This window comes from Cetorhinus maximus, unplaced genomic scaffold (genome assembly GCF_964194155.1).
Source record: "Cetorhinus maximus unplaced genomic scaffold, sCetMax3.hap1.1 HAP1_SCAFFOLD_1854, whole genome shotgun sequence".
Taxonomy (NCBI): Eukaryota; Metazoa; Chordata; class Chondrichthyes; order Lamniformes; family Cetorhinidae; genus Cetorhinus; species Cetorhinus maximus.
Genome location: NW_027597794.1, coordinates 1 through 65526, shown reverse-complemented (window position 1 = coordinate 65526; position 65526 = coordinate 1). Strand labels below are relative to the sequence as shown.

The following is a 65526-nucleotide window of genomic DNA, read 5'->3' as shown; positions in this document are numbered from 1 at the left end:
TAGATAGACAAATAAATAGACAGGTAGATAGACAGACAGACAGACAGACAGACAGACAGACAGACGGATAGACGGATAGACAGATAGATAGATAGATAGATAGATAGATAGATAGATAGATAGATAGATAGATAGATAGATAGACAGATAGATAGATAGACAGATAGATAGATAGACAGATAGATAGATAGACAGATAGACAGACAGACAGACAGACAGACAGACAGACAGACAGACAGATAGACAGACAGGCCATCAGACAGGTAGACAGATGGATAGACAGATAGATAGACAGGCAGATAGACAGACAAGTAGACAGATAGGTAGACAGATAGACAGACAGACAGGTAGACAGACAGATAGACGGATAGGCAGATAGAGAGACAGATGGACAGATATATAGACAGATACACCGAGAGATAGATAGACAGGTAGACAGGCAGGTAGACAGACAATTAGATAGACAGACAGATAGATAGACAGACAGATAGATAGACAGACAGGCAAATATATAGACAGACAGGCAGTTGGATAAACAGATAGACTATTAGCCAAATAGGCAGACAGGTAAACAGATAGATAGATGGATAGACAGACATACAGGCAGACAAACAGAAATAGGGACATGACAGGCAGATAGATATATAGACAGGCAGACAGATAGGCAGAGAGATGGTTGGATGGAAGGATGAGAGTCGGGGGGGATGGACAGATGGATGGACAGATAGGCCGATGGGCAGAGAGGTAGCTGAACAGATAGATAGATCGATAGACAGACAGACGTACGGACAGATAAGCAGTCAAATAGATAGGTGGATAGACAGTCATTAAGAAATACAGATAGACGGACAGGCAAATAGACAAACAGACAGACAGGTAAATAGGCAGATAGACAGACACAGAGAAAGACATACAGGTAGACAGACAGGCAGACAGATAGACAGGAGTCAGACAGATAGACAGACTGACAGAAAAATAGCCATATAGACAAACAGGTAGACAGACAGTCAGATAGATAAATAGACAGAAAGGCAGACAGACAGGCAGGCAGACAGATAAATAAAAACAGACACATAAATAGACAGATAGACAGACCGACAGACAGACAGATAGACAGACAGACAGATAAACAGACAGACAGGTAACTAGACAGATGGACAGGCAGACAGATGGACAGAGAGACAGATAAATAGGCAGATATACAGGCAGACAGATATACAGGCAGACAGAATGATAGACGGACAGACAGATAAATAAACAGACAGACTGACAGAAAGGCAGATAAATAGACAGACAGATAAATAGGCAGACAGGCAAACAAGCAGGCAGAGGAGACAGACAGGCGGACAGAGAGACAGGCGGACAGAGATAGACAGGCGGACAGAGAGACAGGCAGACAGAGAGAGACAGGCGGACAGGGAGACAGGCAGACAGAGAGAGACAGGCGGACAGAGAGACAGGCGGACAGAGAGATAAACAGACAGACGAACAGGCCGATGTGAACACTAGGCCTGTGAGGCTCCCCGCGTGACGCTCGGGCTGTTTCCGGCCGGCCGGTCACTGACCTCGGTTGCAGACGACGCCGGCGTCCTCCCGGTGGTTGCAGTTGTGCTGGCCGAGCGGCTTGAGGGTGCAGTCCCGCAGCGAGGCCTCTGTGCCGTAGCACTTGACGTCGTCCAGCCAGATCTCCTCGGAGCCCTGGCCGAAGGTGGCGGAGCCGTGGGCCAGCTCGGCGAAGCCGCAGTCCACCTGCCGGCACACCACCACCGCGTCGGCCACGTCCCAGTAGTCATCGCAGATGGTGCCCCAGGAGCCGTTGTGGAAAACCTCCACCCGCCCGGCGCAGGGGTTGCTCCCGTTCACCAGCCTCACCCTCAGGACGTCCGGGGCTGCTCAGGGGAAGCAGGGAGCGAGAGAGAGAGAGAGAGAGAGAGAGAGAGAGAGAGAGAGAGAGAGGGTCAACGCCAACATCGGGCTCAGGCCGGGGCCACACACACACACACACACACACGCGGCGCATTGACCGGGTAACTTGGGCACTCATTCGGCATTTTTCTTCGTTGTTTTTTTTTTGGTCCGGGGTAGCATGGTGTATGTAGCCCGCCCCTAATTGCCCCCTTTGAAGAGAGAGGGGCATGCTGGGTCATTGCAAGGGGGTTGGGGGCGGGGTGTGGGGGGGAGGCAGTGAAGAGACATCGGCGGGGCCGCTTGTGGGTGGGTGGGTGAATGGAGACACATGGAGGCCGGGCCAGGAAGTCGGGGGAGGGGGGTGGGGGGGGGAGGGGGGGCGCGGTGGTTGAGGGGTGTAGGGGTCGGGGGCTGGGGAGGAATAGGCGGATCGGGGGTGAGGGGCAGTCCCGTGGGGGAGGGGGGGTGGATTGGGGGGGGTGGGGGTGGGGGACAGTCCCGTGGGGGAGGGGGGGTGGATTGGGGGGGGTGGGGGTGGGGGACAGTCCCGTGGGGGAGGGGGGGTGGATTGGGGGGGGTGTGGGGGACAGTCCCGTGGGGGAGGGGGGTGGATTGGGGGGGTGGGGGTGGGGGACAGTCCCGAGGGGGAGGGGGGGTGGATTGGGGGGGGGGTGTGGGGGACAGTCCCGGGGGGGAGGGGGGGGTGGATTGGGGGGGTGGGGGGGAGGGGGGGTGGATTGGGGGGGGTGTGGGGGAGGGGGGGTGGATTGGGGGGGGTGTGGGGGTGGATTGGGGGGGGGTGGGGGACAGTCCCGGGGGGGAGGGGGGGTGGATTGGGGGGGGTGGGGGACAGTCCCGGGGGGGAGGGGGGGTGGATTGGGGGGGGTGTGGGGGACAGTCCCGAGGGGGAGGGGGGGTGGATTGGGGGGGGGGTGGGGGACAGTCCCGGGGGGTCAGTCTGGTCCTTTACAATAAAGGCCCCGACGTTGGAAGTGGTTCCACTTCTTCCGTTGGCGCAAAATCGGTGGAACCTCCCCCACGTTGGCCATTGTCGCCCTCGCCCTCCGGCAATGCCCAGCGCAGGGGCAGGTGTCCAGAGGCACCGGGGCACTCGTGGGCTATGGCCGTGCAGGACCTCACCTGGGGACCCTCCCCGGCGGGATTCCCCAGCGCATCTTCCAGGCTATCCCACCAACCCGGCTACCCCCACCCCCACCCCCAACCCACCCACCCAGAAACCCGGCACTGTGTGCGTGTGGGGTGGGGGCGGGGGGGAGTTAGGGGGCCACCATTTCACGCCAACGCCCAGAAGGCGCCCACCTCGCTCGGTGCGCCTGGGGTCTCCGGTCTGGCTGCTCAGGGGTTCCCGGGAGTGGGGTGGGGAGGGGGCGGTTGGGGTGGGGAGGGGGTGGATTGTAGGGGGTTGGGGGCTCTCGCACGACGCAGGGTCGGTTGGGTTTCAGGCGACGGAAGCGTTGAACAAGCAATCGGTAAAGCGCCCGTGGTTCTTACCTTCGAAGGCCAGTCCGAGCTCCACTCCGGAGGGAACTGCGGGTCGAGGGAGAAGGGGGAAGGGAAGAAGGAAAGGACACGGTTAGAAGGCAAGGAAAAGGGGGAAAGCCAAATGCAACGGGCCATTCGGCCCCTCGAGCCTGCCCTGCTGCTGTTCCGCTAGACCGTGGCTCCTCAGTGGCATTTCGGCACATTCCACATCCCCCTCCCCATATCCCTCGGCGCCTCTAACATCTCTATCGGTCTCAGCCTCGAACAGAATGAATGCCTGAGCCTCCACTGCCCCTTTGGGTGGTGGGATAGAGGTGAGGGTGGGGGTAGTCCCGGATACTCTGTGTAAAACTCCGTCTTCACCGGAGTCCTGAGTGACCCGCCTCTCGTTGTGAGGCTGTGGCCCTGGGCTCTCGAGACTCACTCCCACCTCGACCCCCCACACCCCCCCACCCGGTCCCCCACAAGACAAGACATCTGCCCTGCATCTACCCTGTGACGGCCTGGAAGGATTTTGGAATGAGGTCTCCTCTCCGTCTTCGAGACTCGGGAGAACTCAGTCCCAGTTTCCTCAATCCCTCCTCATAAGACAATCCCACCATCCCAGGGATGAGTTTGGTGAACCTTCACTGCACTCCCTCTATGGCAAGTATAACCTTCCTTAGATAAGGAGACCAAAACTCTATGTGGTCTGGCCAAGGGTCAATACAATTGCAACAAGACATCTTTATTACTCTCTATTCCTTGCAATAAAGACCATTTCCTTTCCCAATGCCATGCTTTTTAAAAAAATATTATTATTTATTCATGGGGATGTGGGCTTCACTGGCTGGGACAGCACTTACTGCCCATCCCTAACTGCCCCTTGAGAACGTGGTGGTGAGACGCCTTCTTGAACCGCTGCAGTCCCTGTGGTGTAGGTACACCCACAAGTCTTGTAATCCAGGGAGTTCAGAGTCAACCTTATCTGCTAAAGGTCTAGAGTCACATGTAGGCCAGACCACGTAAGGATAGTAGATTGACTTCTCTAGAAGAGGATGGGGGAACTAGATGGGTTTTTCCCCTTGGTCGTCATTAGACATTCAATTCCAGGTATTTTAAAATTCATTCACGGGATGCTGGCCGGGCCCAGCAATTATTGCCCAACCTTAATTGCCCCTTGAGAAGGTGGTGGGTGAGCTGCCTTCTTGAACCGCTGCAGTCCCCTGTGGTGTAGGTACACCCACACAGGTCTGTTAGGGAGGGAGTTCCAGGATTTTGTCCCCTGTGGTGTAGGTACACCCACAGCGCTGTTAGGGAGGGAGTTCCAGGATTTTGTCCACTGTGGTGTAGGTACACCCACAGTGCTGTTAGGGAGGGAGTTCCAGGATTTTGTCCCTGTGGTGTGGGTACACCCCCAGTGCTGTTAGGGAGGGAGTTCCAGGATTTTGTCCCTGTGGTGTAGGTACACCCACAGTGCTGTTAGGGAGGGAGTTCCAGGATTTTGTCCCTGTGGTGTAGGTACACCCACAGTGCTGTAAGGAAGGGAGTTCCAGGATTTTGTCTCTGTGGTGTAGGTACACCCACTGCGCTGTTAGGTAGGGAGTTCCAGGATTTTGACCCAGCGACAGTGAAGGAACGGACGATATATTCCCAAGTCAGGATGGTGAGTGACTCGGAGGGGAACTTCCAGCTGGTGGTGTTCCCCATGTGTCTGCTGCCCTTGTCTTTTACTTTTCAATGATTCATGAACGAAAACACCCAGGATCCTTTGCACATGAACACTTCCCAATCTCTCAACATTTAAGGAATTCTGCGCTCTTCCGTTTTCACTCGCAAAGTGGTTAACGACAGTAATGATGAACTGATAGTTAAATAATAATGTTGGCAATGGGACCACTAAAGCAACGGTACATGTGTCCGGGGAGGGAGGGGGTGGGATGTATTGGTTATGGCATAATATGAGAGTGGGGCAGTGGGCAATGGGGCATAAAAACCTGGTCAACAGGAAGAGTGTTGTAGGTGGACAGGAAGATTATTGGTGCATATCATTCCCCTCACTCCCTCCACCACCGACGCACAGTAGCAGCAGTGTGTGTACCATCTACAAGATGCACTGCAGCAACTCACCAAGGCTCCTTCGACAGCACCTAACAAACCCACGACCACTACCATCTAGAAGGACAAGGGCAGCAGACACATGGGAAACACCACCACCTGGAAGTTCCCCTCCAAGCCACTCACCATCTTGACTTGGAAATATATCGGCCGTTCCTTCACTGTCGCTGGGTCATAATCCTGGAACTCCCTCCCTAACAGCACTGTGGGGGTACCTACACCACATGGACAAAATCCTGGAACTCCCTCCCTAACAGCGCTGTGGGTGTACCTACACCACAGGGACAAAATCCTGGAACTCCCTCCCTAACAGCACTGTGGGTGTACCCACACCACATGGACAGCAGTGGTTCAAGAAGGCGGCTCACCCACCACCTTCGCAAGGGGCAAGTAGGGGTGGGCAATAAACGCTGGTCCCAGCCAGCGAAGCCCACACCTGGTGAAAAAAACATCGTCGCTATAAGCGTGCGACTAAACAAAACCGTGGGCGTCAGCCTTCCCTGGTTCATTCCCCCCCCCCCCGACAATGCCTTGACCAATCAGAGTCCACACGCGTGATTTGAATCTAAACAAAACTTTGGCAGTTGACTGCTCCCCGGCGCATTGCCTCCACCAATCAAAGTGCACTTGCCCAAAAAGATTTGAGCGCTCTCTTCTCGTGCAGTATAAATTGTTGTTGCCTTTACTTATCGGCATTCTGGCGTCTGTCCCGATGAGCGCGAGACAAAAAGTTCGGAGAGGGTGTCCCCTCTTCAGCTGTATTGGTATATAGATCAATGTATAGATGTGTAGCAGGTCGATGTAGGGTTTCAATGCCGGGGGGACATGTTGTCCAATGAGCAATTTCAGGCGCTCTGTATCGGCCAAGTCCGTTTTGCGCCGCTATTTGATGCGAGGTAATGTGCAGCAGTGCTGAGGGCGGGCAAAATTGAGACAGAGGACAGCGGAAACCGGATCTGCGGGAATACCCTGACTGAGACGGGAGGGACTACCGGACCACACGCGCTATGGACAGCCCCACAGCTCCGCTTTGAGCAGCGTCGCTTCTAGACGCCCAGGAGACAGAGGGGAACTCCGAGGGAGGCCCCTTTCTCTCTGCGAAAATAAATAAATAAAACCCTTTGCGGCAGCGAAAGGGCAAGGAATATACTCACCAAATGCTAGGAAAGCCAACCAAATCATCTTCAGCTGATCTCACACCCTACAACGACAAGAGCTGGGCCACACACTGCTGGCTTCTGTTGGTCAACCTGGAACACACAAGAGCACGAGAAATAGGAGTAGTCCATTCGGCCCATCCAGCCATGCAACCCGGTCATGGCTGAACTTGGGGCTTGGGCTCCACTTTCCCCGCCCCACCCCCTCCCCACATCCTTCATTCCTAAAGATCCCTCCATCCCGGCCTTCCAACGGATGGATCATCCACCGCCCTCTGGGGTAGAGGACTCCCAAGATTTCCCAACCCTTTTTGAGTGAAGAAATTCCTCCTCATCTCAGCCCTAAATGATCGCCCCCCCACCCCCTTGTCCCGAGACAGCGCCCCCCCGCATTTCAGGTTCCCCTCCCACCGACCAGTGGAAATGACCCCTCAGCGCCCACCCTGTCAAACCCCTTCACAATCCTGCAGGTCTCAATGAGTCCATAAGACATTGGAGCAGGAATTAGGCCATTCGGCCCATCGAGTCTGCCCCGCCATTCAATCATGGCTGATAAGTTTCTCAACCCCATTCTCCCGCCTTCTCCCCGTAACCTTTGATCCCCCTTACCAATCAAGAACCTATCTATCTCGGTCTTAAATACACTCAATGACCTGGCCTCCACAGCCTTCTGTGGCAATGAATTCCATAGATTCACCACTCTCTGGCTAAAGAAGTTTCTCCTCATCTCTGTTCTGAAAGGTCTTCCCTTTACTCTGAGGCTGTGCCCCTCGGGTCCTAGTCTCTCCTACTAATGGGAACATCTACCCCACGTCCACTCTATCCAGGCCTTTCAGTATTCTGTAAGTTTCAATCAAATCCCCCCTCATCCTTCTAAACACCATCGAGTATAGACCCAGAGTCCTCAAACGTTCCTCATATGTTAAGCCTTTCATTCCTGGGATCGTTCTCATGAACCTCCTCTGGGACCCTCTCCAGGGGCCCAGCACATCCTTCCCTGAGATACAGGGGCCCAAAATTGCTCCCAATATTCTAAAATGTGGTCTGACCAGAGCCTTATAAAGCCTCAGCAGCACATCCCTGCTTTTTATATTCTAGTCAATGAGATCGCCTCCCATTCTTCCAGGCTCCAGAGAATATAAACCCAATTGGCTCAGTGTCTCATCATAGGGCAACCCCCTCATCCCACGGACCAATCCCAGTGAACCTGCCCTGCAGCGCCCCCTGTGGAATGATACCCTCCCTTCACCATGAAGACCAGAACTGCACACCCTATTCCAGAGGTGGTCTCACCAAATCCCTGTGGCCAACGTAGCAAGACTTCTTTATCCTTGGACTCCAATACCCTTACAATGAAGGCCAATGTTAATTTTCCTCCCCAATTGCTTGCTGCCCCTGTAAGCGCACTTTCTGCATTGCTAGGACCAGCACAACCAAGGAATGGCGAGATTATAAAGTAGAAGTATGGAGGAAGCGACAATGTTTTGAGCCACTACAGAGCAGAAGGAGGCCATTCAGCCCCCCCCACAACCCCCTCCCCCCCACCTCTCCGGCATTTCCTGTCATTAAATTAGCTCAGGGACCATCTATACACTCCATTGATCTGTTCTGACCCCCTGTACCAGGGCTAAGGAACCTACGGCAAGATTTCGAGTTTAAAAACCAGCTCAAAAGTTTGGCGTAGAATCTAAATGCTGAACTAGACCTTTCTCTTGCCAAAGTGGCTTTGCTTTCGCTGTTGCTGTTGCCTCGAACGCTAATTTTAGTGAACAAGCCCATCGTGACAGTATGGCCGCTGGTTTGTCTCTGTAACTGGCCAGGGAGGTGCGTGGGTGTAATTAAGTCCCGGGTGAATTTTAGGACAGCGTTTAGACTCTTGGCCATCATCGAATTATAGTTGCTATAGAGGGAGTGCAGGGAAGGTTCACCCGACTGATTCCTGGGATGGCGGGACTGATAGATGAGGAGAGATTGAGTCGGTTAGGATTATATTCGCTGGAGTTCGGAAGAATGAGTTTCATAGAAACCTATAAATTTCTAACAGGACTAGACAGGGTAGATGCAGGAAGGATGTTCCCGATGGTGGGGGGAGTCCAGAACCAGGGGTCACAGTCTGAGGATACGGTGTAAACCATTTAGGGTTGAGATGAGGAGAAATTTCTTCACCCAGAGAGTGGTGAGCCTGTGGAATTCGCTACCACAGACAGTAGTTGACACCAAAAACATTGTATGTTTTCAAGAAGGAATTAGATATAGCTCTTGGGGCGAAAGGGATCAAAGGATATGGGGAGGAAGCGGGGAGCAGGCTATTGAGTTGGATGATCAGCCATTGTCATGATGAATGGCGGAGCAGGCTCGATGGGCCGAATGGCCTACTCCTGCCCCTGGTTTCTATGTCTCCATGAATTTAAACAAAGGAATGGTGCCAGGAATCCTGAGAGGCGTTCCCCTTGTCCAGCGTTGCTTGTTCTGTCCTGAGATCCTGAGGGAACTTGACAAGGTTGGAAGTGGAGAGGATGTTCCCTCTTGTGGGAGAATCTAGAACCCGGGTCGGGGGGAGGAGGGTTCGCTGTCCAAAAATAAGGGGTCGCCCATTGAAGACGGAGATGAGGAGAATACTTTTCTCTCAGGGGGTCGTGACTCTTTGGATCTCCTCTTCCTCAAAAAGCCGATGGGAGCAGAGTCTTCAAACGTGTTTAAGGTGGAGCTGGATAAATTCCTGGGATGGCAGGATTGTCGTATGAGGAGAGACTAGACCGACTAGGCCCGTGTTCACTGGAGTTTAGAAGAATGAGAGGGGATCACACTGAAATGTATATAATTCTGACAGGGGATGGACAGACTGGATGCAGGGTTGATGTCTAGAACAAGGGGGTCACAGTCTCAGGTTACCGGGTAGGCCATTGAGGACTGAGATGAGGAGAAACGTCTTCACTCAGAGGGCGGTCAACCTGGGGAATTCGCTACCACAGGGAGGCTGTGGAGGACAAGTCACTGAATGTATGTAAGAGGGGAGTAGATACGTTTCTAGACTTTAAAGACATCAACGGATAGGGAGAGAAAGCGGGAGTACGGCGTTGAGATAGAGGATCGGCCACGATCATATTGAATGGCGGAGCAGGCTCGAGGGGCCGAATGGCCTCCCCCTGCTCCTAGTTTGTGTTTACGAACGCAAATCATCAGATTACGAGTTGGCGATGCAGTTCTATGTACTAAAGCTCCACCTACGCTGTTGATTTTTATGTGTGTGTCTCCATCTGTTTGTGTGTGTGTTTGTTTATGTGTTTGTGTGTATGTTTGTGTTTGTGTGTGGATGTGCGTATGTCTGTGTTTGAGTGTGCGTGTGTGTGTGTATGTGTTTGGCCTGTGCGTGTGTATGTGTGTGTGGTGAATGTGTGTGTGTATGTGCGTGTGCGTTTGGTGTTTGGTGTGTGCATGTGCCCGTGTGTGTGTGTGGTGTATGTGTGTGTGTGTGTGTGGATGTGCATGTTTGTGTGTGCGTGTGTGTATGTGTGTGTATGTGTTTGTGCCTGTGTTTGTGTAAGTGTGTGCGTGCATGTGGTGTATGTGGGTGTGTGTGTGTGTGTGTGTGTGTGGGTGTATCTGTGTGTGTGTGTGTGTCTGTGTGTGTGTGTGTGTGTATGTTTTTGTGCCTGTGTTTGTGTGTGTGTGTGCGTGTGGTGTATGTGGGTGTGTGTGTGAGGGGGGGGGGGGGGTGTGGGTGTATTTATTTATGCCTGTGTGTGTGTGTGTGTGTGTGTGTATGTGTGTGTGCACGAGTGTATGTGTTTGTGTGTGTGTTTCTGTGTGGGTGTTTGTGTGTGGGTGTTTGTGTGTGTGTGTGGGTGTATGTGTTTGTGCCTGTGTGTGTGTGTCTGTGTGTATGTGTTTGTGTGTGTGTGTGTTTGTGTGTGTGTGTTTGTGCCTGTGTGTGTGTGTGTGTGTGTGTGTGTGTGGTGTATGTGGGTGTGCGTGTGTGTGTGTGGGGGTGTGTGTGTGTGTGTGTGTGTGTGTCTGTGTGTGTGTGGGGTGTGTTTGTGTGTGGGGGTGTGTGTGTGTGTGGGGGTATGTGTGTGTGTGTGTGTGGGTGTGTGTGTGTGTGTGGGGGTATGTGTGTGTGTGCGTGTGTGTGTGGGTGTGTGTGTGTGTGGGGGTATGTGTGTGTGTGCGTGTGTGTGTGGGGTTGTCTGTGTGGTGTATGTGGGTGGGTGTACGTGTGTGTGTGTGTGTGTGGGGGTGTGTGTGTGTGTGGGGGTATGTGTGTGTGTGCGTGTGTGTGGGTGGGAGTGTGTGTGGTGTATGTGGGTGTGTGTGGTGTATGTGGGTGTGTGTGTGTGTGTGTGTGTGTGGGAGTGTGTGTGTGTGTGTGTGGGAGTGTGTGTGTGTGTGTGGGGTTGTGTGTGTGGTGTATGTGGGTGTGTGTGTGTGTGTGTGTGTGTGGGAGTGTGTGTGTGGGAGTGTGTGTGTGGTGTATGTGTGTGTGTGTGTGGGTGTGTGTGTATGTGGGTGTGTGTGTGTGTGTGTGTGTGTGTGGGGAGTGTGTGTGGTGTATGTGGGTGTGTGTGTGTGTGTGTGTGTGGGGTTGTGTGTGTGGTGTATGTGGGTGTGTGTGTGTGCGTGTGGTGTATGTGTGTGTGTGTGTGGGTGTGTGTGTGTGTGTGGGTGTGTGTGTGGGAGTGTGTGTGTGTGGGGTTGTGTGTGTGGTGTATGTGGGTGTGTGTGTGTGTGTGGGTGTGTGTGTGTGTGTGTGTGTGGGAGTGTGTGTGTGCGGGGGTGTTTCTGCCTGTGTGTGTTTGGCCCGCCACTGATTTTGGCTGTGCACCAATGGCCCATTATCATAAGTAAAAGGGTCTCCCATCCCTGCCCTATACATTGAGCGCCTTCCCCATCAAGTGGCATCAACCCTGACCCTTAACCGTTGACCCTTGACCCTTCAAGGCCATTCAGAGGGGGAGAATTCCAGCCTTTCCTTACCATTGCTGCAAATAATAGGAGCGCCCCCCCCATTCTGCCACTGGCTTTCCTGGTCTTTCCACCACCAGCCCCAGGTTTCAGTAGCACCTCAGCTGCTGCCACAAAATGCCCAGTACCGGGGGGACCACCAGTTCCATCGAAACCCTGCCCAAAGCCGGTGGGCAATCCGATGCTGCCCGCTTTGCACCCAAGTTGAGTTTCTAGCCCTCCCCCCACCACCCACCACCCACACCCACACCACCCGCACCTCCGTCCTCGACTGCTTTTTAAATCTGTTCACGAGTTACCGGCCGGGCCCAGCATTTATTGCCCTTCCCTAATTGCCCCTCGAGAAGGTGGCGGTGAGCTGCCCTACTAAAAAAACGCTGCAGTCCATGGGGTGACCACACATCCCTGCAAATCTGTGGCAGGAGTGAGGCCACTCGGCCCCTCCAGCTCCGCTGTGCTATTCAATAAGACCACGGCTGACCTGACCGTCACCTCAGCCCGACATTCCCACCTCCCCCCGATAACCTCTCACCTTGTTAAGCCAGAATCCATCCCGCTCGGCCTTAAAAAATATCCCAAGACCCTGCTTCCATCGCCTTTCGAGGGAGAGAGGTCCAAACACTCACCTCCCTCCGAGAGACAAAAAAAATCTCCTCACCTCTGTTTCAATGGGTCGATCGCTTGTTATTAAAGAGTGGACCCCCTGGTTCTAGATTCTCCCACAAGTGGGAACACCCTCTCCACATCCGCCCTGTCCAAGACCCCCTCAGGACCTTAGATGTTTCCATCAAGCCACCTCTTAACTCTTCTGAACTCCAGCGGATACAAAGCCAAACTTTCCACATAAGGACATCTTACAGAAGGGAAAAGGATGTAAAAACTAGGAAATAAGGGGTCTGGTCTGAGCCGGTCTTGTAGACCTTAAAATGGAACATCTGTATAAACTGGGAAATAAGGGCACTGGTCTGAACTGGTCTTGTATACCTTAAAATGGAACATCTGTATAAACTGGGAAATAAGGGCACTGGTCTGAACTGGTCTTGTATACCTTAAAATGGAACATCTGTATAAACTGGGAAATAAGGGCACTGGTCTGAACTGGTCTTGTATACCTTAAAATGGAACACCAATAAAAACTGGAAAATTAGAGTAAAGGTCTGAACTTGTCTTCTATACCTTAAATTGGAACACCAGTAAAAACTGGGAAAAACGGGCTCAGGTCTGAACTGGTCTTGTATACCTTAAAATGGAACACTAATAAAAACTGGGAAATAAGGGCAATGGTCTGAATTGGTCTTGTAGACCTTAAAATGGAACACTAGTAAAAACTGGGAAATAAGGGCTCTGGTCCGAACTGCTTTTCCTTCTGAACGGGCCAAGCTTGTTGGAACTGTTTCCAAGGCCGTGCTGTTAGGAAGGGAGTTCCAGGACTTTGGATCCCCTACCAGGATTTTTTTCAATTCATTCACTGGCCGTTGGCGTCACTGGCCAGTCCAGCATTTATTGCCCACCCCTAATTACCCTTGTTCAGAGTGGGGCAGTTAAGAGTCAGTCACATTCCCCTATGAGAATGGAGTCACATGTAGGCCAGACCAGGTAAGGACAGCAGATTTCCTTCCCTAAAGGGCATTGGCGAACCCGATGGTTTACAAACTATCGGCGATGGTTTCTTGGCCATCCAGAATTCTATTGAATTCAAATTTTACTATCCTGCTGTGCTGGGATTTGAGTTGTCCCCAGGGGTTCCAGAGTATTACCCAGGTCTCTGGAATGCCAGTGTCAATACCGCTACGCCACCCTCTAAACACTGTGTTTTTATCTATTAACCTTTCCGATTCTTTCTGGCGAACTAAGTTACCTTATTTCATCAGCCCTGAGTCTCCGATTATCAAGGTTATGGAAATCTTGGCTCCCTAAGTTGTCCGCATTGATATAACTATAACACCTTCTCCATTGTATCCCACTGCCCCCTTGATTTACAGTCCATCCTGCCCCTAACATTTCCGATCAGCTACTGGATTCTAATCTCTGGAGTGCTTGGGCTACCCTCCAAGTGTGCGCCCCATGTTAGCACACTGTCCACCAGTGGAAATCCACTCGGGCTTACCATCATTCGACCTCACGCTCGGAGCCCCAACCCACTCAGCTGTCCTCATCCCGGCCCTCTCCCTGCCTTTGCAAGTGCAACACTCGTGTGTTTACTTTTGGTTTTGCGTTCATTCGCGGGATGTGCGCGTCGCTGGCTGGGCCCAGCATTTATGGCCCAGCCCTAGTTGACCCTTGAGAAGGTGGTTGGTGAGCTGCCTTCTTGAACCGCTGCAGTCCCCTGTGGTGTGGGTACACCCACAGTGCTGTTAGGGAGGGAGTTCCAGGATTTTGTCCCTGTGGTGTAGGTACACCCACAGTGCTGTTAGGGAGGGAGTTCCAGGATTTTGTCCATGTGGTGTAGGTACACCCACAGTGCTGTTAGGGAGGGAGTTCCAGGATTTTGTCCATGTGGTGTAGGTACACCCACAGTGCTGTTAGGGAGGGAGTTCCAGGATTTTGTCCCCTGTGGTGTAGGTACACCCACAGTGCTGTTAGGGAGGAAGTTCCAGGATTTTGTCCATCTGGTGTAGGTACACCCACAGTGCTGTTAGGGAGGGAGTTCCAGGATTTTGACCCAGCGACAGTGAAGGAACAGCCAATATATGTCCAAGTCAGGATGGTGAGTGGCTTGGAGGGGAACTTCCAGGCGGTGGTGTTCCCATGTGTCTGCTGCCCTTGTCCTTCTAGATGGTAGTGGTCATGAGTAAGGAAGGTGCTGTCGAATGAGCCTTGGTGAGTTGCTGCAGTGCATCTTGTAGATGGTACACACACTGCTGCTACTGTGCGTCGGTGGTGGAGGGAGTGAATGTTTGTGGATGGGGTGCCAATCAAGCGGGGCTGCTTTGTCCTGGACAGTGTCGAACTTCTTGAGTGTTGTGGGAGCTGCACTCATCCAGGCAAGTGGGGATTATCCCATCACACTCCTGACTTGTGCCTTGTAGATGGTGGACAGGCTTTGGGGAGTCAGGGGGTGAGTTACTCGCAGGAGTCCCAGCCTCTGACCTGCTCTTGTAGCCACAGTATTTATATGGCTGGTCCCAGTTCAGTTTCTGAACCCTTGCTCGGACGCTGTTTGGTGCAGCGGGAGGTGGGGGAGGTCGCAGCCCTGTCTCAGAGCCAGAAGCTCGGGCTCCAACCCCAGCACTGGAAGGCCCAGGAAGACAGGAGTCACTCTCAATCTGTAAATCCTTCCAACACACGCCAATCGCAAGCGGCAAGAGTGTGGGTGGAATCCTTGTCTACCAGGGAAACCTGGAGCATCCACCATCACCATTCGCTGCTCCAAACTACAATGGGTGCGGCCCATCAGCCAATTAAGACCCATTCGTGAACTGTGCACGGCCAATCACAATCCAGGCATGGAAGTCACTTAAAAAAACCAATCGTGAAGGGTTTGAAAGAGCCTTCTGGTCAATGAAGTTCCTCAGAGTGCCATGTACGTAGACCATAAGACCATAAGACACAGGAGCCGAAATTAGGCCATTCGCCCCATCGAGTCTGCTCCGCCATTCAATCATGGCTGATAAGTTTCTCAACCCCATTCTCCTGCCTTCTCCCCGTAAACTTTGATCCCCTTACCAATCAAGAACCTATCTATAACAAAAACAGAATTACCTGGAAAAACTCAGCAAGTCTGGCAGCATCGGCGGAGAAGAAATCAGTTAACGTTTCGAGCCTTCATGGCCCTTCGGCAGAACTGGAGCATAGTTAGAAGAAGGGAGAAATATAAATTGGTTTAAGGTGGGTGGAGGGGGGGAGAGACACATTGAGGGTGTGGTGATTGTGGAGATGAGCAGGTAATCAAAAGATGTCACAGACAAAAGGGTCAAAGAGGTGTTGAAGGTGGTGGTATTTGTCTGAGAAAAGTTCTAATTAAGAATGGAAGACAGGATATTCAAAGTACAGCTCTAGTGGGGATGGGGTGGACAGACTAACAAGGTTTTAGTTTTAGATTTAAAAATAATGGAAATAGGTGGGGAAAGAAGAATCTATATAAATTATTGAAAAAAAAGCGGGGGGGGTGGGGGGAAAGAAACGGGGTGGGGATGGGGGGAGGGGGAGTTTAAGATCTAAAGTTGTTGAATTCAATATTCAGCCCGGAAGGCTGTAAAGTGCCTAGTCGGAAGATGAGGTGCTGTTCCTCCAGTTTGCGTTGGGCTTCACTGGAACAATGCAGCAAGCCAAGGACAGACATGTGGGCAAGAGAGCAGGGTGGAGTGTTAAAATGGCAAGCGACAGGGAGGTTTGGGTCTTTCTTGCGGACAGACCGTAGGTGTTCTGCAAAGCGGTCGCCCAGTTTGCGTTTGGTCTCTCCAATGTAGAGGAGACCGCATTGGGAGCAACGAATGCAGTAGACTAAGTTAGGGGAAATGCAAGTGAAATGCTGCTTCACTTGAAAGGAGTGTTTGGGCCCTTGGACGGTGAGGAGAGAGGAAGTGAAGGGGCAGGTGTTTCACCTTCTGCGTGGGCATGGGGAGGTGCCATAGGTGGGGGTTGAGGAGTAGGGGATGATGGAGGAGTGGACCAGGGTGTCCTGGAGGGAAAAATCCCTACGGAATGCCGCCGGGGGGGGTGAAGGGAAGATGTGTTTGGTGGTGGCATCATGCTGGAGTTGGCAGAAATGGCAGAGGATGATCCTTTGAATGCGGAGGCTGGTGGGGTGATAAGTGAGGACAAGGGGGACCCTATCATGTTTCTGGGAGGGAGGAGAAGGCGTGAGGGCGGATGCGCGGAGATGGGCCGGACACGGTTGAGGGCCCTGTCAACGACCGTGGGTGGAAAACCTCGGTTAAAGAAGAAGGAGGACATGTCAGAGGAACTGTTTTTGAAGGTAGCATCATCAGAACAGATGCGATGGAGGTGAAGGAACTGAGAGAATGGGATGGAGTCCTTACAAGAAGCGGGGTGTGAGGAGCTGTAGTCGAGGTAGCTGTGGGAGTCGGTAGGCTTGTAATGGATATTGGTGGACAGTCTATCATCAGAAATTGAGACAGAGAGGTCAAGGAAGGGAAGAGAAGTGTCAGAGATGGACCATGTGAAAATGATGGAGGGGTGGAGATTGGAAGCAAAATTAATAAATTTTTCCAGGTTCCGACGAGAGCATGAAGCAGCACCGAAGTAATCATCGATGTACCGGAGAAAGAGTTGTGGGAGGGGGCCTGATTAGGACTGGAACAAGGAATGTTCCACATACCCCATAAAGAGACAGGCATTGCTGGGGCCCATGCGGGTACCCATAGCCACACCTTTTATTTGGAGGAAGTGAGAGGAGTTAAAGGAGAAATTGTTCAGTGTGAGAACAAGTTCAGCCAGACGGAGGAGAGTAGTGGTGGATGGGGATTGTTCAGGCCTCTGTTCAAGGAAGAAGCTAAGGGCCCTCAGACCATCCTGGTGGGGGATGGAGGTGTAGAGGGATTGGACATCCATGGTGAAGAGGAAGCGGTTGGGGCCAGGGAACTGGAAATTGTTGATGTGACGTAAGGTGTCAGAGGAATCACGGATGTAGGTGGGAAGGGACTGGACAAGGGGAGAGAGAAGGGAGTCAAGATAGTGGGAAATGAGTTCCATGGGGCAGGAACAGGCTGACTCGATCGGTCTGCTGGGATAGTTCTGTTTGTGGATTTTGGGTAGGAGGTAGAAGCGGGCCGTCCGAGGTTGGGCGACTATCAAGTTGGAAGCTGTGGGAGGAAGATCTCCAGAGGAGATGAGGTCAGTGACAGTCCTGGAAACAATGGCTTGATGTTCCGCGGTGGGGTCATGGTCCAGGGGGAGAGGTAGGAGCAAGCGTCTGCGAGTTGACTCTCAGCCTCCGCGAGCGAGTCAAAAACCCTTAATGTAATTGGCTTCGAAAACCCTTCACCGTGTAATCGGTAAGACTTTAACTTCGCAGACAATTAACCCGTCGTTTTCTCTGTTTTGTGTTTCCCATCACTCAAGGACCGGGGGCTCCCAGAAGCGCACCTTGAAAATCGACTACATCCCTTACATGGACTCGATGGCGGAGCAGATCGGAGCCAAACTGGACATCAAGCGCCTCTTCCTCGCCGACCCACGCCTGGCGTATCAGATCTTCTTCGGCCCGTGCTCGCCCTATCAGTTTCGCCTGGTGGGACCCGGAAAGTGGGAGGGGGCCCGACAGACCATCCTGACCCAGTGGGACCGCGCCATGAAGCCGACTAAAACGCGCACTCTGGCCGGCCGTCAGGAGGACGCCACTCTGACGCTGCTGCTGAAAGCCATGGCACTGCTGGTGCTCCTCTGTGCGGTGTTCTTCTACCTATAAATGCTTTTGGGGCGGGGTAAGGGGGGCTGTCGTGTGGCTGCTGAATTTCCTCTTCCTTCTCCAGTGTGGGTATCAATTCGGCCCGGCAGATGGGTGGGTAGGTGGGAAATCAGGCAGATAGTGTCGTTTCATTACGGCAAGGTAACGAGAAAACAACCCATCTGCTCGAATTATTAGCATAGGCGTTCGTCGGACTACCGAATTAATCATTGCAAATTCAGCTTAACCACTGGCAAAGCCAGCGATACTGCACTTTCCTCCTGTTACCCGTCCTCCTCGGTATTCAGTCCCTAACAAGGCGCTGAAACTGAATGTTCAGAGGGTCGTAAAACCCGACACATCATACGAAAACAGAAACAGAGATACCCGGAAAAACTCAGCAGGTCTGGCAGCATCGGCGGAGAGGGAGCACCGTTGACGTTTCGAGTCCTCATGACCCTTCAACGGAACTAAGTAAAAATAGAAAAGGGGTGAGATATAAGCTGGTTTAAGAGGAGGGGGGTTTGTTGGGACAAGCAGCCGGTGATAGGTGGAGATAACCAAAAGATGCCACAGACAAAGGACAAAGAGGTGGTGATATTATCTAAAGCAATGTGCTAATTAAGAGTAGAAAGCAGGACAGACAAGGTGCAGATGGCTCTAGTGGGGCTGGGGGGAAATACTAAAAGGGCTAAAAGATAAACAATGGGTGGAAATACATTTAAAAATAACGGAAATAGGTGGGAAAAGGAAAATCTATATAAAAACAAAAAAGGAGGGGGAAGAAACGGAAAGGGGGTGGGGAATGGAGGAGAGAGTTCAAGATCTAAAATTGTTGATTTTAAAATCCACCGATGCTGCCAGACCTGCTGAGTTTTTTTCCAGATATTTCTGTTTCTGTTTTTGTTTTGGATTTCCAGCGTCCGCAGTTGTTTTTGCTTTTATCGATGCTTCGTGCAACCCAGAACGACAAACAATAAAAACCTGGGATATAAGAGTACTGGCCCGAACTGCTTTTCTTTACCACAAAATGGAACACCGGTAAAAACCGGGAAATGAGGGTGCTTATCATGTCTCGCCCTTCTAAGAATGTCCCTTTTTCAGCAGCACCTATATATTATATATCTATATTTCAACCCGATTACTTTTTGATATAGCCGCCAGATTTTCAGCCTTGACTTGACTCAATCCTTGATGCAGATTGTGCGGAGATCTCGGAGAGAGAGAGAGTCTCAAGCGTAATTGAGAGAGCAAAATTCTATCGTGCCTCTTTGTTGATGAAATATCAGGCTAATAATCCTTTCGATTCATGTGCACTCAGGCTTGGGGTGTTTCAACATGATAGAGCGGGGGCTTTTAAATATATTAGGGCGTCAGCATTGCTTCATGTAAACGCGAGAGGCGGTGGCGTAGTGGTAATACCACTGAACTTGAAGAGTTCAAATCCCAACCTGATACTTGGGTGAAGTTTAAGTTCAAGCCATGACATTGGGCATGTGAAGCTATTCTCAGCTATTGTTAGCTATGAAGCTATCATTAATTGCCATGAAAACCCCTGAAATGCCCTTGAACAGAGTGGCCTACTGTCCCATGAAGTTATAGTGAAGAGTCTCAGCCACGTTATTGTGGGCCTGAAGTCACCTGTTAAAACATTGCGAGCGTTGGGTCCACTTGCGCCCGTTTTGCGCCAGTGTCGGGACAGATTGGCGCGGGAACGTGTAGGTGCGCCAAGCTGATTCGGTGGGTAGCTTAGGACTCGAGGCTGCTGTGCACTGCTAATCGCTAAAACGGTGGAACCAAATGGGGGTCCCTGGTGTTAGTCCCTGTAAATGGACCGAATATCCGGCGCTCCGCGTAACAGGCTCCGACGCCACCTCTTCTGCCTCACCACACGAGGCGATCTTGTTCAGCCCATTCGTTGAGCCTTGCTGAAAGACGACATTGTGTCCAAGGTTTTTGCCTTGAACTCATCAGGACAATAGCAAGAATACCAATCTCAGGGGAAGCTGTGCGAGAATAGAGTGCTGATTGGTTGGCAAGTGGACTCTGGTTAAAGGCGTTGCCGTGCACAATGCACCAGTTATTGGTGGCTGACAGTTAACTTCCAAGCATTGTTTGAAATGTTAACCCGGGCAGCTTGACTCCGGTTGGTCAAGGCGTTGCCCTGAGGAATGAACCAGCGAACGGCTGTCACTTATTTTGTTGAGCTGCAGCAGGTGCAATGTGTGCACCTGTCCTTTCTGTCTGCCCTGTGGATTCATACGGGCAGCCTGCAGTACATGCAAATGCACCCTACTGCAAGCCCGGCTGACTATCATAAATTGGATGCCAGCAAGATTTGTAGCACAGTGAGGGTAATTTAGCAAGTGTTGTCCAGTCGCAGAATCCCATCTAAGGTGGGACACTGTGTTTTGAGTTTGGCCGGCACAGGGTGCTTGGGTGCAGTCTGTACCTTGCCCATTGCGAACAGCAGAAGGAGCATGCTGTTTGATCCGATATATCAGGGCCCTGACATTGGCATGTTTGCGATTGCCCTGATGAGTGAAAGGCAAAAAGCTTTGACACGATGTTTTTTTCAGCAATACTCAAGCTCCGTGCCACCACACGACAAGCCCATTAATTTCTAACGCCCGGGTGCATGAATCAGTTTTGGCGAGTGTTCGGGATCCATGGTGGGATCAGTCCAAAATTTCATGCCCGTTGCTGACCAGGGTTGTAAGTTGTGAATTGGTTCATTGAAAACAATGTGTTAACCTGTTTGCCTGAAGTAAGCTGGCTCTATATGTTTGATGGGAATAATCTTTAGTAACTCTGTTCAATGAACCCAACACTTGCCTTTGTAAGCAATGATTATAGTCTTTGCCTGTTAACTGGAATAATGTAATCTTCAAATAAAGCATATAATTGGATTCTGAATGGGCTATTGTTGCTTTTTTCATAGTGTTGATGTTACATTTTCATTTTAATGCTTTCGTGGGATGTGGGTGTCACTGGCAATGCCAGCATTTGTTGCCCATCCCTAATTGCCCCTTGACCTGAGTGACTAGCGGCGCCTTGTCAGAGGGCAGTTAAGTGCCAACCACATTACTGGGGGGTTTTGGACTCACAGTAGAACAGGCCAGGCAAGGACTTTAGATTCCCTTCCCAAAAGGGGATTTCAGTGTCCTCGTGCATGAATCACAAAAGGCTATTGTGCGGGTACAGCAATTAATTAGGGGAGTTAATAGAATATTATCGTTTATTGTGAGGAGGATTGAACACAAAAGTAGGGAGGTTATGCTTCAGTTATACAGAGAGGAGTCAGCTGTGGCTCAGTTCATAGCACCCTCGCCTTTGAATCAGAGGGTTGTGGGTTCATGTCCCACTCCTGGAAACCAAGAACTGTGATTGTACTCGAAAGAGTTGCAATCTGTGACTGTTGATAACTCGAAAGAGTTTCAGTTATACAGAGCACTAGTGAGACCACAACTGGAGTATTGTGTCCAATACTGGGTTCCTTATTTAAAGAAAGATGTAAATGCATTAGGAGCAGCTCAGAGAAGGTTTACCAGACTAATACCTGGAATGGGTGGGGTTGTCTTATGAGGAAAGGTTGGACAGGTTAGGCTTGTATCCGCTGGAGTTTGGAAGAGTGAGAGGCGACTTGATTGAAACATACACGATCATGAGGGGTCTTCACAGGGTGGATGCGAAGAGGATGATTCCTCTTGTTGGGGAATCTAGAACTAGGGGGTCACTGTGTAAAAATAAGGGGTTACCGGTTTAAGAGAGAGATGAGGAGAAATGTATTCCCACAGAGGGTCGGGAGTCTTTGGAACAAAGACAGAAAACATTGGAAAAACTCAGCAGGTCCGACAGCAGGAAAAAAACAAGAGTTAATGTTTCGAGTCCTTATGGCTCCTCTCTCCACAGATGCTGTCAGACCTGCTGAGCTCTTCCAACATTTTTTGGGGTTTTTTTATTTCAGATTTCCAACATCTGCAGTATTTTGCTTTTTATCTTAATGTATCTTTGGAACTCTCTTCCTCAAAAGGCAATGGAAGCAGAGCCTTTGAATATTACTAAGGCTGAGCGAGATGGATTCTTGATTAAAAAGGGGTTGTAATGTTATGGGGAGGAGGGAGGGAGGAGTGTGGGATTAAGATTACATTCAGATCGGTCATGACCTTATTGAATGGTGGAGCAGACTCGATGGGACGAATGGCCTATTTCTGCTCCTATATCATATGTTTTTTTATGAACCAGATGTTAACATTGGAAGACGGTCACCATTACTGAGACTAGCTTTCATTTTTTTTGAATTCATTCACGGGATGTGGGCGTCGCTGGCTGGGCCCAGCGTTTATTGCCCATCCCTAATTTCCCCTTGAGAAGGAGGTGGTGAGCTGCCTTCTTGAATCGGTCCAGTCCTTGTGGTGTAGGTACACCCACAGTGCTGTTTGGAAGGGAGATCCAGGATTTTGACCCAGCGACAGTGAAGGAACGGCCGATATATTTCCAAGTCAGGATGGCTTTTGGCTTGTAGGGCAAATTCCAGGTGGTGGTGTTCCCATCTACCTGCTGCCCTTGTCCTTCTAGGTGGTAGTGGGCGTGGGTTTGGAAGGTGCTGTCGAAGGAGCCTTGGTGAGTTGCTGCAGTGCATCTTGTAGATGGTACACACACTGCTGCTACTGTGCGTCGGTGGTGGAGGGAGTGAATGTTTGTAGATGGTACACACTGCTGCTACTGTGCGTTGGTGGTGGAGGGAGTGAATACTTGTGGATGGGGTGCCAATGAAGAGGACTGCTTTGTCCTGGATGGTGTCGAGCTTCTCGAGTGTTGTTGGAGCTGCACTCCTCCAGGTAAGCGGAGATTATTCCATCACACCCTTGTCTAGTGCCTTGCAGATGGAGGACAGGCTTTGGGGAGTCAGGAGGTGAGTTACTCCTCATAGGATTCCTAGCTTCTGACCTGCTCTTGTAGCCACAGTATTTACATGGTTAGTCCAGTTCAGTTTCTGGTCAATGGTAACCCCCAGGATGTTGATAGTGGGGGATTCAGTGATGGTAATGCCTTTGAACGTCAAGGGGGCGATGATTGGATTCTCTCTTGTTGGAGATGGTCATTGCCTGGCACTTGTGTGGCGCGAATGTTACTTGCCACTTGTCAGCCCAAGCCTGGGTGTTCTCCAGGCCTGGTTGCATTTGGACATAGACTGCTTCAGCATCTGAATGCAAATGCCACCAGCTAATGTGGTGGGTGTTTGAACCCATGTACCAAGAATATTAGCCTGGGGATGAACAGTCCAGTGAATGAGTGCACAGCCACCATATACCCCACAACACGAAAGCATGTACACGCATTAGGAGCAGAAATTCAACGCGTGAGGGGAACATAAAATAAATTGATTCATGGCAGTCAGTGCAACTCAGTTGTAGGGCTCAGCATACAGCAGACCCCCCCAATAAGATTACAACGACATTGAGATAGTGTCCAGGACGAAATTGTACTCCCACCAAGATTCTGTATTTAAGACCGAGATCGATAGGTTCTTGATTGGTAAAGGGGATCAAAGGTTACGGGGAGAAGGCGGGAGAATGGGGTTGAGAAACTTATCAGCCATGATTGAATGGCGGAGCAGACTCGATGGGCCGAATGGCCTAATTCCTGCTCCTATGTCTTATGGTCTTAAATGCTGAGTTGTGGCAGAAAAACAAGGTGAGAAGTGCGTTTTTTCCCTCTGGCACCATGATCTGAAGGACCATTTATTCGTTCCCTCTGGTGTAATATTGTGACGATCATTTCCCTGCAGGACTTGATATCGATAATTCAGAGAGAGAATCGGGAAGCTTCCCCTTAGGGTAATTAGCTGATCATTGGTTTGTAGAACCATAGAACCATAGAACACTACAGCACAGAAAACAGGCCTTTCGGCCCTTCTAGTCTGTGCCGAAATATCATTCCGCTAGTCCCATTGACCTGCGCCCAGTCCATAACCCTCCAGACCTCTCCCATCCATGTATCTATCCAATTTATTCTTAAAACTTAAGAGTGAGCCCGCATTTACCACGTCAGATGGTAGCTCGTTCCACACTCTCACCACTCTCTGAGTGAAGAAGTTCCCCCTAAACCTTTCCCCTTTCACCCTAAAGCCATGTCCTCTCGGGTTTATCTCTCCTAATCTAAGTGGAAAGAGCCTACTCGCATTGACTCTGTCTATACCCCCTCATGTATTGAGTGTTCAGTTCAGCAATAAGATAATAGGCGTGTTGCTGACAAAAAGGACACACATTGTCGAACCTCTTCGCCTTGCACTCATCAGGGATAGATGCAAGAACAGCGAATTTTAAAGTCAACAACAATTTATACCGCGTGGGAAAAGGACACTGATCAATTGGCAAGTCAACTCTGAAAGGGCGAGACGATGCCATGGAGAATGCGTTAGGGGACCATTGTACCCCCATGGTCTAGTGTAGATTTTATTTTTAATGTGCACCACTAGGGCATGTCCTTTCTGCTTGCACAGGGCGGGTCCTTGTGTCTGACTTTACGCTGCAATGCTCCATCAGGCAGGAAACTGTCCTCTGCAAGCAGGAAGAGCATGCCCAGGCATTGTGCCATTTCATTTGAATTAAACAAATGGCAGGAGGTCAATAGGTACCTAGTGCGTTCTCCAGAGCCAGGCCTCGACCAATCAGGGTCGACTTGGCAACCTTTCAGTGTAAACCGCTGCTCCCTTTTGAAGCTTGCATCCGACCTGATGAGTCCAAGACAAAAAGATTCGACAGCAATGCTCAATCTCTGTAAAATAACGTGCCCTTTAGTTACTGTCAAAGATCCTTATGCTCTTCGTTGTGTCTCTCCATTTACCTATTCGTCAACACCGCTGGCAGACATGAGAAGGCAGCAGGAAACTGGTGGAGGCGTTGACCAGACCACAATTGATCTGGTGACCTAATCAATTCCCTTCCTGTAACCAGGGACCACGTCGGTCCAAGGCTTGACTGAACCTTTCAATCAGATTCGTACCCAGTATCTGAGTGTTGCCAGCAAGACCAGCATTTGTTATGCTGTTCACACCCGGCTAAATCCCTACGCTGAACTCACTTGGTCATAAGAAAGTGTCAGTACGGTCTTGTTAAATGCAGAGTGTTTGTTGCTGTAATGTGCCCCTGTGCAGATGGGCCACAGCCTTTAAATGTCTTGTCTGAGGGCTCGAGCGTCGCATCAGTACTCATGGGGGATTAACTAATGGCTGGCTCAGAGTAAATATTTTATTAGTAGGGCTTCAAAAGTGAGCAGATCGGACCACAATTCCAGATCAGGTGCCTCCGAAATGCACAATGGACAAATGGACTCTTTCACCCTATGCTCCATTGGTCCTCCTCAGTCCGATGCTGAGACAGTCCAGAGTGAACACGAGCAACACGGAGCATCTAATGAGGTTTTTTTTCAATTTTGGCACCTCCGTAAGTTAACCCTCCACCGTGACAAAAGGGATGAAGTCTTATTCTGGTTGTCCCGGCTGAACTTCGGTGTCGCGGTGTGGCCTGAGAACTCGTGGCGCATTGGGTAGCATTCCTACCTCTGGGCCACAAGCTCACTTCAGGACTTGACGGACGGGTAAGTGAACGGCTGCACCAAGTTGGACATCAAAGAAATGGAGCAGTGTCGATTTCCGCTAGGAGGAAGGACACTGTGACCACAGCACGCGACCACCCAGCGACTACGGTGCATTTGCTAAGCCACCAGGCTGTTACTCTAGAAGGCCCAAGCTAATGCTGTTGGGACAGGGATTCAACTCCTGCCAAATCCAATTAGTTAGCAAATCTGCAATTATAAGCTACAAAGTAATCACTGGGTGCTGTTAAAAAACACACGTAGTTCACTAATCCCTGTTGGGATCAAATATCCTGTATTTACCTGGTATGGCTTACTGCAGCTGTACTAGGCCTTGGTGAGACCACACCTGGAGTATTGGGTGCAGTTTTGGTCTCCTTACCTTGCCATAGTCGGAGGGCAGCGAATATTCGCCAGACTGATTCCTGGGATGGTAGGATTGTCGTATGAGGAGAGACTAGGCCGACTAGGCCCGTGTTCACTGGTGTTTAGAAGAGTGAGAGGGGATCTCAGTGAAACATAACAAATTGTGACAGGGCTGGACAGACCGGATGCAAGGATCACATTCCCTCTGGCTGGGGGTGGAGTATAAATCAAGGGGGTCACAGTCTCAGGATACAGGGTAGGCCATTTAGGACTGAGATGAGGAGAAACCTCTTCACTCAGAGAGCGGTGAACCTGTGGAATTCTCTACCACAGAGGGCTGTGGAGGACAAGTCATTGAATGTATTTAAGAAGGAAATAGGTAGATATCTGAACTCTAAAGGTGTCAAGGGGTATGGGGAGAGAGCGGGAGTGCGGCGTCGAGATAGAGGGTCAGCCATGATCATGTTGAAATGGGGAGCAAGTCCGAATAACCTGCTCTTGCTCCTATTTCCTATGTTTCTATGTATGTCTTGATGTTCTGTGCTTGTTTTGATGAAGTAGCTGTATTGAGCTCATTCTTGGCCTTTTTAATATTGTTGTGCATTGTTTAATCAATCCAAAATGTCAATTGGTAGGTATGCTTTCTAATTGTCCTGTCCTGTTGTTGTTTCTGTACACGATATTAAGAAAATTAAAGGATTGTGGCCCCATAAATCGAATTTCGTCCTCATCGTATTCAAGGGTCCAAAGCCCGAACCTAAGACCTGTCATTATTGTAAATTAATTGTTGATTACAGCATGGAAATTGCTGCACAATAAGCTGAATTAAGAGGAAGTTGGTGGTGAATTAAGTGGAGGCGATAGTAGTGATCTTTCAGGAATCACTGGAGTCAGGGAGGGTCCCAGAGGACTGGAAAATTGCTAATGTAACCCCCCCTGTTTAAGAAGGGAGTGAGGCAAAAGACGGGAAATTACAGGCCGATTAGCCTGACCTCGGTCGTTGGTAAGATTTTAGAGTCCATTATTAAGGATGAGATTTCAGAATACTTGGAAGTGCATGGTAAAATCGGGCAAAGTCAGCATGGTTTCATCAAGGGGAGGTCATGCCTGACAAATCTGTTAGAATTCTTTGAGGAGGTAACGAGTAGGTTAGACAAAGGAGAGCCAATGGATGTTATCTACTTGGACTTCCAGAAGGCCTTTGACAAGGTGCCGCACAGGAGGCTGCTCAGTAAGATAACAGCCCATGGTGTTAGAGGCAAGGTACTAGCATGGATAGAAGATTGGCTGTCTGGCAGGAGGCAGAGAGTGGGGATAAGGGGGTCCTTCTCAGGATGGCGGCCGGTGACTAGTGGAGTTCCGCAGGGGTCAGTGTTGGGACCACAACTTTTCACTTTATACATTAATATTCTAGATGAAGGAACTGAGGGTATCCTGGCTAACTTTGCAGGTGATACAAAGATAGGTGGAGGGACAGGTAGTATTGAGGAGGCGGGGAGGCTGCAGAAGGATTTGGACAGGTTAGGAGAATGGGCAAAGAAGTGGCAGATGGAATATAACGTGGGGAAGTGTGAGGTCATGCACTTTGGTAGGAAGAATAGAGGCATAGACTATTTTCTAAATGGGGAGAGAATTCAGAAATCTGGAGTGCAAAGGGATTTGGGGGCTCCTGGTCCAGGATTCTCTTAAGATTAACTTGCAGGTTGAGTCGGTAGTTAGGAAGGCAATTGCAATGTTGGCATTTATTTCGAGAGGACTAGAATATAAAAGCAGGGATGTGCTGCTGAGGCTTTATAAGGCTCTGGTCAGACCACATTTAGAATATTGTGAGCAGTTTTGGGCCCCGTATCTCAGGAAGGATGTTCTGTCCCTGGAGAGGGTCCAGAGGAGGTTCATGAGAACGATCCCAGGAATGAAAGGCTTAACATATGAGGAACATTTGAGGATTCTGGGTCTATACTCGATGGAGTTTAAATGGATGAGGGGGGGATCTGATTGAAACTTACAGAATACTGAAAGGCCTGGATAGAGTGGACGCGGGGAAGATGTTTCCATTAGTAGGAGAGACTAGGACCCGAGGGCACAGCCTCAGAATAAAGGGAAGATCTTTTAGAACAGGGATGAGGAGAAACTTCTTTAGCCAGAGAGTGGTGAATCTATGGAATTCATTGCCACAGAAAGCTGTGGAGGCCAAGTCATTGAGTGTATTTAAGACCGAGATAGATAGGTTCTTGATTGGTAAGGGGGTCAGAGGTTACGGGGAGAAGGCGGGAGAATGAGGTTGAGAAACTTATCAGCCCTGATTGAATGGCGGAGCAGACTCGATGGGCCGAATGGCCTAATTTCTGCTCCTGTGTCTTATGGTCTTATGGTCTTATAGGAAGACAGGGTGAGTGTAGATATTTATTTCAATCATGGGATGTGGGCGTTGCTGGCTAGGCCAGGATTTATTGCCGATCCCTAGTTTCCCTTTGAGAAGGTGATGGGTGAGCTGCCTTTTAAACCGCTGCAGTCCCAGTGGTGTAGGTACACCCACAGTGCTGTTAGGGAGGGAGTTCCAGGATTTTGTCTCAGTGGTCCGCCGGGGGGGGTGAAGGGAAGATATGTTTGGTGGTGGCATCATGCTGGAGTTGGTGGAAATGGCGGAGGATGATCCTTTGAATGCGGAGGCTGGTGGGGTGATAAGTGAGGACAAGGGGGACCCTATCATGTTTCTGGGTGGGAGAATGCACGGGAGATGGGCCGGACACGGTTGAGGGCCCTGTCAACGGCCGTGGGTGGAAAACGGTAGTTTCAGAGGTCAGTGCGCCAGACAACAACAGTACCACCCTTGTCGGCGGGTTTGATGTCAATGTTGGGGTTGGACCTGAGAGAACGGTGTGCAGTGAGTTCAGAGAGAGACAGATTAGAGTGGGCGAGAGGAGCAGAGAAATTGAGACGACTGATGTCACGCCAACAGTTCTCAATGAAAAGATCAAGTGAAGGTAAGAATCCAGAGGGAGGGGTCCAGGCGGAGGGAGAATATTGGAGGTGGGTAAAAGGATCCGTTGAACGGGGAGAGGACTCCTGCCCAAAGAAGTGAGCACGGAGACGAAGACGGCGGAAGAAGAGTTCAGCATCATGCCGAGCCCGAAATTCATTGAGATGAGGGCGTAAGGGTATGAAACTAAGTCCTTTGCTGAGCACTGAACGTTCAGCGTCGGAGAGGGGAAGGTCAGGGGGTGTGGTGGATACGCGGCTGGGGCTGGGATTGGAAGATGGGGGTGGGGACGGAGGGACAAGCAGGGGTGGAGGGTCCCAGATGGGTGTGGGTGTCGATGAGTTGTTGGAGCTCGCGTTCCTTGGCACTTGAGAGAAAGGGAAAAAGTTCCTTGTTGAGGCGTCGGATGAGACGAAGAATAAAATGAAACTGGGGGCACGGGCAGCTTTGGAAAAGGGGCGCGGCGGTGCTGCTGGAGGGAGAGGTCGAGCGTGTTCACATGGCGGCGCATGGCACTGAGTGTGGATCTCAGAATGCGACGGGAACAGCAGCCCGAGGAGCGTCGTGTGTCCCGGAGATACCCGTGATCCTGGGGTGGGTTCGAAACATGAGGGATGGAACCTCAGCTGAAATCCAGGTGGGGTGAGTCGGAGACAGAGACAGTCACTGAGAAAGGAGATATGGTCATGGGGCACCACGGGTAGCAATGCCAGTAATTGTGGGCTCTCGCCTGCGGAGACAACGCTGCAGTTAAATGTCAACCCAGACGGGAAATAGGAGTGGGTTTTCTTTTGGCTTCCAAGTGTTAACCTTATCCATAGAGGTATAGCGAGCATTTTATGAGCAGGTAGAGCGGTCAATCGCTGAATGTAAGTCTTGATTCATTCCAAGCAGTTGTGAGCCAGAAGGCTAATCTCTTATCTATCGAATCTACCTCTTAGTTCTGTTGAAGGGTCACGAGGACTCGAAACGTCAACTAGTGCCCCTCTCCGCCGATGCTGCCAGACCTGCTGAGTTTTTTCCCAGGTGTTTCTGTTTCCCTTTCAATTTGATGATGGTCCATCTCTTCCTCGATGTCACATTTACACCCTGGGTCCATACCCCTTGACCCTATTGCCTAATAGGAAAAAGACCTTTCCGGCCTCAGTCTCAAAAGCTTCGATTCACCCAGCAAGCCTTTCAGCGTTCCTAAACAATGATTGCTGACTTCCCTAGGCTCATGTGATCCTCAGTGTGAGTGAATTCTAACCGGGACTAAAGGCGGGAGGACAGAAGTAGAAATGTGCAATGAGCTCCCTTGGGAAGGAGAAACGGAAGAGCATTTCACGTTAATCGGAAAATACTCGCAGTGTTAAAGTAAGGCGATTTGCAATTCTTCGGCAGAAGAGGCCTGCATTCATATAGCGCCTTTGGCGACCTCAGGGCGGCCAAAGTGCTTCAAAAACCAATGAAAAGAAGTCACCAAAGATGGATTGTGGCAGCCAACAGAGGTTTTTTTTAAAATTCATGTACAGGTTGTGGGTGTCGCTGACTAGGTCGCATGTATTCCACATCTCTATTTACCCCTTGAGAGGGAGGTGGGTGAGCTGCCTTCTTGAACCGCTGCAGCCCAGGTGGTGTAGGGGCACCCACAGCGCTGTTAGGGAGGGAGTTCCAGGATTTTGTCCCCTGTGGTGTAGGTACACCCACAGCGCTGTTAGGGAGGGAGTTCCAGGATTTTGTCCCCTGTGGTGTAGGTACACCCACAGTGCTGTTAGGGAGGGAGTTCCAGGATTTTGTCCCTTGTGGTGTAGGTACACCCACGGCGCTGTTAGGGAGGGAGTTCCAGGATTTTGTCCCCTGTGGTGTAGGTACACCCACAGTGCTTTTAGGGAGGGAGTTCCAGGAGGCTGACGTCGGCCCCACCGAGGCCACCGGTCCCGACTCGCCCACTTTGTAGAGGTAGAAGGTGATCACCGCGAAGACGCTGGCCGACGAGCAGCGGAAGTTGACGGCCTCGCCTTGGACGAACATGCCGGACGTCCGCAACACCGAAATCGAGGGCCGCAACAGGACATCTGAGGCGGGGGAAAGAAAGAGAGAGTGATCACGGGTGAATCGCTTTGCTCCAGAGGCCCGGGTCAAACCGTTTTGGCCGGGGTTGGGTGGAGGGGGGCATCATTGGATCTAGAAATTCGCCCCGGGTCACCTTTACATCGCCTATTCTAAATCCCGCTCGATTTCAGCTCCACGGGCATGTTGATTGGACGGCCACCGGGCGGGGGATTGGACCAAGCAACGAATGCAACACGGCCTGTTCTCCATTCTTAGCCAGGATGAGTTTCCTCCCCATTCAGAAATATACAGAGCAAAGGTTACCTGTTTCAATCCCACGCTGTCCGAACATATGAAGCAGGAACAGGAGGAGGCCACTCGGCCCCTCGAGCCTGCCCCGCCATTCAATAAGCTGACGGCCAATCTGATTGTAACCTCAGCCCCACATTCCGGCCGACCCCCCCAACAACCTTTCACCCACCCCCACCTTGCTTAACCAGAATCTATCACGCTCGGCCTTAAACATATTTAAAGACCCTGTTCCCAACGCCTTTTGGGGAAGAGATTTACAAAGGCTCACCAACCTTTGAGAGAAGGAAATTCTCCTCGTCTCCATTTAAATGGACGAACCCATATTTACAAACAGTGACGTCTATCACAGAATCACACACACAGTGCAGAAGAGGCCCTTCGGCCCATCGAGTCTGCACCGACACTGTGAAAAACGCCTGACCTACCTACCTAATCCCATTGACCAGCGCTTGGCCCCATCGCCTTGAATGTCATGACGTGTCAAGTGTTCATCCAGGTGCTTTTTAAAGGATGTGAGGCTAACCCGCCTCCACCACCCTCCCAGGCAGCGCATTCCAGACCCTCACCACCCTCTGGGTAAAAAAAGTTTTTCCTCACACCCACCCCCCAAACCTCCTGCCCCTCACCTTGACCTTATGTCCACCTGTGACTGACCTTTCAACTAAGGGGAACAGCTGCTCCCTATCCACCCTGTCCATGCCCCTCATAATCTTGTACATCTCGATCAGGTCACCCCTCAGTCTTCTCCGCTCCAACGAAAACAACCCAAGTCTATCCAACCTCTCCTCATAACTCAAATGTTTCATCCCAGGTCACATCCTGGTGAATCTCCTCTGCACCCCCTCCAGTGCCATCACATCCTTCCTATAATGTGGTGACCTAAGGTCTAGATTCTATGTCTAGGTTTAGATTCTCCCACAAGGGGAAACATCCTCTCCACATCCACCCTGTCAAATCCCCTGAGGGTCCTATATGCATCCATCAAGACGCCTCTTATTCTTCTAAACTCCAGTGAGGACAACTCTGGCCAAAGGCTCAGGCGTCACCTCTTACTTTGTAACATAAAACCACGTTCGGAGTTCTAGATAAAAATAACAGAAAGTGTCGTAAAAACTCAGCAGGTCTGGGAGCATCTGTGAAGAGAGACAAAGAGTTAACGTTTTGAGTCCAATATGACTCTTCTTCGGAACTTAGATGCCAAAACTGAACAGCATACAAATATACGAATGAGGAACAGGGGTAGGCCATTCGGCTCCTCGACTCTGCTCCCCCATTCAATTAGATCATGCCCGATCTGATTGTAACCTCGACCCCACATTCCGGCCTCCCCCACCCCTCCGATAACCTTTCACCCCCCCCTTGTTAATCAAGAATCGATCTACCTCGGCCTTAAAAACATTCAAAGACTCTGCCTCAAAACTCCATTTGATATTTCTTACATCCATTGCACATTTACGAAGCTGAACTTTATCAGTCCAGTCATATTACGTGCATTGCAACTTGTGATGTTTTCTTCTCTCTGGGGTTCATGAGTCTTTGGCACCCTCTTCCTCAGAAGGCCGGTGGAAGTAGAGTTTTTGAATATTTTTAAGGCAAGATCGGTTCTTGGTAAACAAGGAGGGGTGAAGGGCTAATCAGGGAGAGGCAGGAATGTGGGGTTGAGGTTACAATTAAATCAGGCATGGTCTTATTGGATGGGCGAGCAGGTTGGAGGGGCCGAGTGGTCTACTCCTGCTCCTAATTCATACGTTCGTGTCAACATCGTTAGACCGAAAGCGGGATCATCTTGGCAAGTCACAACAGGAACTCACTGGGTAGAACATCTGTCTGACATAGAATTAGATAGCGCTGACTGCACTAAATACCAAGCACTGTGTGTTCGGCGCGGTCGCTCAGGTCCCACTCGTTTTGCCCCCAACCATTTCCTTAGCCCTGGTGTTCGTATCGCACACCTGTGATGCTACAAAGTGGCGGGACCCTTCCAGAAGGGTTCTGAAGGGGGGGGGCACCGGCGGGTGAGAAGTTCCCCAAAATGGCCACAGTCAGATCGTCTCTGCCCATCCCACGCAGCTCCTGCTGAGCTAACTCAATCGGCCGCAAGAGGACGTAAGGACAGAGGCGGTGCGTAGTCCGCGGCTGGTCCGATCCCACCCATCCTGCGTTTACGCAGAGAGAAACAGGCTTAACGTTTCATCTCCGTATGGCCCTCCTTCAGAGCTGGACAGCAGTAGACACTTGATGCATTTTGTACTGGGGGTGGAGCAGGGGGAGCAAGGTGGAAGGTCGGCGGTAGGTGTGATCTCAGGAGAGATCGACAAAGATGTCCTGGACGCAAGACGAAGGGAGTGTTAATGATAGCGTTAAAGTCTAAAGAAGGTGTTGATGGTGGCATCAAGGTACAATAGCGGAATGTCTGAATAGCAGAAGGGTCAGCGTTCAGTGAGATCACAACATAGGAACAAGTGATAGATGGCCCTTTTTGGAGGGTGGGGTGTGGTGACTGGGGGTAAAGGATCAAAAAAAACTGAACGAATCAATCAATAAATAACGCATAAAAATAAATTTAAATTTAAATTCAACGTTAAAAAATGGATTTCAAAAGGGTGCGGTCGAGACGGAGGAGAGAGTTCGTGGTCTGAAGTTGTTGGACTCAATATTCAGTCCGGAAGGCTGTAAAGCGCCCGGTCGGAAGATGAGGTGCTGTTCCTCCAGTTTGCGTTGGGCTTCACTGGAACATTGCAGCAGGCCAAGGACGGACATGTGGGCAAGAGAGCAGGGTGGGAGTGTTAAAATGGCCAAGCGACAGGGAGGTTTGGGTCATGCTTGCGGACAGACCGAAGGTGTTCCGCAAAGCGGTCACGCAGTCTGCGTTTAGTCTCCCCCGGCAATGCAGAGGAGGGGGCCACATTGGGAGCTGGCATCGTCCACAGACGTGTCGGGTTAAGTAGCCTCCGACACGGGTAAAAAAGGCAGGAGGAGTTCCGGGAGGGATTTGAACCTGCATTAGCCTAGTGCATTAACAGTAGGCCAACAATGCACCTCAACTGCCTCCGCTACAAGTATACCCTTCCTTCAGTGAGGAGCCATTAATGATACGCAGACTCACGAATGCCCTGTATCGTTGTAGCAAGCCCTTCCCTACATTTCTACCCCACTCTCCACCACCGCCATTTCAGTAAGGTAACCAGCATCCCATTTGCCTTCCTAATGATTGTCGCTGATGCTCGAGGAGGGTGGAACTGGGTGACAGCAGGGCAGATCAAAGGGTTGTGGGGTTGGAGGAGACTTCAGAATTGGGGATGGGGGGGAGGTGAGACCACGGAGGGGTTTGCAAGCGAGGGTGAGGGCAAACAGCACGAAATGTGGAAGAAGTAGGGTGATTGCGGGGGGGGGACTGGGTGGGGAGGAACCCCAGCGTTGGCACCCTTAGCCTAACAGCCAACTCTGTGGATTGCAGAGGATTCCATATAACACCACATTTGGCATAGAGTGATAGAGTCACAGAAAAAGGCCCTTGGGCCCATCTAGTCTGCGCCGGTCAAACAAGTACCTAACTAGTGCTGGCCCTGGAGAGGGTCCAGAGGAGGTTCACGAGAACGAACCCAGGAATGAAAGGCTTAACATATGAGGAACATTTGAGGACTCTGGGTCTATACTCGATGGAGTTTAGAAGGATGAGGGAGGGGGATCTGATTGAAACTTACAGAATAATGAAAGGCCTGGATAGAGTGGATGTGGGGAAGATGTTTCCATTAGTAGGAGAGACTAGGACCCGAGGGCACAGCCTCAGAGTAAAGGGAAGACCTTTTAGAACAGAGATGAGGAGAAACTTCTTTAGCCAGAGAGTGGTGAATCTATGGAATTCATTGCCACAGAAGGCTGTCGAGGCCAGGTCATTGAGTGTATTCAAGAGCGAGATAGATAGGTTCTTGATTGGTAAGGGGATCAAAGGTTATGGGGAGAAGGCGGGAGAATGGGGTTGAGAAACTTATCAGCCATGATTGAATGGCGGAGCAGACTCGATGGGCCGAATGGCCTAATTTCAGCTCCTATGTCTTATGGTCTATTCTAATCCCATTTGCCAGCAACTAGGCCCATAGCCTTATATGCCAAGGCATCACAAGTACACAATCAACTACTTCTTAAATGTTATGAGGGTTTCTGCCTCTACCACCCTTACAGGCAGTGAGTTCCAGATTCCCACCACCCTCTGGGTGAAAAAAATTCTTCCTCACATCCCCTCTAAACCTCCTGCCCCTTACCTTAAATCTATGCCCCCTGATTATTGATCCCTCTATCAAGGGGAAAAGTCCCTGTCTACCCTAAATACGCCCCCTCATAACTTTATACATGCAACACCAAAGCAGCGCATGCTAGTGTTTATACTATTTTCGGGGGTAAAAAAACAATTAAACTCAATTAATAAAACAAGGGGGCAAATTAAATGGCAGCCCCTTAAAGGGAAACTGCGAAAACAAAGAGAAACTCTGAAAGAAGACTAACAAAAATGAAATTTAAGTACGACTAAAGGTGCCAACAAAGGTGCCAAGCCCCTGTGGTACCCACCCAAGCCTCGATCGTGCCCAAGTGTTTATGCTCCATTCGGGCCTCCCCACCTAAATCCCACATCACCAGGCCTCACTCCCTGTCTACTGCAAACGTGTGCCCAGTGCCTTTGTCTGTTTGTTTAGCTTCCCCTCAAATGCATCTGTAGGATTCACCTCGAACTCTCCCTCAGGCAACAAAGCTCAGTGTTCTCACCATCATTTGGGTAAAGGAAGTTCATCCCGACTTCCCGGTTGGATTTTCGGTAGCTATCTTACATTAACGGTCTAGTTAATGAAGACCGCCCACCCTATTAAAGCCTTTCGTAGTTTTAAAGACCTCAGCTCGGTCAGCCATCCTTTATTTCTTTCACCAAGGAGAAATGAGCTCCAGTTTGCCAGTCCTTCCTTTCCCAAAGTGCATTCCCACACAGTACGTGGGACTGGACAGTGAGGCAATGCGTTTAATTGCCTGCCAATGCGATTCTGCCCAAGCTGACTTTTTACTTACCATAATGCTCAGCGGAGACAATCGTCAATGAGGAACAGTCAAAATTGTCATGCAAGACTCATTATTTGATGAACGCGCACTGTCAGAAACTTGATGCGGGCAATCTGCTAGCCTCAAGTCAAATTAACAAGGTGGATGCTGCGGAGGTGGCAGAGAGTGGCAGCAGTGTACCAACAGCTGGTCCTTGTATCATTCAATCGTGGGATGTGGGCGTTGCTGGCAAGGTGCAGCATTAACTGCCCATCTCTAATTGACCCTGGAGAGGCTGGTGGCCAACTGTCTTCTAGAACCGCTGCAGTCCGCGTAGTGTGGGTACACCCGCACAATCCACATGGTGCAGGTTCCAGGGAGTGTAGAGCCAACCATATTGCTGAGTGTCTGGAGTCATAGGTAGGTTAGACCACATAAAGAACAGAAGATTTATTTCCCTAAAGAGGATTGGTGAACTAGATGGATTTCCCCCCCACCGGTCATTAATAAGACATGAAGTTCCTGATTTTTAAAAATTTATTCACGAGATGTGGGTTTCTCTGGCTGGGCCAGTATTCATTGCCCATCGCTCGATGCCCTTAAGAAGGTGGTGGGTGAGCTGCCTTCTTGAACCACTGCAGTCCCTGTGGTGTAGGTACACCCACAGTGCTGTTAGGGAGGGAGTTCCAGGATTTTGTCCATGTGGTGTAGGTAAACCCACAGTGCTGTTAGGAAGGGAGTTCCAGGATTTTGTCCCTGTGGTGTAGGTACACCCACAGTGCTGTTAGGGAGGGAGTTCCAGGATTTTGTCCATGTAGTGTAGGTACACCCACAGTGCTGTTAGGGAGGGAGTGCCAGGATTTTGTCCATGTGGTGTAGGTACACCCACAGTGCTGTTAGGGAGGGAGTTCCAGGATTTTGTCCATGTGGTGTAGGTACACCCACAGTGCTGTTAGGGAGGGAGTTCCAGGATCTTGTCCCTGTGGTGTAGGTACACCCACAGTGCTGTTAGGGAGGGAGATCCAGGATTTTGACCCAGTGACAGTGAAGGAATGGCCAATATATTTCCAAGTCAGGATGTTGAGTGAATTGGTGTGGAATTTCCAGGTGTAGGTGTTCACATCTATCCGCTGTTCTTTTCATTATAGGTGGTAGTGGTCGTGGGTTTGGAAGGTGCTGCCTAAGGAGCCTTGGTGAGTTGCTGCAGTGCATCTTGTAGATGGTACACACACTGCTGCTACTGTGAAGTTGTGGCCAATAAAGCAGGCTGATTTTTCCAGGACAATGTCCAGCTTCTTGAGTGTTGTGAGAGCTGCACTCATCCAGGCAATTGGGGAGTATCCCATCACCCTCCTGACTTGTGCCCTGTAGATGGTGGACAGGCTTTGGGGAGTCAGGGGGTGAGTTACTCACCACAGGGTTCCTAGCATCTGACCTGCTATTGTAGCCACAGTATTTATATGGCTGGTCCCAGTTCAGTTTCTGGTCAGTGGGAACTCCAAGGATGTTGATAATGGGGGGTGCCATTGAACATCAAGGGGCGATGGTTGGGTTCTCTCTTGTTGGAGATGGTCACTGTGTGTCACAAATGTCACTTGCCTTGTCAGCCCAAGCCTAGATACTGTTCAGGTCTTGCTGCATTTGGACATGGGCTGCTTCAGTATCTGAGGAGTCGCGAATGGTGCTGAACATTGTGCAACCATCAGCGAACATCCCCACTTCTGACCTTACGATGGAAGGAAGGTCATTGATGGAGCAGCTGAAGGTGGTTGGGCCTAGGACACTGCCCTTAGGGACTCCTGCAGCTGAGATAACAGACCTCCAACCACCACAACCATCTTCCTTTGTGCTTGCTATGACTCCAACCAGCGGAGAGTTTTGCCCGTGATTCCTATTGACTCCAGTTTTGCTAGGGCTCCTTGATGCCACACTTGGTCAAATGCTGCCTTGGTGTCAAGGGCGGTCACCCTCACCTCACCTCAGGAGTTCAGCTCCTATGCTTGAACCAAGGCTGTAACGAGGTCAGGAGCTGAGCGGCCCTGGCAGAACCCAAACTGGGCATCAGTGAGCAGGTTATTGCTAAGCAAGTGCCGCTTGATAGCCCCTTCCATTGCTTCACTGATAATCGAGGGTAGACCAATGGTGTGGTAATTGGCTAGGTTGGATTTACCCTGCTTTTGGTACACAGGGCAACTTTCCCACTCGGCCAGGTAGATGCCAGTGATTTTGATCGAATTCAGATTCCACCACCCACCAACTGTGATGGGATTCGATCCCAGGGCCCCAGGTTTCCAATTCAGTGACATTCTCACTTCGGTACCGTCACTCACTCCGAGTTCCTGCCCCCAGGCTTGGCCTGCGTGGTGCAGTGCATGCTCCTTGACAGCCGCAGTAAACGCAAACTCCACCGTTGCAACTAACGTCTGATGAGGGTTTCGAATTAACCCTCGGAACCAACTTTTACAGGGGCCATTTCCAAATGGAAGGGCAGAGATCGAGATCTCCCGTGTCCCTCTTGCACCCACTAAAGATGTTTTCTTTGTCCTCTTTATAATGTGTTTATTTTTCTGAATTGTATCATTGCAAAGATAAACACTGAACAAAGTGATATTTTTTCTCAAAAGTGTCAGTCCGTATCTTGTTCTCAAGTATTTTTTTTTTCATTTCAGACAGTGCTGACCTTTATTCTGCTATTAACACCTACACTGGACCAGTGCTGACCTTCATTCAGCTCTTTACACATTCTGCTATTTCGCTTTCAGACAGGGCTGACCGTTATTCTGCTATTAACATCCACTCCGGACCAAAAGCTTTAGCCTTTCATGCTCTCATTACCGCTTTCTTTGCCCCGTGCTCGGTGCCAGCTTTAACATTCAATCTACCCTGGGCCTCTAACCTATCCCTGGCCTTCTCTTTTGCTCCACCTGCCACTCCCCCCTTTCTCTACGTGTTCTTATTTCCCTTCAGGGGGAGGAGCCGAAACTCTTGTGCCAGCCCGTCATCTGAGCCCTGAAAGGGTTGACCAGCCTTACCTGTCACGGTCACTTTGACACGCTCACTCTCCGAGGAGTTGTACAGTTTTCCCGACCCCTTGAGCTGGTAGAGGCAGAGGTAATACCCGTTGTCGGCGTAGGTGAGGTTGGCGATGGAGAAGGTCATCGAGAATCCTGCCGTTGGCACGGCCTGGTAGGCCACGGGGGTCTCCCCGTCGACCTTGAGCAGCAGGAAGATGGCCCCGCTGAAGATGGAGGAGGCGGTGCACCTGATGCTCACGTACTCGCCGATGGAATACTTGCCAGATGTGCGGAACAGCTGGATGTGCGGCTTGGTCGGCTGGTCTGAAGGTGAAAAACAAGACGGGGAGTGGGGGGGTGGGGAGGGAGATTGGATGAAACAGGGAGGTGGCGAAAATCAGGTCACCGTGGGAATGAGACGCCAGAGAACGAGGTTGTTCAGGCCCTCCCTATCTTTCAACGGGCCGAGGCGTGTGGCTGATACCCTGGGGTCATGGGTGCCAACAACTGGCGCAATGTCCAACTGGGGGCTGCCTCTGCCTCGACCCCCGTGGCCCCCCACCCACCGTCTCACCACCCCCACCGGCCCCCACCACCCGCCGTCTTACACATCGTTTTTGTTCAATTTTTGTTTCACGACAGGAGTACAAATAGGAGATCGCTGGGGCACTGGGTTGAGTGGGAGGAGAGCGGTGAGCCCGAACAGGTCGGTTTCCAGTGGCCTTGCTCACTCTCCTTAACGGTACTGGATAAAGGAGGAGGAGAAGGGCTTCAACTGCCTGGAGAGAGGCTTGCGGGGTTGGGGGGGTGGGGGGGAGAGAGGCGTGGAGGTGAGGGGAAGCCAGTCATAAAATGTAAAGGGAAGACCTGAGGTCCATTTTGGTTTTGATTCCCAGCAGGAAACGCCTGATATGAATTTCGCCAGCTTTTCATTTAACCCAAAAGCAATGCAACCGAAATTCAGGGAAAATGCATAATAGGCATAATTGCTCATTGACACAATCGACCATGTGTAAACTAACATCAATTCACATTCTCCGACTTCTGTGCACCAGGACTGCTATTCCGCTGCACTGAATGCCAGGGAAGTGAATGTCAGGTATAATTGGAGGCTTTAACATACATTTCACATTACCACAATTCTTCCCTCTCCCAGGTAAATGCAAAACAGTAGCCAGGTAAAGAGGGCAGTATTTAATGATTTTTTTTTCATTCGTTCATAGGATGTGGGCGCTGCTCGATAGACCAGTATTTATTGCCTATCCCTAATTGCCCCTTGAGAAGGTGTTCGCCAGCTGATTTCTTAAACCGCTGCAGTCCATGTGGTGTAGGTACACCCACAGTTAGGGGTGGGAGGGAGTTCCAGCGACAGTGAAGGAACGGCCGATACATTTCCAGGTCAGGACGGTGAGTGGCTCAGAGGGGGAACTTCCAGGTGGTGGTGTTCCCATTTCTTTGATGCCCTTGTCCTTCTAGGTAGTAGCGGCCGTGGGTTTGGAAGATGCTGTCGAAGGAGCCTTGGCGAGTTGCTGCAGTGCATCTTGTAGATGGTACACACACTGCTGCCACTGTGCGTCGGTGGTGGAGGGAGTGAATGTTTGTGGATGGGGTGCCAATCAAGCGGGGCTGCTTTGTCCTGGATGGTGTCGAGCTTCTCGAGTGTTGTGGGAGCTGCACTCATCCAGGCAAGTGGAGAGTATTCCATCACACTCCTGACTTGTGCCTTGTAGATGGCAAATAGGCTTTGTGGCATCAGGAGGTGAGTTACTCTCTGCAGGATTCCTAGCCTCTGACCTGCTCTTGTAGCCATTGCATTTATATGGCTGGTCCAGTTCAGTTTCTGGTCAATGGTAACCATCAGGATGTTGATAGTGGTAGTTCAGTAATGCCATTGAATGTCAAGGGGCGATGGTTGGATTCTCTCTTGTTGGAGATGGTCATTGCCTGGCACTTGTGTGGCGCGAATATTACTTGCCACTTGTCAGCCCAAGCCTGGATATTGTCCAGGTCTTGCTGCATTTGGACATGGACTGCTTCAGTATCTGAGGAGTCGCAAATGGTGCTGAACAATGTGCAATCATCAGCGAACATCCCCACTTCTCACCTTAGGATGGAAGGAAGGTCATTGATGAAGCAGCTGAAGGTGGTTGGGCCGAGGACACTACCCTGAGGAACTCCTGCAGTGATGTCCCAGAGCTGAGATGACTGACCTCCAACAACCACAACCATCTTCCTTTGTGCTAGCTATGACTAACCAGAGGAGAGTTTTCCCCCTGAGTCCCATTGACTCCACTTTTGCCAAGGCTCCTTGATGCCACACTCTGTCAAATGCGGCCTGGATATCAAAGACAGACATCCTCACCTCACCTAGGGAGGTCAGATCTTTTGTCCATGTTTGGACCAAGGCTGCAATGAAATCAGGAGCTGAGTGGCCCTGGCAGAACCCAAACTGGGCGTCAGTGAGCAGGGTCTTGCTAAGCAAGTGTTGCTTGATAGCACTGTTGATAATCCCTTCCATTACTTTATTGATGATGGAGGGTAGGCTGATGGGACGGTAATTGGCAGGGTTGGAATTGTCCTGCTTTTTGTGTACAGGACATACCCGGGCAATTTTACACATAGCTCTGTGGATGCCAGCATTGTAATTGTTCTGGAACAGCTTGGCTAGGGGCGTGGCAAGTTCTGGAGCACAAGTCTTCAGAACTATTGCCGGAATATTGTCAGGGCCCATAGCCTTTGCAGTATCCAGTGCCTTCAGCTGTTTCTTGATATCACGTGGAGTGAATCAAATTGGTTGAATACTGGCATCTGTGATGCTGGGGACCTCCGGAGGAGGTTGAAATGGATCATCCACTCGGCACTTCTGGTTGCAGATTGTAGCAAATGCTTCATCTATATCTTTGTGTGGGCTCCTCCATCATTGAGGATGGGGATATTTGTGGAGCCTCCTCCTCCAATGAGTTGTTTAATTGTCCATCACCATTCACGACTGGATGTGGCAGGACTGCAGAGCTTAAATCTGATCTGTTGGTCATGGGGGTCACTTAGTTTTGTCTGTCACTTGCTGCTTATGCTGTTTGGCATGCAAGTAGTCCTGTTTTATAGCTTCACCAGGTTGACATCTCATTTTTAGGTGTGCCTGGTGTTGCTCCTGGCCTGCCCTCCTGCACTCTTCATTGAATCAGGGTTGATCCCCTGGCTTGGCGGTAACGGTAGAGTGGGGGATGTGCCGGGCCATGAGGTTACAGATTATCTTTGAGTACAATTCTGCTGCTGCTGATGGCCCACAGCACCTCATGGATGCCCAGTCTTGAGTTGATGGTCCTGTTTACGAAATCTATCCCATTTAGCACGGTGGTAGTGCCACACAACACGATGGAGGGTGTCCCCAATGTGAAGACGGGACTTTGTCTCCGCAACGACTGTGTGGTGGTCACTCCTGCCCATACTGTCATGGACAGATGCATCTGCGGCAGGCAGGTTGGTGAGGATGAGGTCAAGTATGTTTTCCCCTCTTGTTAGTTCCCTCACCACCTGCCGCAGACCCGGTCTAGCTGTTATGTCATTTAGGACTCGGCCAGCTTGGTCAGTAGCTGTGCTACCGAGCCACTCTTGGTGTTAGACATTGAAGTCCCCCACCCAGAGGACATTCTGCACCCTTTCCACCCTCAGTGCTTCCTCCAAGTGGTGTTCAACATGGAGAGGAGCACTGATTCATCAACTGAGGGAGGGCGGTACGTGGTAATCAGCAGGAGGTTTCCTTGCCCATGTTTGACCTGATGGTGAGACTTCATAGGGTCCGGAGTTAATCTTCAGGACTCCCAGGGCAACTCCCATCCGACTGTATACCACTGTGTCGCCACCTCTGCTGGGTCGGTTCTGCTGGTGGGACAGGACATACCCAGGGACACTGACGGTAGGGTCTGGGACGTTATCTGTCAGATCTGATTCCATGAGTTTGGTTAGGCCACGCTGCTGCTTGAGTTATCTGTGAGACAGCTCTCCCAATTTTGGCACTAGCTTGCCGGTGTTAGTAAGGAAGACTTTTGCAGGGTCGACATTGCTGAGATTTCCGTTGTCATTTCTGGTGCCTAGATCGATGCTGGGTAGCCTGTCAAGGCCGTATTGAATGAACGGCATGACACTAGGAAGTTCACAGGAACAAAGGGACCTTGGCGTGTGTGTCCAGAGATCTCTGAAGGTGGAGGGGCATGTCAGTGAGGTAGTGGAAAAGGCATATGGGACACTTGCCTTTATCAATCGAGGCATAGATTACAAAAGTAGGGAGGTCATGTTGGAGTTGTATAGAACCTTGGTGAGGCCACAGCTGGAGTACTGGGTGCAGTTCTGGTCGCCACATTATAGGAAGGATGTGAGGGCACTGGAGGGGGTGCAGAGGAGATTCACCAGGATGTTGCCTGGGATGAAACGTTTAAGTTATGAAGAGAGGTTGGATAGACTTGGGTTGTTTTCGTTGGAGCAGAGAAGACTGAGGGGCGACCTGATCGAGGTGTACAAGATTATGAGGGGCATGGACAGGGTGGATAGGGAGCAGCTGTTCCCCTTAGTTGAAGGGTCAGTCACCAGGGGGCATAAGTTCAAGGTGAGGGGCAGGAGGTTTAGGGGGGATGTGAGGAAAAACTTTTTTGACCCAGAGGGTGGTGAGGGTCTGGAATGCGCTGCCTGGGAGGGTGGTGGAGGCGGGTTAGCCTCACATCCTTTAAAAAGTACCTGGATGAGCACTTGGCACATCATAAACATTCAAGGCTATGGGGCCAAGTGCGGGTCAATGGGATTAGGTAGGTAGGTCAGATGTTTCTCACGTGTCGGTGCAGACTCGAAGGGCCGAAGGGCCTCTTCTGCACTCTGTGTGATTCTGATCCTGTCCAGTTTTGTTCCCTTGTCACAACTGAATGGCTTGTTGGCCATTTCACAGTCAACCACATTGCTGTGGTCCTGTAGTTACATATAGGGCAGATTCCCTTCCCTGGAGGGCATTAGTGAACCATCTGGGTTTTTACAACAATGGTTTCATGGTCATCATTAGACTTTTAATTCCAGATTATTGACGAATTCAAATGCCACTATTTGCCGTGGCGGGATTGGAACACGGGACCCTAAAGCATTACCCCCGGGTTCTGGATCATTAGTCCAGCGACAAAGCCACTACACCATCACCTCCCCTCACGCTATTAGGATGGAGTTACAGCATTTTAACCCCAGCGACAGTGAAGGAACGGCCGATATATTTCCAAGTCAGGATGGTGAGTGGCTTGGAGGGGAACTTCCAGGTGGTGGTGTTCCCATCTATCTACTGCCCTTTTCCTTCTAGACGGTAGTGGTCATGGGTTTGGAAGGTGCTGTCTAAGGAGCCTCGGTGAGTTGCTGCAGTGCATCTTGTAGATGGTACACATACTGCTGCTACTGTCCGTCGGTGGTGGGAGGGAGTGGATGTTTGTGGATGGGGTGCCGATCAAGCGGGGCTGCTTTGTCCTGGACAGTGTCGAGCTTCTTGAGTGTTGTGGGAGATGCACTCATCCAGGCAAGTGGAGAGTATTCCATCACACTCCTGACTTGTGCCTTGTAGATGGTGGACAGGCTTTGGGGGAGTCAGGAGGTGAGTGACTCACTGCAGAATTCCAAGCCTCTGGCCTGTTCTTGTATCCACAGTATTTATATGGCTGGTCCAGCTCTGGTTCTGGTCAATGGTAACCCCCAGGATGTTGATATGTGTTTGTTTGTGTGTCTGTCAATGTGTCTGTATGTGTGTCTGTGTGTGAGAATGTGCGGGTGTGTGTGTGTATATATATGTGTGCCTGTGCACGTGTGTTTCTGTGAGTGTGTGTAATTGTGCTTTTGTGTGTGTTAGTGAAAGTGTGTGTGTGTGAGTTTGTGTGTGAGATTGTGTGTGTGTGTGAGATTGTGTGCATACATGCATGTGTGTGTGTGTGTGTGTGTGAGCGCCTTTGTCTCTGTGTGTGTGTTTTTGTGTGTGAGAGAGAGAGAGAAAGTGTGCATATTTACATGTGTGCGTGTCTGTCCATCTGCATGTGTGTGTGTGTCCGTGTGTGCATATGTGTGTCTGTGTGTTTATGTGTGTCTGCGTTTCTGTGATTGTGTGCCTGTGAGTAAGTGTGTGTCTATGTATGTATGTGCGTGTCTATGTGTGTGTGTCTGAGTGAGTGTGTGCCTATGTATGTATGTGCGTGTGTGTATGTGTGTGTCTATGTATGTATGTGTGTGCCTGTGTGTGTGTGTCTGAGTGAGTGTGTGCCTATGTATGTATGTGCGTGTGTCTGAGTGAGTGTGTGCCTATGTATGTATGTGCGTGTCTGTATGTGTCTGAATGTGTCTATGTATGTGTGTATCTGCGTGTCTGTGTGTCCATGTGTGACTGAGTGAGTGTGTGTCTACTTGTGTGTGTGTGTGTGTGTGTGCGCGCCTGAGTGAGTGTGTGTCTGTGCCTGAGTGAGTGTGTGTCTATGTGTGTGTGTGTGTGTATGTGTGTGTGTGCCTGAGTGAGTGTGTGTCTATGTATGTGTGTGTGTGTGTGTGTGTGAGTGTGCGCCTGAGTGAGTGTGTGTCTATGTATGTGTGTATGTGTGTGTATGTGTGTGTGTGCCTGAGTGTGTGTCTATGTATGCGTGTGCGTGTCTGTGTGTGTGTGCCTGAGTGAGTGTGTGTCTATGTACATGTGCGTGTGTGTGTGTCTGAGTGTGTGTGTGTGTGTGCCTGAGTGTGTGTCTATGTTATGTGTGTGTGTCAGAGTGTGTGTGTGTGCCTGAGTGAGTGTCTATGTGTGTGTGTGTGTCTGAGTGAGTGTGTGTCCATGTATATGTGTGTGTGTGTGTGTGTGTGTGTGTGTCTGAGTGTGTGTGTGTGCCTGAGTGAGTGTCTATGTACGTGTGTGTGTGTCTGTGTGTGTGTCTGAGTGAGTGTGTGTCTATGTATATGTGCGTGTGTGTGTCTGAGTGTGTGTGTGTGTGCCTGAGTGTGTGTCTATGTATGTGTGTGTGTGTCTATGTATGTGTGTGTGTGCATGAGTGAGTGTGTGTCTATGTATGTGTGTGCGTGTGCACCTGAGTGTGTGTCTATGTATGTGTGTGTGCCTGAGTGAGTGTATGTCTATGTATGTGTGTGCGTGTGTGCCTGAGTGTGTGTCTATGTATGTGTGTGTGTGTGTGTGTGTGTGCCTGGGTGAGTGTGTGTCTATGTATGTGTGTGCGTGTGTGCCTGAGTGTGTGTCTATGTATATGTGTGTGTGTGTGTGTGCCTGAGTGAGTGTATGTCTATGTATGTGTGTGCGTGTGTGCCTGAGTGTGTGTCTATGTATGTGTGTGTGTGCCTGAGTGAGTGTGTGTCTATGTATGTGTGTGCGTGTGTGCCTGAGTGTGTGTCTATGTATGTGTGTGTGCCTGAGTGACTGTGTGTCTATGTATGTGTGTGCGTGTGTGCCTGAGTGAGTGTGTGTGTATGTGTGTGTGTGTGCCTGAGTGAGTGTGTGTCTATGTATGTGTGTGTGCGTGTCTGTGTGTGTGTCTATGTATGTGTGTGTGTGTGTGCCTGAGTGAGTGTGTGTCTATGTGTGTGTGTGTGCGTGTCTGTGTGTGAGTGTGTGTGTGTGTGTGCCTGAGTGAGTGCGTTTGTATGTGTGTGTGTGTGTGTGCGTGTGTGTGCCTGAGTGAGTGTGTGTGTATGTGTGTGTGTGTGTGTGCGTGTGTGTGTGTGTCTGTGTGTGTGCCTGAGTGAGTGTGTGTCTATGTGTGTGTGTGTGTGTGTGTGTGTGTGCCTGAGTGAGTGTGTGTCTATGTGTGTGTGTGTGTGTGTGTGTGTGCCTGAGTGAGTGTGTGTCTATGTATGTGTGTGTGTGTGTCTGTGCCTGAGTGAGTGTGTGTCTATGTGTGTGTGTGTGTGTGTGCCTGAGTGAGTGTGTGTCTATGTATGTGTGTGTGTGTGTGCCTGAGTGAGTGAGTGTGTGTCTGTGTGTGTGTGTGTGTGTGTGTGTGCCTGAGTGAGTGAGTGTGTGCCTGAGTGAGTGAGTGTCTATGTGTGTGTGTGTGCCTGAGTGAGTGTGTGTCTATGTGTGTGTGTGTGTGCCTGAGTGAGTGTGTGTCTATGTGTGTGTGTGTGTGTGCCTGAGTGAGTGTGTGTCTATGTATGTGTGTGCGTGTGTGCCTGAGTGAGTGTGTGTCTATGTATGTGTGTGCGTGTGTGCCTGAGTGAGTGTGTGTCTATGTATGTGTGTGTGTGTGTGCCTGAGTGAGTGTGTGTCTATGTATGTGTGTGCGTGTGTGCCTGGTGAGTGTGTGTGTGTGCCTGAGTGAGTGTGTGTCTATGTATGTGTGTGCGTGTGTGCCTGAGTGAGTGTGTGTCTATGTCTGTGTGTGCGTGTGTGCCTGAGTGAGTGTGTGTCTATGTATGTGTGTGCGTGTGTGCCTGAGTGAGTGTGTGTCTATGTATGTGCGTGCGTGTGTGCCTGAGTGAGTGTGTGTGTGTGCCTGAGTGAGTGTGTGTCTATGTATGTGTGTGTGTGTGTGCCTGAGTGAGTGTGTGTCTATGTGTGTGTGTGTGTGTGTGTGCCTGAGTGAGTGTGTGTCTATGTGTGTGTGTGCGTGTGTGTGTGTGTGCCTGAGTGAGTGTGTGTCTATGTGTGTGTGTGTGTGTGTGTGCCTGAGTGAGTGTGTGTCTATGTATGTGTGTGCGTGTGTGCCTGAGTGAGTGTGTGTCTATGTATGTGTGTGCGTGTGTGCCTGAGTGAGTGTGTGTGTGTGCCTGAGTGAGTGAGTGTGTGTCTGTGTGTGTGTGTGTGTGTGCCTGAGTGAGTGTGTGTCTATGTATGTGTGTGCGTGTGTGCCTGAGTGAGTGTGTGTCTATGTATGTGTGTGCGTGTGTGCCTGAGTGAGTGTGTGTGTGTGCCTGAGTGAGTGAGTGTGTGTCTGTGTGTGTGTGTGTGTGTGTGTGTGCCTGAGTGAGTGAGTGTGTGTCTGTGTGTGTGTGTGTGTGTGTGTGTGTCTGTGTGTGTGAGTACGTTTCTGTGAGAGGCATTCACAAGTGCCGCCACTTCCCGAATCTAACCCAACCGGCGTCATTCCAAATCGGCCGCTGTCGCCCGTGGTCCACCCCAACCTAAACCTGGTCCCCTCGAGCTGACCGGAGCAGGGATTCAGGCGCTGCTGTCAATGGCGGGCGCCCCGTCTCCGCGCCACGGCCCAGGCCCAGGCGGCAATCCCAGCCCCGGGGCGACTCCCGGCTCGACCCCCGACGTGGCCACTTACCGATCACCGTGACCCTGGCCCTGTCGCTCAGGGTGGAATTGTAGCGCTGACCCCGCCTCTCCAGCTGGTACATGCACGTGTAAAAGCCGCTCTGGCTCAGGTTGACGTTCCGGACCACGAAGGTGACGTTCGAGTACTCGGCTTCCGCCTCCAGGGAGCTGGTGTAGGAGGCCTCGCCGACCTTCTGCAGGTAGAAGGAGGCCCCGAGGTGGTAACTGGGCGAGGCACATTGGATTCGGAGGGACTCCCCTTGTGCGAATATACTGGAGGTCCTTAACACGGCGATTTCTGGGCTTTGAAGCTGCTCTGGGTCAAAAGAAAACATCGTGAATAAAACATTTGCCCCCAAAGCCCTCAGGTCACAGGGGTCGACAAATGTGGAAGATCCTGAGGGGACCTGACAGGGCAGATGCTGAGAGGAGGTTTCTCCCCCTCATGGGAGAGGAGGCACTCGGTAAACACAAAGGGTCGCCCATTTAGGGCGGAGATTGTTTTCTCGATCTTTCACGGGACGCGGGCTTCGCTGGCCGGGCCCAGCATTTCTATTGCCCGTCCCTGGTTGCCCCTTGAGAAGGTGGTGGGTGAGCTGCCTTCTTGAACCAGTCCGCGTGGTGTAGGTACACCCACAGCGCTGTTAGGGAGGGAGTTCCAGGATTTTGTCCCTGTGGTGTAGGTACACCCACAGTGCTGTTAGAGAGGGAGTTCCAGGATTTTGTCCCCTGTGGTGTAGGTACACCCACAGTGCTGTTAGGGAGGGAGTTCCAGGATTTTGTCCCCTGTGGTGTAGGTACACCCACAGTGCTGTTAGGGAGGGAGTTCCAAGATTTTGTCCCTGTGGTGTAGGTACACCCACAGTGCTGTTAGAGAGGGAGTTCCAGGATTTTGTCCCCTGTGGTGTAGGTACACCCACAGTGCTGTTAGGGAGGGAGTTCCAAGATTTTGTCCCTGTGGTGTAGATACACCCACAGCGCTGTTAGGGAGGGAGATCCAGGATTTTGTCCCTGTGGTGTAGGTACACCCACAGCGCTGTTAGGGAGGGAGTTCCAGGATTTTGACCCATCGACAGTGAAGGAACGGCCGATATATTTCCAAGTCAGGATGGTGAGTGGCTCGGAGGGGAACTTCCAGGTGGTGGTGTTCCCCATGTACTGAACCATGTGAAAAGGGATCACTGACATTGAACCGAAGTGTTGTCAAGCAACAGATACAGAAAATGCTGGAGAAACTCAGCAGGTCTGGCAGCATATGTGGAGAGAGAAACAGAGTTAACGTTTTCAGTCAGCATGACTCATCTTCAGAGCTAAGTAGAAGTAGAAATGTGATGGGTTTTACACTATTTAAGAGGAGATACTGCAAAATAGAAGTCGGGGATAGGTGGGGGCTAAGGAGAGAGTGACAATGATGCCATATTTGCAATAGGGAGTGTTAAAGGCTAAAGGAGATGCTGATAGTGGAATAAAGGTAAGATCGCAGAATGTGTCAAGAGCAGATTAACACATTACATTAACACTATTAAGACATTCTGCCTCCTTACCTTTATGCTACTCATTGCAACAAACTAATGTCAATAACTCTGCAATTTTCTGATTGGAATGATAAGCCAGGCTGTATATATCTCAAGGCATCCAGTAATAAATGGCACTGACCCATGTCCTTGGTCCTCTGACCGATTTTAGTCCAATTAGATAGGGTCTTCACTCAGGTCTGCATCTGCCCTCCAGCAGATTTGTGGGAGTGCTGAGTTGTTTGGTATAATTGTACTGGAACCGTTGGGTCCCTCAGGATGACAGCACATCTGTGTCCATGCCACACCCTCAACCAACGTTCATTAGGGGAAGAAGACCAGTGTCATTCTTGCTTGGTCTTCATGACTTATACATGACTCCAGATCCACATGAAGATGGTTGAATTTAACTGCCCCTCAGAAATGGCCCTGGAAACCACCCAGTTAACCTTTTTCAGGTCAATGAGGGATGGATGATAAATGGTGGCATTGCCAGTAATGCCCACACCCTGAGAACGAATGAAACAAAAGGCACCAGCCTCCCTCCTATATCTGATGTAAGTGGCCAATATTCGTGTGTGGACTTGAACAGTGAATTTTAACACATGATCCAAACTCAATAGCGTTAGCATAACCTGTTAACCTGCTGTTGCCACATTCTGCTTTCTCGCCTTCACGCCGCTATCCGCACCTTCTTTAGTCTTTAACGCCCTCTTTCTATTGCGCCCTTGACATCTTTATCGATCTATCATGAGCGCCCACCTATCCCTGACCTTCTATCTCTCTCCACTTGCCACAGAGCGTGAAATCCATCACATTTCTACTTCTCTCTGGCTACGAAGGAGATTCACACCGACTCAAAACGTTAACTCCGTCTCTCCCGCCAGCGGAGATTTTTTTAAAAATTATTTCCCAGCCTTTTCTGTTTTTAGTTCAGGTTTTCCCAGCGTCCGCAGGATCCGGGCCCCCACTTCCTTGGCCTTGTCGGCACTTCCCATTCAACGGAAGGACATCGTCCGGCCAAATCCTTACCTGAACAGATCACGCCCGCGTCATTATTCTGGCGACAGGTCCGGGGCATGATGACCTGCGACGGGCAGGACCACAGGAACTTCTCCGTCCCATTGCAGCGGACGTTCTCCAGCAGGATCGGCCCTGCCCCTTCTCCGAAGTGGCCGCCGGGAGTGGCCGATTGGCCAAACCCGCAGCCCACCTGGTGGCACACCACCTGGGCGTCGACAATGTCCCACCCGAAATCGCAGATGGTTCCCCAGGTGCCATTGTAGAAAGCTTCGACTCTACCGGAGCAGGAGGTGGGTCCATCCACAAGCCGAAGTTTAGCATTTTCTGTCGAGTGGGGAAAACAAACACTGCAACATTGACGATCCAAACATACATGAAAAAAAGAGTCATCGGAGGGTCTATACCATTCGGCATGTTCCATAGCCCATTGCAGACAACTCCAAGGATGGGAAACGAATTATATTTCTTTAAAAAGCATTTATTCGGTTCAACGGATTAGCTCGCTGTTTACGTGGCACCTGTACCTGCGAATTGGGAGCACTAGTGGGCCAGGCAAACAACGCTAGACGAACTAAGTGACAGCCATTCACTGACTCATTCCTCGGGCGTCGCCTTGACCAATCAGGATCAAGCTGCCTGGTTTAAATTTCAAGCAACACTCGACAGTTAACTGTCAGTCACCAACACTGGGGCGCCCTCCACGGCAACGCCTCTCTACCAATCAGAGCCCACGTGCCAACCAATCGGCACACTCTTCACATGCGGTACGAATTGTTGTTTCCCCTCTCCCCCCACCCCCGCACTTGAGTGCAAAGGTGCAAAGATTCGACGTGTCTCTCTTTTCACCTGAAAGCCGGCCTTACCTACGACTGCGATCTCCACCAATGCGCTGTCCTCGGACGCAAAGACCAGCTCCGCCACCTCCAACTGGTAGTTGCACCAGTAGGTCCCCTCGTGGCTCTTGTTAATGTGCTCGAGATCGAACTTCACGTTGCCCTGACTGGAGGAGATCACGCCCGTTAAGACTGGCGTCTCTTCGCCCATTTTGTATAGGGCCATCTGCGCACCCTTGTACAGGGAAGACGCCCCACACACAAACTTGATGGTATCTTCCTTGAAGAATAGACCATTTCCAGATACTGTCAACGTCGGCGGAGGTGGCTGAGCTGTGGCGACAGAAAACAAGACTTGGTTTCTTCTAAAAGACTTGCTTTTGACCACTGAAGGCCTTCCTTGCCACACTGGCGGACAGTCCTCCATTTGCCAATCGGACATTCTGCGCGTTCTGCGTGACCTAACTCGACTGGTCGGACCACATTTGGAATATTGTGAGCAATTCTGGGCCCCCGTCTCTCAGGGAAGGATGTGCTGGGCCTTGGAGAGGGTCCCAGAGGAGGTTCATGAGAACGATCCCAGGAATGAAAGGCTTAACCTATGAGGAACGTTTGAGGACTCTGGGTCTATACTCGATGGAGTTTAGAAGGATGAGGGGGGGGGATCTGATTGAAACTTACAGAATACTGAAAGGCCTGGATAGAGTGGATGTGGGGAAGATGTTTCCATTAGTAGGAGAGACCAGGACCCGAGGACACAGCCTCAGAGTAAAGGGAAGACCTTTTAGAACAGAGATGAGGAGAAACTTCTTTAGCCAGAGAGTGGTGAATCTTTGGAACTCATGGCCCCAGAAGGCTGTGGAGGCCAGGTCATTGAGTGTATTTAAGACCGAGATAGATAGGTTCTTGATTGGTAAGGGGATCAAAGGTTACAGGGAGAAGGCGGGAGAATGGGGTTGAGAAACTTATCAGCCATGATTGAATGGCGGAGCAGACTCAATGGGCCGAATGGCCTAATTTCTGCTCCTATGTCTTATGGTCTCTTATGGTGCCAAGCAACTGAACCCAGGCCGATGGTGGCCTTCTGCTCCACTCACTAGTCATGCAACCAATTGAGTTAAGCGATGTAGGAGGCAGGTAAGCTTTGGGGAAGAGTCAGGAGGTGAGTTACTCGCTGCACAATTCCCAGCCTCTGCCCTGCTCTTGTAGACACAGGGACAGAGGGACACAGGGACAGGGGTGGGCCATTCAGCCCATCGAGCCTTCTCCGCCATTGAATTGGCTCCTGGCAGGTCATCGACCTCTCCGCCACTTTCCCGCGATACCTCCATATCCCTTGACGTCACTGGTCCCCAGAAACCCATCGACTTCTCTCTCGAAACTCACTGACTGAGTTTCCACAGCCCTCTGGGGTAGAGAATTCCAAAGAATCACCCTGTGCTAGCTGCCAGCATCATCCAATGCAGAGGGACGTTACTGCAAGGTGTCCAAGAGGACTTAGATGGGAAAATTGCGCCATTTCCCGGCCGTGCAAGTGACAAAATGGCACCTCAGTTTTCTAGCCCCAAACCCCCGTGCCGATCTCCATCAAAACTTGGACAACATTCAGGCTTGGGCTGACCAGTGGCAAGTAACCTTCAGGCCGCCCAAGTGCCAGGCAATGGCCATCTCCAACAAGAGCGAATCTAACCATCTCCCCTTGGCATTCAATACCATTACCATCGCTGAGTTACCAACTATCAACATCCTGGGGGTGAGGGTGGTTACCATTGACCAGAAACTGAGCTGAACCCCACCCCCACATAAATCCTGCACAATGGAGGTACACCAGATTAATCACTGGGGTGTTGGGATTTCTTATGAGGAGAGACTGGGGGGGGGACAGGGTCTGTATTCCCTGGAGTTCCGAAGGATGAGGGGTAGCCTCACTCAAACCTAGGAAAATCTTACAGGGCGTGACAGGGTGGATGAAGGTTGGATGCACAATTTGGCTGGTGAGCCTAGAACTGGGGGGGACCGAATGTCAGGGTAATGGGCTGGGGTGAGGAAGGATTTCTTCACTCAGATGGGGTGGGGGGTGAATCTTTGGGATTCCCAGCCAAGAGGGTTGTGGAAGCTCAATCATTGGCCACGATCAAGAGTGAACATCTGGAGACTAATGACATCGATGCTTATGAAGATAGTGTGGGAAAGTGGCGGAGAGGTAGATGATCAGCCATGAGATAATCCAATGATGGACATAAGACCTAGGAGCAGAAATTAGGCCAATCGGCCCATCGAGTCTGCTCCGCCATTCAATCATGGCTGATAAGTTTCTCAACCCCATTCTCCCGCCTTCTCCCCGTAACTTTGATCCCCTTACCAATCAAGAACCTATCTATCTCGGTCTTAAATACACTCAATGACCTGGCCTCCACAGCCTTCTGTGGCAATGAATTCCATAGATTCACCCACTCTCTGGCTAAAGAAGTTTCTCCTCATCTCTGTTCTAAAAGGTCTTCCCTTTACTCTGAGGCTGTGTCCTCGGGTCCTGGTCTCTCCTGCTAATGGAAACATCTTCCCCACGTCCAGTCTATCCAGGCCTTTCAGTATTCTGCAATTTTCAATCAGATCCCCCCTCATCCTTCTAAACTCCATCGAGTATAGACCCAGAATCCTCAAAATTCCTCACATGTTAAGCCTTTCATTCCTGGGATCATTCTCGTGAACCTCCTCTGGACCCTCTCCAGGGCCAGCACATCGCAGGAACAGGCTCGATGGGCTGAATAGCCCACTCCTGTTCCTGCATCCCTATGTCCCTGTGCCTACAAGAGCAGGTCAGAGGCTGGGAATTCTGCGGCGAGTAACTCCTCTCCTGACTCCCCAAAGCCTGCCTACCCTCCACATTGCTTAGCTCAACTAGTCACATGACTAGTGAGATGACCATTAGGCCCCCAACTGCCTGGGTTCAATTGCTTGGAACGGTCTAGGTAGTTCATGTAGGGTTGACTCCTTAGCTTCTCCCATGCTTAAATTGGGTTGGGGGGGTGGTGGAGGGAGGTGGGGGTTGAGGATCAGTCTGTATAACCCATGTCCCTTGCACATTAGCCTGAGGCCCCTGTATCACGGGTCCACTGATATTATCACTATGCCGCCATCTCAGGCCGATAAATGGCAGATGGAATTTAACCCTGAAAAGTGTGAGGTGATACACTTTGGAAGGAGTAATTTGACAAAGAAGTATTCAATGAACGGCATGACACTAGGAAGTTCTGAGGAACAAAGGGACCTTGGCGTGTGTGTCCATAGATCTCTGAAGGCAGAGGGATATGTTAGTGGGGTGGTGAAAAAAGAATATGCAGCACTTGCCTTTATCAATCGAGGCATAGATTACAAAAGTAGGGAGGTCATGTTGGAGTTGTATAGAACCTCGGTGAGGCCACAGCTGGAGTACTGTGTGCAGTTCTGGTCGCCACATTATAGGAAGGATGTGATTGCACTGGAGGATGTGCAGAGGAGATTCACCAGGATGTTGCCTGGGATGAAACATTTAAGTTATGAAGAGAGGTTGGATAGACTTGGGTTGTTTTCGTTGGAGCAGAGAAGACTGAGGGGCGACCTGATCGAGGTGTACAAGATTATGAAGGGCATGGACGGGTGGATAGGGAGCAGCTGTTCCCCTTAGTTGAAGGGTCAGTCACAAGGGGACACAAGTTCAAGTTGAGGGGCAGGAGGTTTAGGGGGGGGATGTGAGGAAAAACATTTTTACCCAGAGGGTGGTGAGGGTCTGGAATGCGCTGCCTGGGAGGGTGGTGGAGGCGGGTTAGCCTCACATCCTTTAAAAAGTACCTGGATGAGCACTTGGCATGTCATAAACATTCAAGGCTATGGGGCCAAGTGCTGGTCAATGGGATTAGGGAGGTAGGTCAGGTGTTTCTCACGTGTCGGTGCAGACTCGATGGGCCGAAGGGCCTCTTCTGCACTGTGTGTGTGATTCTGTGATCCTCCGATCTCTCCGGGACTTGGTCATTCTCTCCACGCATATTGCCGATCGTCTGTCTCCCTCTCTAACCCCGGAGAGATACTTCCATGTCTCCCTCGTAGATATTGACCAATTCCCATTGCCTGAAAACTGACCGATCCCCACCCCCAACCCCCAAGACCCCAGCTTTATGTTCAAGGGGTGAATCAAGGGTGGACCCCAGGAGACGGTTTCGCGCACACACAAAACAACCCGAGCTGGGGCGGGGTGGGGGGGAGCATTCGGCCTATCAAGACCGTCCCAGCGTTGAGCAGACCTGCACCCCACCCCCCAACTTTTTCGCATTTTCGTTCATGGGGTGCGGCTGTCGCTGGCCGGGTTTAGCGCTTTGTTGCCCATCCCTCGCAGGACCTTGAGAAGGTGCTGGTGAGTTGCCTTCTGGAGCCTCTGCGGGGGCGTGGGTACACACCCTCAGCGCGGTGAGGGAGGGAGGGAAGTCCAGGGTCTGGACCCAGAGGCAGCGAAGGGGACGGCCGATATCATTCGAGGGCGAGTGACTTGGAAGGGGAACCGGACCTCACCCCCACCCCCACCCCCAGCACATCCACCACTCCATTCGCCCGCCCAGATTGTACATTCCGCACCATCGCTAGTGACTAGCGGCCCAGCACGCTTAAAGGGCAAGTGTAGACACTCGCGCACAGGAACTTGTGTAAAATAACACTGCTTACGTATGTACATAAGCATCTGCAGTGGCTGACTATGACTGTGGATATAAAATGATGCTGGGTGGATGGATGCAATGACTCCTGGACTCCAGTTTTGCTGAAATATATTCTGTAAGTTTTTTTTTTGTAGAATTCGCATTATGGGCAACTTTTGAGGGAATTTTAATTTCCAATGCATTACATGGTTCCTGAGGTCTGTTGGCAGTGTCGGAACTAAGCAGGCATCGCTGGGAGTGTTATGTGTATGTGTGTGCATGTGCTCGATTCATTTTAATACTGGGAGCAGGAAAAGGCAAAAACGACCCCGTACGCGCGGGCATTACCAGAGCACGTGGCAGTAGCCCCGTTCAATCGATCGCAGCTGATCCCACTGATCCAGGCTCTCGCCGGACAGACCCACAGGCGGGCCTCGGCGCCGCTGCACTGGACCATGCTCAGCCAGATGGGTTTCTGGATGTCGGCGAACTGCGACGGGTCCATTTGCCCCTTGGCAAAACCGCAGCCAAGCTGCCTGCAGACCACCTGCACGTCCGTGATGCCCCAGAATTCGCCGCACACCGAACCCCAGGTTGCGTTGTAGTACACCTGAACGGTGCCCGAGCAGTCGTTCTCTCCGTTGACTAAGCGGAGTGCCACGTCATCTGCAAGAGAGGAAACACGTTAGCCCGGCCAGTTGGAAATTAGCCCTCTGGGGAGATGGTGGTGTAACGGTAATATCACTGGGCTAGTAATCCCAAAGTCCCAGGCTAGTGGTCTGGTGGACGTGAGTTCACCAGCAGCCAGTGGGGATTGATACTCAACTAATAAATCTGCAATTCTAAAGCTGGCCTCGTTGCTGTTAACCGTCTATCAGCAATTGTTGCAAAATCCTAATAGCCTTTAGGGAAGGACATGCGCTTTGGGTTTGGCCTACATGTGACTCCTACAGTATGGTTGCTTGAAATGTTCAAGGGATGGGCAGCTCTGACTGAGATGAATCCAAAATCTGCCCCTATTTCGCCTTATCCCTAGTACAGAAGTTGGGTGGGGTGGAAAACACGAGTTATACTGCAACTAGAGTGCTGGAGACAGTTCTGGTCACTATATGACAGGAAGTACGGTGCAAGTAAGGGGACTGAGGAAGGGAATTGGCATGTTGGTCTTTATCACAAGAGGATTCGAGTCGCAATTGCAGATGTTTTGCTGCATTTGTGCAGAGACACAATTGTGTCTTGGCTTGACCACACCTGGAGTATTGCCTAGAGCTTTGGCTTCCTTATCATCGAGTTATGCAGCACAGAAGCAGGCCCTTCAGCCCATCATGTCCATGCCAGCCATCATGCACCTAACTATTCTAACCCCATTTTTCCAGCACCTGCTACGGCTTTTCAAGCGCTCATCTCAACACTTCTTATGAAGGATGTAATTGCCATTGAGGGAGTGGGGCCGAGGGGCCACCGGACGAATTCCTGGGATGGCGGGATTGCCTCGTAAGGAGAGATTGAGGAGTCGGCGCATGTGCTCCATAGGGTTTAGAAGAGCGAGAGGTGTTCTCATTGAGGGACCCAACATTCTTACAGGGATCAAGGGGGGAGCTCAGGACATATTGATAAAGATGTCATGGACGCAACACAAAGGGAGTGTTAAAGGCTAAAGAAGGTGCTGATAGCGCGTAAAGGTAAGATAGAAGAATGCGGTAATAGCAGTTCAACACGCTATACTAACACACTTAACACATTCAATGATGCAGGAAGGATGATTCCCTCTTTGCTAGGGAGGGCGGGTGTCTAGAACCAGGGGACACAGTCTCAGAACAAGGGGCTGGCCGTTAGGATTGAGATGTAGGTGGATTTCTTCACTCAGTGGGGGGTGGTAAGCCATTAGAATTCTCTACCCCAGAGGGCTGAGGAAGCTCAGTTATCGAGTATGTTCAAGGCTGAGGTTGATAGATGTCCAGGTACCAATGACATCAATGGATATGGGATTAATGCGGGGCAATTGTGTTCAGGTAGATGATCAGCCCTGATCTAGTTGAACGGCAGAACAAGCTCAAGGGGCAGAATGGCCTCCTCCTGCCCCTATTACCTATGCGACCCATATTTGCTTTCAATTGCTTTATCAACACAATGGGCCACCTTCAAAGGTATGTGAATTTGACCAGCAAGGTGTATCCTCCCACCAGGCGCTCAGCCTCGTACAATTCATCATATATTGTCTTCCTGTGTTAGTCCCTCCCAACCGCAGCACCGAACACGTCTCCAAATTCGATCCCATCTTCCATCGGTCTGCTCAATTCACCCTTCATCATCAAGAAGGCAAGAACTGGAAACAGAGCAGGCCATTCGGTCCATCGAGCCTACTTCATGGCTGATCCGCTTGTGGCCTTAACTCCGTTTTCCTGCCTCCCCCCACACACCACCACACCCCCCGCCCTCCCCCCACCCACCCCCCAGTGATGCTTGACTCTCTTGCCATCCAAAAATCTGGTCTAACTCAGCGTTGGATATATTCAGTCAACCAGCCTCCTGTGCCCTCTGGGGAAGAGAATTCCAGAGACTAACTGAGAGAAGCAATTCCTCCTCACCTCCGTCTTAAATGGGAGACCCATTAATGTTAAACCGTGCCCCCTGCTTCTCGACACCCCCGCGGGAGGCAAAAACCTCCCGGTGTCTACCTTGTCAATGCCCCCGCAGGATACCATGTGCATCAAACAGATCACCTCTCATTCTTCTAAAACCCAATGAGTATAGGCCCAACGTGCTCCACCTTTCCTCATAAGACAACCCTTTCATCCCAGAAAGCAGCCTAGTGAAAATTCTCTGCACTGCTCCCAATGTAAGTATACCCGTCCTCAGGCAAGGAGACCAAGGCTGTACACAATACTCCAGGTGTGGTCTCACCAACGCCCTGTACTGTTATACCAAAACTTCCCGACATTTATATCTCATTCCCCCTTGCAATAAAGGGCAAGTAACATTTGTGCCACATCAGTGCCAGGCAATGACCATCACCAACAAGAGAGAATCTAACCATCGCCCCTTGACATTCAATGACGTGACCATCGCCGAATCCCCAACCCTCAACGTCTACGAGATGTGCTGCAGGAACCCACCAAGGCTCCTGAGGCAGCAGCTTCCAATCCCATCGAGAAGGACAAGGGCAACAGACACATGGGGAACCCCACCACCTGGAAGTCCCCCTCCAAGCCACTCACCATCCTGACTTGGATATATAATCAGCCGTTCCTTCACTGCCGCTGGGTCAAAATCCTGGAACTCCGTCTCTGACAGCAGTGTGAGCAATTCAGTCAATAACTGCTGGCCTTCCCGTTGACTTCCTATCTGCTATAGCTGCATGCTAACCTTGTGTGATTCACGGACTAGGAAACCAAGTTCCCTCTGTACAGTAGCATTCTGCAACCTCTCTCTATTTTGGTAATGTTTTGCTTCTCCATTCGGCTTCTAAAATGGACAACCTCACTTTGTACTCCGTTTGCCAATGTCTTGCCCACTCACCTAACCCCCGCAGACTTTTCGTTTCAGTCTGTTTTTAACCTCAGCAGCTTTGGCTGCAATACAGTCAGTCCCTCCATCCAAGTCATTCATATCGATTGTAAATAGCTGAGGCCCCAGCAACGATCCCTGCGGTGCTCCACGAGTTATGGTTTGACAACCAGAAAATGGTCCATTTGTCCGGACTCCCTTGTTTCCTGTTAGTCAGCCAATCTCCTATCCATGCTAATATATCACCCTCTGCCCCCATGGTCTTTTACATTGCGCTCTTTATCAGGCACATTATCAAAATCCAAGGTCACCACATCTACTGGTTCCCCTTTACCGCCCCTGTTTGTTACATCCTTAAAGTGCTCCAATTCGTTTTTCAAAAACTATCTCCCTTTCGCAAAATCTTGTTGATTCTCCCGGATTGCATTATGATTATCTAAAGGCGTGCCTACTCAGTCATGGATTTCGCATTTCCCCAGCTGTTAAGACTAACTGGCCTGCAGTTCCCTGCTCTCAGCCTCCCTCCTTTCCGTATTAGTTGTGTTACAAATAGCCGTTTGGCGATACAGAACTTGAACATGTTGCTGAAAATAAAGACATGTTATCCATTCTTTACATCTCGCACTCCTCAGGGCAAATGTCCTGTTGGGCGCAAGATGAAATGTTTCAACAGAATATATTTTCTCAGCAAGTCTCACACTTTCGGCTTTCCAATCCGCTGGGGACTTACCAGAATCTAGGTGGAGCTTTGCAAGATTGCAACCAATCCAGCCACTATCTCTGCAGTCATTCCCTTTAGGACCCTAGGGTGTGGTCCACCAGGTCCAGGAGCCTTGCCCTCCTGAAGTCTGCAACTATGCTAATGACTATCCGGGGATAAAGGTTAAACGGAGATCCATGGGAAATCAGAAGAACAAGGGGAGATCTTATTGAAACATGGAAGGTCTTGAGGGAATTGGAGCGAGCGGATACTGGGAGAATATTTCCTTTCATCTGGGAAACTAGAACGAGGGAACATGTTTCAAGAACACTAGGGTCTCTCTGTCAATTACAGAGAAAAGGGGGTGTTGTTTCCTCTCTCTGAGAGAAAGTAGAGTTCTCTTCCACAGGAGGTAGTGGAGGCTGGGCGTCAACATTTATTCAAGGCTGAGTTACATCGTTTTTTATGATGCGAGGGGGTCAAACATTAACGGGGGGTGGGGTGGGGGGGAAGACAGGAAAGTGGGAAATGACCAGTTGAACCATGATCTTTTGAGTGGTGTTGCAGGTTCAAAGGACTTACTCCTGCCTCCTAGGCCATATGTCCCTATGCTCACGCTTTCTAATGCCCCCCTCCTCAGTCTCTTCACTCCCGCTGATGCCAAGGCAGCCGAATATTAATATTGGGGCACTATATCGAACAATCTAACATACATGTTCCACGTATTGGACAGTACTTACTGCAGCCAATTCGGTATGAAGGTGTTTTTGCAACTGCATGAAATGGCTGAACTGCTGCCATCATTTCTATCACGATGATTGTCATCGAAACCCATCTGCTTTACTCATACCTTTAGGGAAGGAAACCTGCTGTCCTTACCTGCTCTGGCCTGCGTCTGATTCCTCAGATACGGAGGCAGTCCATGTCCAAATGCAGCAGGACCTGGACCAATATCCGGACTTGTGCTGACAAGTGGCAAGTAGCACTCGCGCCACACAAGTGCCATCTCCAACACCAGAAAGTGCAGCCCATCGCCCCTGAACTTTCAATGGCACTACCATCGCTGAATCCCCCACCAACAACCTCCTGGGGGGGTTACCATTGACCAGAAACTGAACTGGGACCAGCCATATGAATACTGTGGCTACAAGAGCAGCTTAGAGGCTGGGAATCCTGCGGAGAGTCACTCACCCACTGACTCCCCCAAAGCCTGTCCACCATCCACAAGGAACAACTCAGGAGTGTGATGGAATACTCCCCACTTGCATGGACGAGTGCAGCTCCCACAACACTCAAGAAGCTCGACACCGTCCAGGACAAAGCAGTCCCGCTTGATCGGCACCTCATCCACAAACATTCACTCCCTCCACCACCGACGTACAGTAGCAGCAGTGTGTGTACCATCTACAAGATGCACTGCAGGAACTCACCAAGGCTCCTTCCACAGCACCTTCCAAACCCATGACCTCTACCACCTAGAAGGACAAGGGCAGCAGACACACGGGGAACACCACCACCTGGAAGTTCCCCTCCGAGCCACTCATCATCCCGACTTGGAAATATATCGGCCGTTCCCTTCACTGTCGCAGAGTCAAGATCCTGGAAAACCCCTGACCCAGCCAGAGACGCCCGCCTGGAATAAAGAGCAGCCGGTGGTGCTCAGCGCTACTCACCGATCACCGTAAGGTATATGGGGTCACTGCGGGAGGAGTTGAAGTGCTTTCCAATGATGTCTGCCTGGTACGAGCAGGAGTAGTTGCCTTGGTCCTCTTTCGTGATGTGGTGAAGTTTGAAGTGGGAGCGGACCAGGCGCGAGGAAGCAATAGTCGTGCTGATGAAGTTCTGGTCGTTGTCCTTGTACAGGTAGAACTTGGCTCCCGAGAAGTAGTTGGGTGCCTCGCACAGGATCTCAACGGACTGCCCTTTCATTAACCTGCTGGAATCCCCACTCACACTGATATCCGGCGTCACGAGGTAATCTGTACCAGGAATCAGATGGGGAAAAGCATTATTCCGGTAAAAACACGTGGGATAAGCAGCCGAAAAAACGGGGCATTGTCAGAGATCCGAAATCTAGACAGATAGGTAGACAGATGGATAGACAGATAAATAGACAGATGGATAGACAGATGGATAGACAGATGGATAGACAGATAAATAGACAGATAAATAGACAGATGGATAGACAGATGGATAGACAGATGGATAGACAGATAAATAGACAGATGGATAGACAGATGGATAGACAGATGGATAGACAGATAAATAGACAGATAAATAGACAGATGGATAGACAGATGGATAGACAGATGGATAGACAGATGGATAGACAGATAGATAGACAGATGGATAGACAGATGGATAGACAGATGGATAGACAGATGGATAGACAGATAGATAGACAGATGGATAGACAGATGGATAGAGAGATGGATAGACAGATAGATAGACAGATGAATAGACAGATAAATAGACAGATGGATAGACAGATGGATAGACAGATGGATAGACAGATAAATAGACAGATGGATAGACAGATGGATAGACAGATAAATAGACAGATGGATAGATAGATGGATAGACAGATGGATAGACAGATGGATAGACAGATAGATAGACAGATGGATAGACAGATGGATAGACAGATGGATAGACAGATAAATAGACAGATGGATAGACAGATAGATAGACAGATGGATAGACAGATAAATAGACAGATGGATAGACAGATGGATAGACAGATGGATAGACAGATAAATAGACAGATAAATAGACAGATGGATAGACAGATAAATAGACAGATGGATAGACAGATAAATAGACAGATAGATAGACAGATAAATAGACAGATGGATAGACAGGTGGATAGACAGGTGGATAGACAGATAAATAGACAGATGGATAGATAGATGGATAGACAGATGGATAGACAGATGGATAGACAGATGGATAGAAAGATGGATAGACAGATGGATAGACAGATAAATAGACAGATGGATAGACAGATGGATAGACAGATGGATAGACAGATAAATAGACAGATAGATAGACAGATAAATAGACAGATGGATAGACAGATGGATAGACAGATAAATAGACAGATGGATAGACAGATGGATAGACAGATAAATAGACAGATAAATAGACAGATAGATAGACAGATAAATAGACAGATGGATAGACAGATGGATAGACAGATAAATAGACAGATGGATAGACAGATGGATAGACAGATAAATAGACAGATAAATAGACAGATGGATAGATAGATGGATAGACAGATAAATAGACAGATAGATAGACAGATGGATAGACAGATAAATAGACAGATAGATAGACAGATGGATAGACAGATGGATAGACAGATAAATAGACAGATAAATAGACAGATGGATAGACAGATAAATAGACAGATGGATAGACAGATAAATAGACAGATGGATAGACAGATTGATAGATAGATGGATAGACAGATGGATAGACAGATAAATAGACAGATGGATAGACAGATGGATAGACACATAAATAGACAGATAGATAGACAGATGGATAGACAGATGGATAGACAGATACATAGACAGATAAATAGACAGATGGATAGACAGATGGATAGACAGATGGATAGACAGATAGATAGACAGATGGATAGACAGATAAATAGACAGATGGATAGACAGATAAATAGACAGATGGATAGAGAGATGGATAGACAGATAGATAGACAGATGAATAGACAGATAAATAGACAGATGGATAGACAGATGGATAGACAGTTGGATAGACAGATAAATAGACAGATGGATAGACAGATAGATAGACAGATGGATAGACAGATGGATAGACAGATAAATAGACAGATAAATAGACAGATAGATAGACAGATAAATAGACAGATGGATAGACAGATGGATAGACAGATAAATAGACAGATGGATAGACAGATGGATAGACAGATAAATAGACAGATAAATAGACAGATGGATAGATAGATGGATAGACAGATAAATAGACAGATAGATAGACAGATGGATAGACAGATAAATAGACAGATAGATAGACAGATGGATAGACAGATGGATAGACAGATAAATAGACAGATAAATAGACAGATGGATAGACAGATAAATAGACAGATGGATAGACAGATAAATAGACATATGGATAGACAGATTGATAGACAGATGGATAGACAGATGGATAGACAGATAAATAGACAGATGGATAGACAGATGGATAGACACATAAATAGACAGATAGATAGACAGATGGATAGACAGATGGATAGACAGATAAATAGACAGATAAATAGACAGATGGATAGACAGATGGATAGACAGATAAATAGACAGATGGATAGACAGATTGATAGACAGATGGATAGACAGATGGATAGACAGATAAATAGACAGATGGATAGACAGATAAATAGACAGATGGATAGACAGATTGATAGACAGATGGATAGACAGATAAATAGACAGATGGATAGACAGATAAATAGACAGATGGATAGACAGATTGATAGACAGATGGATAGACAGATAAATAGACAGATGGATAGACAGATAGATAGACAGATGGATAGACAGATTGATAGACAGATAAATAGACAGATAGATAAATAGACAGACAGATAAATAGACAGACAGATAAATAGACAGATGGATAGACAGATAAATAGACAGATGGATAGACAGATGGATAGACAGATGGA

General features: G+C 50.1%; 1 protein-coding gene across 1 annotated transcript; it reads right to left on the bottom strand.

The window, feature by feature from the left end:
* Positions 1–19751: 19751 nt before the first annotated feature.
* Positions 19752–62791, bottom strand: LOC144676725 (uncharacterized; the record flags this gene model as incomplete). The annotated part of the gene is made up of 8 exons (XM_078537066.1): positions 19752–19904; positions 30782–30978; positions 39325–39630; positions 48582–48887; positions 51118–51432; positions 51972–52274; positions 56954–57271; positions 62486–62791. Coding segments are annotated over 8 exons (2204 nt in total), but the record flags the coding sequence as incomplete, so codon positions are not given.
* Positions 62792–65526: the final 2735 nt, after the last annotated feature.